Raw genomic sequence first — 72,089 nt, 5'->3', positions numbered from 1 at the left:
GCTGTATTATGGCGATTGATATTATTTTGACATCAGTGTGATGTGTGTGTGTGCACGCTTCAATTTATTGTACAGTGTGCGTATGAGCACTAGTTGATTTATTTTGTAATGTGCATATATGCACAAGTTAGATTATTGTACCTTAGAAGGTTTGAGGACAAAGGTTAATTGAGGACAAAGGCTAATTAAATGGCAAAGTCCAAATATGGATGTGTACTTTATTTTTGGCTAAAAGCCTACTTTGGAATATATCAAAAAATACCCACGTGAGAAGAAGCCACTCACGTTGGGAGGGGGGGAAGATTGCACCCAGTCTTGTGTTGCCTTGTGTTGATGGTGATGTATTTCTTTCTCTTGCTCTATGTTTTGATATGTGCTTTAGTTTTCAATTTAATTCAAGTAGTTGTTTTGATATTTGATATAATTTTTATGAGTCTTTTGATTATTCTCTTCAAGAAAATTAAAGGTCCGGTTGCAGTGGTATAAAAGCTTTGGTGTAATTTAATTTTCTTGAAGGCAGTCAAAAGAGGTGAAAGAGACAAAAACAGAGGTAATTTTGGTAATTTTCTTGAATTTAAATTGGAGAAGAACACGTTTAGGGATTTTTGTTTATGTATGGATGAAATAAAGCTTGTTTTTAACCATGGGATAATCAATCTCCATCAATCTATTGCCCAAAGGGTAAAACTAGGTGGAAAACCATTAGTGGGTTTCTCAAAACCATAAAACCACCTTCCTGTTCACTAATCCTCTTTCTAATCTCTCTGTACGGATTGAAAGAGCAAGCAGAGGAGTATGGAGAGCCATAAGCAAAATTGCTAAACCTTCCCTTTGCTCAGTTTCTATAATAGAGGGATGAGAATTGTTCAAGAGTTGCTTTCAAAAATTACTTTAATTTTTATTTTCCCTCTCCTCCTCAGTTGATGCGCTGGGCGCAAATCTTAGAGTAATATATATATATATATAATATATAATTTCCAATCTCTCTCTCTCTCCCTCCTCCATACCCGGGCGGCAGCGCGAGGAGGCGCTGAATTTTTCTTTCTTTCTCCATCCGGCTGGCGGCGGCGATACCTGCGATTTCAAGGCCGGGAGGATTTTCAGATTTGCCCGAAATAGAGGCACTAATTTTTATTATTATTATTATTATTAGTCTCCCTTTTTAATCTTGCGGCGTTACTTGCTGGCGTTGCCCGAATACTAGTGGGAGAGGTTTGATGGCTTAAATTTATAAAGGCTTTGATAATAAAGCTTTAACAAAGTTCTATAAAACCAGCATAATAAAGCTTTAACAAAGCTTTATAGAGACAAAGCTTCATAATAATAATAATAATAATAAAGAGCTTCATATTATTACTATTATTATTTTTATCTTCTCTATTCATGCCCTGAGCATACCCTAGTAGAAGGAAAATTATTTTACTATATATATATAATTTGTAGGCTTTTGACTAAGCTTTAAAAGCTTTCAAAAAAGCTTTCAAATAAGCTTTTGACTAAGCTTTAAAAGCTTTCAAATAAGCTTTCATATAAGCTTAAAGCTTTACAAATGAGATTAGTAAAATGTTTTACAAAAGAAAAATATTTTTTGACTATTTCCATCATATTTTATCGAAAAGAATCTCATGTGCATATAGTTAGTTTGGATTTCTTCTACAGATTTTTAGAATTTACCTCAAGAGAAATTTTGAGAGTTGTTAAATTCTTGAATAATGTTGTTTTCTAAATCCTCATGAAGTCCAAATAATATAAACAACTTGTTAGTTAGTGAAGATATCATTCAAATGTTACTTTAACCTACGGCTAGTTTTTTAATTTTAAAGAGTATATGGATTATTTCTTGAAAAATTATGCATTTGTGTATTGAGCTAACTTGGCAGAACTCACATCTAGCTCGACGTTCCATATGAGATAAGAAACCCTATCTTTTCTCTTGTTTTAATTTTTTCCTATTCTTTTAATTGTCAAGAAATGGGTGAATATCCGCACCATCGTACTATTTAGGAACAGCTTGACACCGAAGAGGTTAGCGCACTCGACACATTAACCAAAGGTGGAGGTATGTGTAAAAAAAAATTATTTATTGTATATAATTTCTTGTTTGCTTTTGTATCTGTTTTCTTAATATTCTTTTCTTCTAGACCTAGTTAGAAAACTTTAGCTCCTGAAAAGAATTTTAGATACCGTGACCTAACTAGAAAGATCGAGACAAGATTAGCAAAAATTATCTTCAAGATCTAGTTGTCCAAATTCAAGTAAAAATGATTGCTAGACATTTCATACAAGATTAAGACCAATTTGAAGATTCAAGAACCAAGCAAGTTTCTCCAGTCTTTGATTCAAGTTATCAATTGCTTCACCATCGAATTTAGTGATGATGAGAAAAGTAAAGAAATAGCTCTCAAGTGACTAGAAACCAAGCTTAAGTTGTATGCCAATCACAATTACGAAGTTTATACCAATTCAAGTAAAGTTTTGTCTAAATTTTCAAGTGTTCTAGTTTTAAGATCTATCCAAGTACAAGATTCTTTCTAGACCAAGAATCGCTCTAAGTCAAAGATATATTTAACCACAAGATTTAAACCCCTTAAGAACAAGATTTATTCAAGAATTGCAATTATGATTAATTAAAGACTAATCTCTCAATTTTCGTCCATTCAAGTATTTTTAATCTAAGCCAAGATTCATTACTAGTATATCAAGTTCTTGCTATTAACTAGGGCGCAAGATCTCTATTTTTCTTCAAGTTCTTATTTCAAGTTTAAGATTAAGCTTAAGATCAAGATACACTTTAGATTTCATTGTTTACAAGTAAGATTTACAAATTCAAGAATTATATACCTATTCAAAGATTATAATTTTTAAATTTAGTTAGACAATTACAAGATTAAGATTAAGATCAAAAATAAATCCCGAGAATTTAGTTAGACAATTACAAGATTAAGATCAAGAACAAATCCCCAGAATTCATCAAGTTATTGACAGTAATGTAAGTGATTATTTTTCAATCATAAGTTGATAAGAATTTCCATTTCGACCTAATTCATTTTTGGAATAAGACTTGTAGTCTAATTTTGAGGATAGAGAAAAGTTATGTCGGAATGAAAGTTTCAGAGGGAATTAGCTACTCCGTCTCAAACTTCTGTTCTTAAGGTAGTGTCGTGTGGAATTAATCTATGGTATGGGACATTAGATTGGTTTTACATGCCTACCCCAGACGTATCTATGTCTTCTATCTTTCACCAGCGATGTGGAAGGTACCTATGTGGTATGGGACACTTAGATCCTTTTCACGTGCGTTCACTTGTTTGGTTTTATTTTCAGAAATTGTTTGATGTGATGATCTTGTCCTCCACTTGTGCCATGAAGCCATCCACTCATTGATTGCGCAACTCAGGACAGTTGATTCCCAATAGGGGGGACTGTTATGACCCATGTTATTTCACGAATGATAATCATGGTCATTTAAATTTATATATTTTTTTATGATGCCTATTTCTCATGAACACGTTAGGATTGATTGATGTGATGTCAATTGATTGTTACTACTGACGTGGTTTATGTTTATGAGTTTAGGTGATGAGGTGTGCAAGGGTACCGATTTAGGTGTTGCACAGTGCGAGGGTACCGATTTAGATGTCGCACGGATGGTGGATTGAGTCATGGCGTGTGGACCGATCTCACAATATTTTGTGGCTGTATTATGGCGATTGATATTATTTTGACATCAGTGTGATGTGTGTGTGTGCACGCGTCAATTTATTGTACAGTGTGCGTATGAGCACTAGTTGATTTATTTTGTAATGTGCATATATGCACAAGTTAGATTATTGTATTAGAAGAATTGTGCAAACCTTAGAAGGTTTGAGGACAAAGGTTAATTGAGGACAAAGGCTAATTAAATGGCAAAGTCCAAGTATGGATGTGTACTTTATTTTTGGCTAAAAGCCTACTTTGGAATATATCAAAAAATACCCACGTGAGAAGAAGCCACTCACGTTGGGAGGGGGGGAAGATTGCACCCAGTCTTGTGTTGCCTTGTGTTGATGGTGATGTATTTCTTTCTCTTGCTCTATGTTTTGATATGTGCTTTAGTTTTCAATTTAATTCAAGTAGTTGTTTTGATATTTGATATAATTTTTATGAGTCTTTTGATTATTCTCTTCAAGAAAATTAAAGGTTCGGTTGCAGTGGTATAAGAGCTTTGGTGTAATTTAATTTTCTTGAAGGCAGTCAAAAGAGGTGAAAGAGACAAAAACAGAGGTAATTTTGGTAATTTTCTTGAATTTAAATTGGAGAAGAACACGTTTAGGGATTTTTGTTTATGTATGGATGAAATAAAGCTTGTTTTTAACCATGGGATAATCAATCTCCATCAATCTATTGCCCAAAGGGTAAAACTAGGTAGAAAACCATTAGTGGGTTTCTCAAAACCATAAAACCACCTTCCTGTTCACTAATCCTCTTTCTAATCTCTCTGTACGGATTGAAAGAGCAAGCAGAGGAGTATGGAGAGCCATAAGCAAAATTGCTAAACCTTCCCTTTGCTCAGTTTCTATAATAGAGGGATGAGAATTGTTCAAGAGTTGCTTTCAAAAATTACTTTAATTTTTATTTTCCCTCTCCTCCTCAGTTGATGCGCTGGGTGCAAATCTTAGAGTAATATATATATATATAATATATATAATTTCGAATCTCTCTCTCTCTCCCTCCTCCATACCCGGGCGGCAGCGCGAGGAGCCGCTGAATTTTTCTTTGTTTCTCCATCCGGCTGGCGGCGGCGATACCTGCGATTTCAAGGCCGTGAGGATTTTCAGATTTGCCCGAAATAGAGGCACTGATTATTATTATTATTATTATTATTAGTCTCCCTTTTTAATCTTGCGACGTTACTTGCTGGCGTTGCCCGAATACTAGTGGGAGAGGTTTGATGGCTTAAATTTATAAAGGCTTTGATAATAAAGCTTTAACAAAGTTTTATAAAACCAGCATAATATATATATATTTGTTACTATAATAAAGCTTTAACAAAGCTTTATAGAGACAAAGCTTCATAATAATAATAATAATAATAATAATTAATAAATAAAGAGCTTCATATTATTACTATTATTATTTTTATCTTCTCTATTCATGCGCTGAGCATGAATAGAGAATACTATTATTATTACTATTATTATTTTTATCTTCTCTATTCATGCCCTGAGCATACCCTAGTAGAAGGAAAATTATTTTACTATATATATATATAATTTGTAGGCTTTTGACTAAGCTTTAAAAGCTTTCAAAAAAGCTTTCAAATAAGCTTTTGACTAAGCTTTAAAAGCTTTCAAATAAGCTTTCATATAAGCTTAAAGCTTTACAAATGAGATTAGTAAAATGTTTTACAAAAGAAAAATATTTTTTGACTATTTCCATCATATTTTATCGAAAAGAATCTCATGTGCATATAGTTAGTTTGGATTTCTTCTACAGATTTTTAGAATTTACCTCAAGAGAAATTTTGAGAGTTGTTAAATTCTTGAATAATGTTGTTTTCTAAATCCTCATGAAGTCCAAATAATATAAACAACTTGCTAGTTAGTGAAGATATCATTCAAATGTTGCTTTAACCTACGGTTAGTTTTTTAATTTTAAAGAGTATATGGATTATTTCTTGAAAAATTATGCATTTGTGTATTGAGCTAACTTGGCAGGACTCACATCTAGCTCGACGTTCCATATGAGATAAGAAACCCTATCTTTTCTCTTGTTTTAATTTTTTCCTATTCTTTTAATTGTCAAGAAATGGGTGAATATCCGCACCATCGTACTATTCATCGTACTATTTAGGAACAGCTTGACACCGAAGAGGTTAGCGCACTCGACACATTAACCAAAGGTGGAGGTATGTGTAAAAAAAATTTATTTATTGTATATAATTTCTTGTTTGCTTTTGTATCTGTTTTCTTAATATTCTTTTCTTCTAGACCTAGTTAGAAAACTTTAGCTCCTGAAAAGAATTCTAGATACCGTGACCTAACTAGAAAGATCGAGACAAGATTAGCAAAAATTATCTTCAAGATCTAGTTGTCCAAATTCAAGTAAAAATGATTGCTAGACATTTCATACAAGATTAAGACTAATTTGAAGATTCAAGAACCAAGCAAGTTTCTCCAGTCTTTGATTCAAGTTATCAATTGCTTCACCATCGAATTTAGTGATGATGAGAAAAGTAAAGAAATAGCTCTCAAGTGACTAGAAACCAAGCTTAAGTTGTATGCCAATCACAATTACGAAGTTTATACCAATTCAAGTAAAGTTTTGTCTAAATTTTCAAGTGTTCTAGTTTTAAGATCTATCCAAGTACAAGATTCTTTCTAGACCAAGAATCGCTCTAAGTCAAAGATATATTTAACCACAAGATTTAAACCCCTTAAGAACAAGATTTATTCAAGAATTGCAATTATGATTAATTAAAGACTAATCTCTCAATTTTCGTCCATTCAAGTATTTTTAATCTAAGCCAAGATTCATTACTAGTATATCAAGTTCTTGCTATTAACTAGGGTGCAAGATCTCTATTTTTCTTCAAGTTCTGATTTCAAGTTTAAGATTAAGCTTAAGATCAAGATACACTTTAGATTTCATTGTTTACAAGTAAGATTTACAAATTCAAGAATTATATACCTATTCAAAGATTATAATTTTTAAATTTAGTTAGACAATTACAAGATTAAGATTAAGATCAAAAATAAATCCCGAGAATTTAGTTAGACAATTACAAGATTAAGATCAAGAACAAATCCCTAGAATTCATCAAGTTATTGACAGTAATGTAAGTGATTATTTTTCAATCATAAGTTGATAAGAATTTCCATTTCGACCTAATTCATTTTTGGAATAAGACTTGTAGTCTAATTTTGAGGATAGAGAAAAGTTATGTCGGAATGAAAGTTTCAGAGGGAATTAGCTACTCCGTCTCAAACTTCTGTTCTTAAGGTAGTGTCGTGTGGAATTAATCTATGGTATGGGACATTAGATTGGTTTTACATGCCTACCCCAGACGTATCTATGTCTTCTATCTTTCACCAGCGATGTGGAAGGTACCTATGTGGTATGGGACACTTAGATCCTTTTCACGTGCGTTCACTTGTTTGGTTTTATTTTCAGAAATTGTTTGATGTGATGATCTTGTCCTCCACTTGTGCCATGAAGCCATCCACTCATTGATTGCACAACTGAGGACAGTTGATTCCCAATAGGGGGGACTGTTATGACCCATGTTATTTGACGAATGATAATCATGGTCATTTAAATTTATATATTTTTTTATGATGCCTATTTCTCATGAACACGTTAGGATTGATTGATGTGATGTCAATTGATTGTTACTACTGACGTGGTTTATGTTTCTGAGTTTAGGTGATGAGGTGTGCAAGGGTACCGATTTAGGTGTTGCACAGTGCGAGGGTACCGATTTAGATGTCGCACGGATGGTGGATTGAGTCATGGCGTGTGGACCGATCTCACAATATTTTGTGGCTGTATTATGGCGATTGATATTATTTTGACATCAGTGTGATGTGTGTGTGTGCACGCGTCAATTTATTGTACAGTGTGCGTATGAGCACTAGTTGATTTATTTTGTAATGTGCATATATGCACAAGTTAGATTATTGTATTAGAAGAATTGTGCAAACCTTAGAAGGTTTGAGGACAAAGGTTAATTGAGGACAAAGGCTAATTAAATGGCAAAGTCCAAATATGGATGTGTACTTTATTTTTGGCTGAAAGCCTACTTTGGAATATATCAAAAAATACCCACGCGAGAAGAAGCCACTCACGTTGGGGGGGGGAAGATTGCACCCAGTCTTGTGTTGCCTTGTGTTGATGGTGATGTATTTCTTTCTCTTGCTCTATGTTTTGATATGTGCTTTAGTTTTCAATTTAATTCAAGTAGTTGTTTTGATATTTGATATAATTTTTATGAGTCTTTTGATTATTCTCTTCAAGAAAATTAAAGGTCCGGTTGCAGTGGTATAAGAGCTTTGGTGTAATTTAATTTTCTTGAAGGCAGTCAAAAGAGGTGAAAGAGACAAAAACAGAGGTAATTTTGGTAATTTTCTTGAATTTAAATTGGAGAAGAACACGTTTAGGGATTTTTGTTTATGTATGGATGGAATAAAGCTTGTTTTTAACCATGGGATAATCAATCTCCATCAATCTATTGCCCAAAGGGTAAAACTAGGTGGAAAACCATTAGTGGGTTTCTCAAAACCATAAAACCACCTTCCTGTTCACTAATCCTCTTTTGTAATCTCTCTGTACGGATTGAAAGAGCAAGCAGAGGAGTATGGAGAGCCATAAGCAGAATTGCTAAACCTTCCCTTTGCTCAGTTTCTATAATAGAGGGATGAGAATTGTTCAATAGTTGCTTTCAAAAATTACTTTTAATTTTTATTTTCCCTCTCCTCCTCAGTTGATGCGCAGGGCGCAAATCTTAGAGTAATATATATATATATATAATATATATAATTTCCAATCTCTCTCTCTCTCTCCCTTCTCCATACCCGGGCGGCAGCGCGAGGAGGCGCTGAATTTTTCTTTCTTTCTCCATCCGGCTGGCGGCGGCGATACCTGCGATTTCAAGGCCGAGAGGATTTTCAGATTTGCCCGAAATAGAGGCACTGATTTTTATTATTATTATTATTATTAGTCTCCCTTTTTAATCTTGCGGCGTTACTTGCTGGCGTTGCCCGAATACTAGTGGGAGAGGTTTGATGGCTTAAATTTATAAAGGCTTTGATAATAAAGCTTTAACAAAGTTTTATAAAACCAGCATAATATATATATATTTGTTACTATAATAAAGCTTTAACAAAGCTTTATAGAGACAAAGCTTCATAATAATAATAATAATAAATAAATAAATAAATAAAGGGCTTCATATTATTACTATTATTATTTTTATCTTCTCTATTCATGCGCTGAGCATACCCTAGTAGAAGGAAAATTATTTTACTATATATATATATAATTTGTAGGCTTTTGACTAAGCTTTAAAAGCTTTCAAAAAAGCTTTCAAATAAGCTTTTGACTAAGCTTTAAAAGCTTTCAAATAAGCTTTCATATAAGCTTAAAGCTTTACAAATGAGATTAGTGAAATGTTTTACAAAAGAAAAATATTTTTTGACTATTTCCATCATATTTTATCGAAAAGAATCTCATGTGCATATAGTTAGTTTGGATTTCTTCTACAGATTTTTAGAATTTACCTCAAGAGAAATTTTGAGAGTTGTTAAATTCTTGAATAATGTTGTTTTCTAAATCCTCATGAAGTCCAAATAATATAAACAACTTGTTAGTTAGTGAAGATATCATTCAAATGTTGCTTTAACCTACGGCTAGTTTTTTAATTTTAAAGAGTATATGGATTATTTCTTGAAAAATTATGCATTTGTGTATTGAGCTAACTTGGCAGGACTCACATCTAGCTCGACGTTCCATATGAGATAAGAAACCCTATCTTTTCTCTTGTTTTAATTTTTTCCTATTCTTTTAATTGTCAAGAAATGGGTGAATATCCGCACCATCGTACTATTCATCGTACTATTTAGGAACAGCTTGACACCGAAGAGGTTAACGCACTCGACACATTAACCAAAGGTGGAGGTATGTGTAAAAAAATTTTATTTATTGTATATAATTTCTTGTTTGCTTTTGTATCTGTTTTCTTAATATTCTTTTCTTCTAGACCTAGTTAGAAAACTTTAGCTCCTGAAAAGAATTTTAGATACCGTGACCTAACTAGAAAGATCGAGACAAGATTAGCAAAAATTATCTTCAAGATCTAGTTGTCCAAATTCAAGTAAAAATGATTGCTAGACATTTCATACAAGATTAAGACCAATTTGAAGATTCAAGAACCAAGCAAGTTTCTCCAGTCTTTGATTCAAGTTATCAATTGCTTCACCATCGAATTTAGTGATGATGAGAAAAGTAAAGAAATAGCTCTCAAGTGACTAGAAACCAAGCTTAAGTTGTATGCCAATCACAATTACGAAGTTTATACCAATTCAAGTAAAGTTTTGTCTAAATTTTCAAGTGTTCTAGTTTTAAGATCTATCCAAGTACAAGATTCTTTCTAGACCAAGAATCGCTCTAAGTCAAAGATATATTTAACCACAAGATTTAAACCCCTTAAGAACAAGATTTATTCAAGAATTGCAATTATGATTAATTAAAGACTAATCTCTCAATTTTCGTCCATTCAAGTATTTTTAATCTAAGCCAAGATTCATTACTAGTATATCAAGTTCTTGCTATTAACTAGGATGCAAGATCTCTATTTTTCTTCAAGTTCTGATTTCAAGTTTAAGATTAAGCTTAAGATCAAGATACACTTTAGATTTCATTGTTTACAAGTAAGATTTACAAATTCAAGAATTATATACCTATTCAAAGATTATAATTTTTAAATTTAGTTAGACAATTACAAGATTAAGATTAAGATCAAAAATAAATCCCGAGAATTTAGTTAGACAATTACAAGATTAAGATCAAGAACAAATCCCCAGAATTCATCAAGTTATTGACAGTAATGTAAGTGATTATTTTTCAATCATAAGTTGATAAGAATTTCCATTTTGACCTAATTCATTTTTGGAATAAGACTTGTAGTCTAATTTTGAGGATAGAGAAAAGTTATGTCGGAATGAAAGTTTCAGAGGGAATTAGCTACTCCGTCTCAAACTTCTGTTCTTAAGGTAGTGTCGTGTGGAATTAATCTATGGTATGGGACATTAGATTGGTTTTACATGCCTACCCCAGACGTATCTATGTCTTCTATCTTTCACCAGCGATGTGGAAGGTACCTATGTGGTATGGGACACTTAGATCCTTTTCACGTGCGTTCACTTGTTTGGTTTTATTTTCAGAAATTGTTTGATGTGATGATCTTGTCCTCCACTTGTGCCATGAAGCCATCCACTCATTGATTGCGCAACTGAGAACAGTTGATTCCCAATAGGGGGGACTGTTATGACCCATGTTATTTGACGAATGATAATCATGGTCATTTAAATTTATATTTTTTTTTATGATGCCTATTTCTCATGAACACGTTAGGATTGATTGATGTGATGTCAATTGATTGTTACTACTGACGTGGTTTATGTTTATGAGTTTAGGTGATGAGGTGTGCAAGGGTACCGATTTAGGTGTTGCACAGTGCGAGGGTACCGATTTAGATGTCGCACGGATGGTGGATTGAGTCATGGCGTGTGGACCGATCTCACAATATTTTGTGGCTGTATTATGGCGATTGATATTATTTTGACATCAGTGTGATGTGTGTGTGTGCACGCTTCAATTTATTGTACAGTGTGCGTATGAGCACTAGTTGATTTATTTTGTAATGTGCATATATGCACAAGTTAGATTATTGTATTAGAAGAATTGTGCAAACCTTAGAAGGTTTGAGGACAAAGGCTAATTAACTGGCAAAGTCCAAATATGGATGTGTACTTTATTTTTGGCTAAAAGCCTACTTTGGAATATATCAAAAAATACCCACGTGAGAAGAAGCCACTCACGTTGGGAGGGGGGGAAGATTGCACCCAGTCTTGTGTTGCCTTGTGTTGATGGTGATGTATTTCTTTCTCTTGCTCTATGTTTTGATATGTGCTTTAGTTTTCAATTTAATTCAAGTAGTTGTTTTGATATTTGATATAATTTTTATGAGTCTTTTGATTATTCTCTTCAAGAAAATTAAAGGTCCGGTTGCAGTGGTATAAGAGCTTTGGTGTAATTTAATTTTCTTGAAGGCAGTCAAAAGAGGTGAAAGAGACAAAAACAGAGGTAATTTTGGTAATTTTCTTGAATTTAAATTGGAGAAGAACACGTTTAGGGATTTTTGTTTATGTATGGATGAAATAAAGCTTGTTTTTAACCATGGGATAATCAATCTCCATCAATCTATTGCCCAAAGAGTAAAACTAGGTGGAAAACCATTAGTGGGTTTCTCAAAACTATAAAACCACCTTCCTGTTCACTAATCCTCTTTCTAATCTCTCTGTACGGATTGAAAGAGCAAGCAGAGGAGTATGGAGAGCCATAAGCAAAATTGCTAAACCTTCCCTTTGCTCAGTTTCTATAATAGAGGGATGAGAATTGTTCAAGAGTTGCTTTCAAAAATTACATTAATTTTTATTTTCCCTCTCCTCCTCAGTTGATGCGCTGGGCGCAAATCTTAGAGTAATATATATATATATATATATATATATATATATATAATTTCCAATCTCTCTCTCTCTCTCTCCCTCCTCCATACCCGGGCGGCAGCGCGAGGAGGCGCTGAATTTTTCTTTCTTTCTCCATCTGGCTGGCGGCGGCGATACCTGCGATTTCAAGGCCGGGAGGATTTTCAGATTTGCCCGAAATAGAGGCACTGATTTTTATTATTATTATTATTATTAGTCTCCCTTTTTAATCTTGCAGCATTACTTGCTGGCGTTGCCCGAATACTAGTGGGAGAGGTTTGATGGCTTAAATTTATAAAGGCTTTGATAATAAAGCTTTAACAAAGTTTTATAAAACCAGCATAATATATATATATTTGTTACTATAATAAAGCTTTAACAAAGCTTTATAGAGACAAAGCTTCATAATAATAATAATTATTATTATTAATAAATAAATAAAGAGCTTCATATTATTACTATTATTATTTTTATCTTCTCTATTCATGCGCTGAGCATACCCTAGTAGAAGGAAAATTATTTTACTATATATATATATAATTTGTAGGCTTTTGACTAAGCTTTAAAAGCTTTCAAAAAAGCTTTCAAATAAGCTTTTGACTAAGCTTTAAAAGCTTTCAAATAAGCTTTCATATAAGCTTAAAGCTTTACAAATGAGATTAGAAAAATGTTTTATAAAAGAAAAATATTTTTTGACTATTTCCATCATATTTTATCGAAAAGAATCTCATGTGCATATAGTTAGTTTGGATTTCTTCTACAGATTTTTAGAATTTACCTCAAGAGAAATTTTGAGAGTTGTTAAATTCTTGAATAATGTTGTTTTCTAAATCCTCATGAAGTCCAAATAATATAAACAACTTGTTAGTTAGTGAAGATATCATTCAAATGTTGCTTTAACCTACGGCTAGTTTTTTAATTTTAAAGAGTATATGGATTATTTCTTGAAAAATTATGCATTTGTGTATTGAGCTAACTTGGCAGGACTCACATCTAGCTCGACGTTCCATATGAGATAAGAAACCCTATCTTTTCTCTTGTTTTAATTTTTTCCTATTCTTTTAATTGTCAAGAAATGGGTGAATATCCGCACCATCGTACTATTCATCGTACTATTTAGGAACAGCTTGACACCGAAGAGGTTAACGCACTCGACACATTAACCAAAGGTGGAGGTATGTGTAAAAAAATTTTATTTATTGTATATAATTTCTTGTTTGCTTTTGTATCTGTTTTCTTAATATTCTTTTCTTCTAGACCTAGTTAGAAAACTTTAGCTCCTGAAAAGAATTTTAGATACCGTGACCTAACTAGAAAGATCGAGACAAGATTAGCAAAAATTATCTTCAAGATCTAGTTGTCCAAATTCAAGTAAAAATGATTGCTAGACATTTCATACAAGATTAAGACCAATTTGAAGATTCAAGAACCAAGCAAGTTTCTCCAGTCTTTGATTCAAGTTATCAATTGCTTCACCATCGAATTTAGTGATGATGAGAAAAGTAAAGAAATAGCTCTCAAGTGACTAGAAACCAAGCTTAAGTTGTATGCCAATCACAATTACGAAGTTTATACCAATTCAAGTAAAGTTTTGTCTAAATTTTCAAGTGTTCTAGTTTTAAGATCTATCCAAGTACAAGATTCTTTCTAGACCAAGAATCGCTCTAAGTCAAAGATATATTTAACCACAAGATTTAAACCCCTTAAGAACAAGATTTATTAAAGAATTGCATTTATGATTAATTAAAGACTAATCTCTCAATTTTCGTCCATTCAAGTATTTTTAATCTAAGCCAAGATTCATTACTAGTATATCAAGTTCTTGCTATTAACTAGGGTGCAAGATCTCTATTTTTCTTCAAGTTCTGATTTCAAGTTTAAGATTAAGCTTAAGATCAAGATACACTTTAGATTTCATTGTTTACAAGTAAGATTTACAAATTCAAGAATTATATACCTATTCAAAGATTATAATTTTTAAATTTAGTTAGACAATTACAAGATTAAGATTAAGATCAAAAATAAATCTCGAGAATTTAGTTAGACAATTACAAGATTAAGATCAAGAACAAATCCCCAGAATTCATCAAGTTATTGACAGTAATGTAAGTGATTATTTTTCAATCATAAGTTGATAAGAATTTCCATTTCGACCTAATTCATTTTTGGAATAAGACTTGTAGTCTAATTTTGAGGATAGAGAAAAGTTATGTCGGAATGAAAGTTTCAGAGGGAATTAGCTACTCCGTCTCAAACTTCTGTTCTTAAGGTAGTGTCGTGTGGAATTAATCTATGGTATGGGACATTAGATTGGTTTTACATGCCTACCCCAGACGTATCTATGTCTTCTATCTTTCACCAGCGATGTGGAAGGTACCTATGTGGTATGGGACACTTAGATCCTTTTCACGTGCGTTCACTTGTTTGGTTTTATTTTCAGAAATTGTTTGATGTGATGATCTTGTCCTCCACTTGTGCCATGAAGCCATCCACTCATTGATTGCGCAACTCAGGACAGTTGATTCCCAATAGGGGGGACTGTTATGACCCATGTTATTTCACGAATGATAATCATGGTCATTTAAATTTATATATTTTTTTATGATGCCTATTTCTCATGAACACGTTAGGATTGATTGATGTGATGTCAATTGATTGTTACTACTGACGTGGTTTATGTTTATGAGTTTAGGTGATGAGGTGTGCAAGGGTACCGATTTAGGTGTTGCACAGTGCGAGGGTACCGATTTAGATGTCGCACGGATGGTGGATTGAGTCATGGCGTGTGGACCGATCTCACAATATTTTGTGGCTGTATTATGGCGATTGATATTATTTTGACATCAGTGTGATGTGTGTGTGTGCACGCTTCAATTTATTGTACAGTGTGCGTATGAGCACTAGTTGATTTATTTTGTAATGTGCATATATGCACAAGTTAGATTATTGTATTAGAAGAATTGTGCAAACCTTAGAAGGTTTGAGGACAAAGGTTAATTGAGGACAAAGGCTAATTAAATGGCAAAGTCCAAATATGGATGTGTACTTTATTTTTGGCTAAAAGCCTACTTTGGAATATATCAAAAAATACCCACGTGAGAAGAAGCCACTCACGTTGGGAGGGGGGGAAGATTGCACCCAGTCTTGTGTTGCCTTGTGTTGATGGTGATGTATTTCTTTCTCTTGCTCTATGTTTTGATATGTGCTTTAGTTTTCAATTTAATTCAAGTAGTTGTTTTGATATTTGATATAATTTTTATGAGTCTTTTGATTATTCTCTTCAAGAAAATTAAAGGTCCGGTTGCAGTGGTATAAGAGCTTTGGTGTAATTTAATTTTCTTGAAGGCAGTCAAAAGAGGTGAAAGAGACAAAAACAGAGGTAATTTTGGTAATTTTCTTGAATTTAAATTGGAGAAGAACACGTTTAGGGATTTTTGTTTATGTATGGATGAAATAAAGCTTGTTTTTAACCATGGGATAATCAATCTCCATCAATCTATTGCCCAAAGGGTAAAACTAGGTGGAAAACCATTAGTGGGTTTCTCAAAACCATAAAACCACCTTCCTGTTCACTAATCCTCTTTCTAATCTCTCTGTACGGATTGAAAGAGCAAGCAGAGGAGTATGGAGAGCCATAAGCAAAATTGCTAAACCTTCCCTTTGCTCAGTTTCTATAATAGAGGGATGAGAATTGTTCAAGAGTTGCTTTCAAAAATTACTTTAATTTTTATTTTCCCTCTCCTCCTCAGTTGATGCGCTGGGCGCAAATCTTAGAGTAATATATATATATATATATAATATATAATTTCCAATCTCTCTCTCTCTCCCTCCTCCATACCCGGGCGGCAGCGCGAGGAGGCGCTGAATTTTTCTTTCTTTCTCCATCCGGCTGGCGGCGGCGATACCTGCGATTTCAAGGCCGGGAGGATTTTCAGATTTGCCCGAAATAGAGGCACTGATTTTTATTATTATTATTATTATTAGTCTCCCTTTTTAATCTTGCGGCGTTACTTGCTGGCATTGCCCGAATACTAGTGGGAGAGGTTTGATGGCTTAAATTTATAAAGGCTTTGATAATAAAGCTTTAACAAAGTTCTATAAAACCAGCATAATAAAGCTTTAACAAAGCTTTATAGAGACAAAGCTTCATAATAATAATAATAATAATAAAGAGCTTCATATTATTACTATTATTATTTTTATCTTCTCTATTCATGCCCTGAGCATACCCTAGTAGAAGGAAAATTATTTTACTATATATATATAATTTGTAGGCTTTTGACTAAGCTTTAAAAGCTTTCAAAAAAGCTTTCAAATAAGCTTTTGACTAAGCTTTAAAAGCTTTCAAATAAGCTTTCATATAAGCTTAAAGCTTTACAAATGAGATTAGTAAAATGTTTTACAAAAGAAAAATATTTTTTGACTATTTCCATCATATTTTATCGAAAAGAATCTCATGTGCATATAGTTAGTTTGGATTTCTTCTACAGATTTTTAGAATTTACCTCAAGAGAAATTTTGAGAGTTGTTAAATTCTTGAATAATGTTGTTTTCTAAATCCTCATGAAGTCCAAATAATATAAACAACTTGTTAGTTAGTGAAGATATCATTCAAATGTTGCTTTAACCTACGGCTAGTTTTTTAATTTTAAAGAGTATATGGATTATTTCTTGAAAAATTATGCATTTGTGTATTGAGCTAACTTGGCAGGACTCACATCTAGCTCGACGTTCCATATGAGATAAGAAACCCTATCTTTTCTCTTGTTTTAATTTTTTCCTATTCTTTTAATTGTCAAGAAATGGGTGAATATCCGCACCATCGTACTATTTAGGAACAGCTTGACACCGAAGAGGTTAGCGCACTCGACACATTAACCAAAGGTGGAGGTATGTGTAAAAAAAAATTATTTATTGTATATAATTTCTTGTTTGCTTTTGTATCTGTTTTCTTAATATTCTTTTCTTCTAGACCTAGTTAGAAAACTTTAGCTCCTGAAAAGAATTTTAGATACCGTGACCTAACTAGAAAGATCGAGACAAGATTAGCAAAAATTATCTTCAAGATCTAGTTGTCCAAATTCAAGTAAAAATGATTGCTAGACATTTCATACAAGATTAAGACCAATTTGAAGATTCAAGAACCAAGCAAGTTTCTCCAGTCTTTGATTCAAGTTATCAATTGCTTCACCATCGAATTTAGTGATGATGAGAAAAGTAAAGAAATAGCTCTCAAGTGACTAGAAACCAAGCTTAAGTTGTATGCCAATCACAATTACGAAGTTTATACCAATTCAAGTAAAGTTTTGTCTAAATTTTCAAGTGTTCTAGTTTTAAGATCTATCCAAGTACAAAATTCTTTCTAGACCAAGAATCGCTCTAAGTCAAAGATATATTTAACCACAAGATTTAAACCCCTTAAGAACAAGATTTCTTCAAGAATTGCAATTATGATTAATTAAAGACTAATCTCTCAATTTTCGTCCATTCAAGTATTTTTAATCTAAGCCAAGATTCATTACTAGTATATCAAGTTCTTGCTATTAACTAGGGCGCAAGATCTCTATTTTTCTTCAAGTTCTTATTTCAAGTTTAAGATTAAGCTTAAGATCAAGATACACTTTAGATTTCATTGTTTACAAGTAAGATTTACAAATTCAAGAATTATATACCTATTCAAAGATTATAATTTTTAAATTTAGTTAGACAATTACAAGATTAAGATTAAGATCAAAAATAAATCCCGAGAATTTAGTTAGACAATTACAAGATTAAGATCAAGAACAAATCCCCAGAATTCATCAAGTTATTGACAGTAATGTAAGTGATTATTTTTCAATCATAAGTTGATAAGAATTTCCATTTCGACCTAATTCATTTTTGGAATAAGACTTGTAGTCTAATTTTGAGGATAGAGAAAAGTTATGTCGGAATGAAAGTTTCAGAGGGAATTAGCTACTCCGTCTCAAACTTCTGTTCTTAAGGTAGTGTCGTGTGGAATTAATCTATGGTATGGGACATTAGATTGGTTTTACATGCCTACCCCAGACGTATCTATGTCTTCTATCTTTCACCAGCGATGTGGAAGGTACCTATGTGGTATGGGACACTTAGATCCTTTTCACGTGCGTTCACTTGTTTGGTTTTATTTTCAGAAATTGTTTGATGTGATGATCTTGTCCTCCACTTGTGCCATGAAGCCATCCACTCATTGATTGCGCAACTCAGGACAGTTGATTCCCAATAGGGGGGACTGTTATGACCCATGTTATTTCACGAATGATAATCATGGTCATTTAAATTTATATATTTTTTTATGATGCCTATTTCTCATGAACACGTTAGGATTGATTGATGTGATGTCAATTGATTGTTACTACTGACGTGGTTTATGTTTATGAGTTTAGGTGATGAGGTGTGCAAGGGTACCGATTTAGGTGTTGCACAGGGCGAGGGTACCGATTTAGATGTCGCACGGATGGTGGATTGAGTCATGGCGTGTGGACCGATCTCACAATATTTTGTGGCTGTATTATGGCGATTGATATTATTTTGACATTAGTGTGATGTGTGTGTGTGCACGCTTCAATTTATTGTATAGTGTGCGTATGAGCACTAGTTGATTTATTTTGTAATGTGCATATATGCACAAGTTAGATTATTGTATTAGAAGAATTGTGCAAACCTTAGAAGGTTTGAGGACAAAGGTTAATTGAGGACAAAGGCTAATTAAATGGCAAAGTCCAAATATGGATGTGTACTTTATTTTTGGCTAAAAGCCTACTTTGGAATATATCAAAAAATACCCACGTGAGAAGAAGCCACTCACGTTGGGAGGGGGGGAAGATTGCACCCAGTCTTGTGTTGCCTTGTGTTGATGGTGATGTATTTCTTTCTCTTGCTCTATGTTTTGATATGTGCTTTAGTTTTCAATTTAATTCAAGTAGTTGTTTTGATATTTGATATAATTTTTATGAGTCTTTTGATTATTCTCTTCAAGAAAATTAAAGGTCCGGTTGCAGTGGTATAAAAGCTTTGGTGTAATTTAATTTTCTTGAAGGCAGTCAAAAGAGGTGAAAGAGACAAAAACAGAGGTAATTTTGGTAATTTTCTTGAATTTAAATTGGAGAAGAACACGTTTAGGGATTTTTGTTTATGTATGGATGAAATAAAGCTTGTTTTTAACCATGGGATAATCAATCTCCATCAATCTATTGCCCAAAGGGTAAAACTAGGTGGAAAACCATTAGTGGGTTTCTCAAAACCATAAAACCACCTTCCTGTTCACTAATCCTCTTTCTAATCTCTCTGTACGGATTGAAAGAGCAAGCAGAGGAGTATGGAGAGCCATAAGCAAAATTGCTAAACCTTCCCTTTGCTCAGTTTCTATAATAGAGGGATGAGAATTGTTCAAGAGTTGCTTTCAAAAATTACTTTAATTTTTATTTTCCCTCTCCTCCTCAGTTGATGCGCTGGGCGCAAATCTTAGAGTAATATATATATATATATAATATATAATTTCCAATCTCTCTCTCTCTCCCTCCTCCATACCCGGGCGGCAGCGCGAGGAGGCGCTGAATTTTTCTTTCTTTCTCCATCCGGCTGGCGGCGGCGATACCTGCGATTTCAAGGCCGGGAGGATTTTCAGATTTGCCCGAAATAGAGGCACTAATTTTTATTATTATTATTATTATTAGTCTCCCTTTTTAATCTTGCGGCGTTACTTGCTGGCGTTGCCCGAATACTAGTGGGAGAGGTTTGATGGCTTAAATTTATAAAGGCTTTGATAATAAAGCTTTAACAAAGTTCTATAAAACCAGCATAATAAAGCTTTAACAAAGCTTTATAGAGACAAAGCTTCATAATAATAATAATAATAATAAAGAGCTTCATATTATTACTATTATTATTTTTATCTTCTCTATTCATGCCCTGAGCATACCCTAGTAGAAGGAAAATTATTTTACTATATATATATAATTTGTAGGCTTTTGACTAAGCTTTAAAAGCTTTCAAAAAAGCTTTCAAATAAGCTTTTGACTAAGCTTTAAAAGCTTTCAAATAAGCTTTCATATAAGCTTAAAGCTTTACAAATGAGATTAGTAAAATGTTTTACAAAAGAAAAATATTTTTTGACTATTTCCATCATATTTTATCGAAAAGAATCTCATGTGCATATAGTTAGTTTGGATTTCTTCTACAGATTTTTAGAATTTACCTCAAGAGAAATTTTGAGAGTTGTTAAATTCTTGAATAATGTTGTTTTCTAAATCCTCATGAAGTCCAAATAATATAAACAACTTGTTAGTTAGTGAAGATATCATTCAAATGTTGCTTTAACCTACGGCTAGTTTTTTAATTTTAAAGAGTATATGGATTATTTCTTGAAAAATTATGCATTTGTGTATTGAGCTAACTTGGCAGAACTCACATCTAGCTCGACGTTCCATATGAGATAAGAAACCCTATCTTTTCTCTTGTTTTAATTTTTTCCTATTCTTTTAATTGTCAAGAAATGGGTGAATATCCGCACCATCGTACTATTTAGGAACAGCTTGACACCGAAGAGGTTAGCGCACTCGACACATTAACCAAAGGTGGAGGTATGTGTAAAAAAAAATTATTTATTGTATATAATTTCTTGTTTGCTTTTGTATCTGTTTTCTTAATATTCTTTTCTTCTAGACCTAGTTAGAAAACTTTAGCTCCTGAAAAGAATTTTAGATACCGTGACCTAACTAGAAAGATCGAGACAAGATTAGCAAAAATTATCTTCAAGATCTAGTTGTCCAAATTCAAGTAAAAATGATTGCTAGACATTTCATACAAGATTAAGACCAATTTGAAGATTCAAGAACCAAGCAAGTTTCTCCAGTCTTTGATTCAAGTTATCAATTGCTTCACCATCGAATTTAGTGATGATGAGAAAAGTAAAGAAATAGCTCTCAAGTGACTAGAAACCAAGCTTAAGTTGTATGCCAATCACAATTACGAAGTTTATACCAATTCAAGTAAAGTTTTGTCTAAATTTTCAAGTGTTCTAGTTTTAAGATCTATCCAAGTACAAGATTCTTTCTAGACCAAGAATCGCTCTAAGTCAAAGATATATTTAACCACAAGATTTAAACCCCTTAAGAACAAGATTTATTCAAGAATTGCAATTATGATTAATTAAAGACTAATCTCTCAATTTTCGTCCATTCAAGTATTTTTAATCTAAGCCAAGATTCATTACTAGTATATCAAGTTCTTGCTATTAACTAGGACGCAAGATCTCTATTTTTCTTCAAGTTCTTATTTCAAGTTTAAGATTAAGCTTAAGATCAAGATACACTTTAGATTTCATTGTTTACAAGTAAGATTTACAAATTCAAGAATTATATACCTATTCAAAGATTATAATTTTTAAATTTAGTTAGACAATTACAAGATTAAGATTAAGATCAAAAATAAATCCCGAGAATTTAGTTAGACAATTACAAGATTAAGATCAAGAACAAATCCCCAGAATTCATCAAGTTATTGACAGTAATGTAAGTGATTATTTTTCAATCATAAGTTGATAAGAATTTCCATTTCGACCTAATTCATTTTTGGAATAAGACTTGTAGTCTAATTTTGAGGATAGAGAAAAGTTATGTCGGAATGAAAGTTTCAGAGGGAATTAGCTACTCCGTCTCAAACTTCTGTTCTTAAGGTAGTGTCGTGTGGAATTAATCTATGGTATGGGACATTAGATTGGTTTTACATGCCTACCCCAGACGTATCTATGTCTTCTATCTTTCACCAGCGAGTGTTTGTATGTGGAAGGTACCTATGTGGTATGGGACACTTAGATCCTTTTCACATGCGTTCACTTGTTTGGTTTTATTTTCATAAATTGTTTGATGTGATGATCTTGTCCTCCGCTTGTGCCATGAAGTCATCCACTCATTGATTGCGCAACTGAGGACAGTTGATTCCCAATAGGGGGGACTGTTATGACCCATGTTATTTGACGAATGATAATCATGGTCATTTAAATTTATATATTTTTTTATGATGCTTATTTCTCATGAACACGTTAGGATTGATTGATGTGATGTCAATTGATTGTTACTACTGACGTAGTTTATGTTTATGAGTTTAGGTGATGAGGTGTGCAAGGGTACCGATTTAGGTGTTGCACAGTGCGAGGGTACCGATTTAGATGTCGCACGGATGGTGGATTGAGTCATGGCGTGTGGACCGATCTCACAATATTTTGTGGCTGTATTATGGCGATTGATATTATTTTGACATCAGTGTGATGTGTGTGTGTGCACGCGTCAATTTATTGTACAGTGTGCGTATGAGCACTAGTTGATTTATTTTGTAATGTGCATATATGCACAAGTTAGATTATTGTATTAGAAGAATTGTGCAAACCTTAGAAGGTTTGAGGACAAAGGTTAATTAAGGACAAAGGCTAATTAAATGGCAAAGTCCAAGTATGGATGTGTACTTTATTTTTGGCTAAAAGCCTACTTTGGAATATATCAAAAAATACCCACGTGAGAAGAAGCCACTCACGTTGGGAGGGGGGGAAGATTGCACCCAGTCTTGTGTTGCCTTGTGTTGATGGTGATGTATTTCTTTCTCTTGCTCTATGTTTTGATATGTGCTTTAGTTTTCAATTTAATTCAAGTAGTTGTTTTGATATTTGATATAATTTTTATGAGTCTTTTGATTATTCTCTTCAAGAAAATTAAAGGTTCGGTTGCAGTGGTATAAGAGCTTTGGTGTAATTTAATTTTCTTGAAGGCAGTCAAAAGAGGTGAAAGAGACAAAAACAGAGGTAATTTTGGTAATTTTCTTGAATTTAAATTGGAGAAGAACACGTTTAGGGATTTTTGTTTATGTATGGATGAAATAAAGCTTGTTTTTAACCATGGGATAATCAATCTCCATCAATCTATTGCCCAAAGGGTAAAACTAGGTAGAAAACCATTAGTGGGTTTCTCAAAACCATAAAACCACCTTCCTGTTCACTAATCCTCTTTCTAATCTCTCTGTACGGATTGAAAGAGCAAGCAGAGGAGTATGGAGAGCCATAAGCAAAATTGCTAAACCTTCCCTTTGCTCAGTTTCTATAATAGAGGGATGAGAATTGTTCAAGAGTTGCTTTCAAAAATTACTTTAATTTTTATTTTCCCTCTCCTCCTCAGTTGATGCGCTGGGTGCAAATCTTAGAGTAATATATATATATATAATATATATAATTTCGAATCTCTCTCTCTCTCCCTCCTCCATACCCGGGCGGCAGCGCGAGGAGCCGCTGAATTTTTCTTTCTTTCTCCATCGGGCTGGCGGCGGCGATACCTGCGATTTCAAGGCCGGGAGGATTTTCAGATTTGCCCGAAATAGAGGCACTGATTATTATTATTATTATTATTATTAGTCTCCCTTTTTAATCTTGCGACGTTACTTGCTGGCGTTGCCCGAATACTAGTGGGAGAGGTTTGATGGCTTAAATTTATAAAGGCTTTGATAATAAAGCTTTAACAAAGTTTTATAAAACCAGCATAATATATATATATATTTGTTACTATAATAAAGCTTTAACAAAGCTTTATAGAGACAAAGCTTCATAATAATAATAATAATAATAATAATTAATAAATAAAGAGCTTTATATTATTACTATTATTATTTTTATCTTCTCTATTCATGCGCTGAGCATGAATAGAGAATACTATTATTATTACTATTATTATTTTTATCTTCTCTATTCATGCGCTGAGCATACCCTAGTAGAAGGAAAATTATTTTACTATATACATATATAATTTGTAGGCTTTTGACTAAGCTTTAAAAGCTTTCAAAAAAGCTTTCAAATAAGCTTTTGACTAAGCTTTAAAAGCTTTCAAATAAGCTTTCATATAAGCTTAAAGCTTTACAAATGAGATTAGTAAAATGTTTTACAAAAGAAAAATATTTTTTGACTATTTCCATCATATTTTATCGAAAAGAATCTCATGTGCATATAGTTAGTTTGGATTTCTTCTACAGATTTTTAGAATTTACCTCAAGAGAAATTTTGAGAGTTGTTAAATTCTTGAATAATGTTGTTTTCTAAATCCTCATGAAGTCCAAATAATATAAACAACTTGTTAGTTAGTGAAGATATCATTCAGATGTTGCTTTAACCTACGGCTAGTTTTTTAATTTTAAAGAGTATATGGATTATTTCTTGAAAAATTATGCATTTGTGTATTGAGCTAACTTGGCAGGACTCACATCTAGCTCGACGTTCCATATGAGATAAGAAACCCTATCTTTTCTCTTGTTTTAATTTTTTCCTATTCTTTTAATTGTCAAGAAATGGGTGAATATCCGCACCATCGTACTATTCATCGTACTATTTAGGAACAGCTTGACACTGAAGAGGTTAGCGCACTCGACACATTAACCAAAGGTGGAGGTATGTGTAAAAAAAAATTATTTATTGTATATAATTTCTTGTTTGCTTTTGTATCTGTTTTCTTAATATTCTTTTCTTCTAGACCTAGTTAGAAAACTTTAGCTCCTGAAAAGAATTTTAGATACCGTGACCTAACTAGAAAGATCGAGACAAGATTAGCAAAAATTATCTTCAAGATCTAGTTGTCCAAATTCAAGTAAAAATGATTGCTAGACATTTCATACAAGATTAAGACTAATTTGAAGATTCAAGAACCAAGCAAGTTTCTCCAGTCTTTGATTCAAGTTATCAATTGCTTCACCATCGAATTTAGTGATGATAAGAAAAGTAAAGAAATAGCTCTCAAGTGACTAGAAACCAAGCTTAAGTTGTATGCCAATCACAATTACGAAGTTTATACCAATTCAAGTAAAGTTTTGTCTAAATTTTCAAGTGTTCTAGTTTTAAGATCTATCCAAGTACAAGATTCTTTCTAGACCAAGAATCGCTCTAAGTCAAAGATATATTTAACCACAAGATTTAAACCCCTTAAGAACAAGATTTATTCAAGAATTGCAATTATGATTAATTAAAGACTAATCTCTCAATTTTCGTCCATTCAAGTATTTTTAATCTAAGCCAAGATTCATTACTAGTATATCAAGTTCTTGCTATTAACTAGGGTGCAAGATCTCTATTTTTCTTCAAGTTCTGATTTCAAGTTTAAGATTAAGCTTAAGATCAAGATACACTTTAGATTTCATTGTTTACAAATAAGATTTACAAATTCAAGAATTATATACCTATTCAAAGATTATAATTTTTAAATTTAGTTAGACAATTACAAGATTAAGATTAAGATCAAAAATAAATCCCGAGAATTTAGTTAGACAATTACAAGATTAAGATCAAGAACAAATCCCTAGAATTCATCAAGTTATTGACAGTAATGTAAGTGATTATTTTTCAATCATAAGTTGATAAGAATTTCCATTTCGACCTAATTCATTTTTGGAATAAGACTTGTAGTCTAATTTTGAGGATAGAGAAAAGTTATGTCGGAATGAAAGTTTCAGAGGGAATTAGCTACTCCGTCTCAAACTTCTGTTCTTAAGGTAGTGTCGTGTGGAATTAATCTATGGTATGGGACATTAGATTGGTTTACATGCCTACCCCAGACGTATCTATGTCTTCTATCTTTCACCAGCGATGTGGAAGGTACCTATGTGGTATGGGACACTTAGATCCTTTTCACGTGCGTTCACTTGTTTGGTTTTATTTTCAGAAATTGTTTGATGTGATGATCTTGTCCTCCACTTGTGCCATGAAGCCATCCACTCATTGATTGCACAACTGAGGACAGTTGATTCCCAATAGGGGGGACTGTTATGACCCATGTTATTTCACGAATGATAATCATGGTCATTTAAATTTATATATTTTTTTATGATGCCTATTTCTCATGAACACGTTAGGATTGATTGATGTGATGTCAATTGATTGTTACTACTGACGTGGTTTATGTTTCTGAGTTTAGGTGATGAGGTGTGCAAGGGTACCGATTTAGGTGTTGCACAGTGCGAGGGTACCGATTTAGATGTCGCACGGATGGTGGATTGAGTCATGGCGTGTGGACCGATCTCACAATATTTTGTGGCTGTATTATGGCGATTGATATTATTTTGACATCAGTGTGATGTGTGTGTGTGCACGCGTCAATTTATTGTACAGTGTGCGTATGAGCACTAGTTGATTTATTTTGTAATGTGCATATATGCACAAGTTAGATTATTGTATTAGAAGAATTGTGCAAACCTTAGAAGGTTTGAGGACAAAGGTTAATTGAGGACAAAGGCTAATTAAATGGCAAAGTCCAAATATGGATGTGTACTTTATTTTTGGCTAAAAGCCTACTTTGGAATATATCAAAAAATACCCACGTGAGAAGAAGCCACTCACGTTGGGAGGGGGGGAAGATTGCACCCAGTCTTGTGTTGCCTTGTGTTGATGGTGATGTATTTCTTTCTCTTGCTCTATGTTTTGATATGTGCTTTAGTTTTCAATTTAATTCAAGTAGTTGTTTTGATATTTGATATAATTTTTATGAGTCTTTTGATTATTCTCTTCAAGAAAATTAAAGGTCCGGTTGCAGTGGTATAAGAGCTTTGGTGTAATTTAATTTTCTTGAAGGCAGTCAAAAGAGGTGAAAGAGACAAAAACAGAGGTAATTTTGGTAATTTTCTTGAATTTAAATTGGAGAAGAACACGTTTAGGGATTTTTGTTTATGTATGGATGAAATAAAGCTTGTTTTTAACCATGGGATAATCAATCTCCATCAATCTATTGCCCAAAGGGTAAAACTAGGTAGAAAACCATTAGTGGGTTTCTCAAAACCATAAAACCACCTTCCTGTTCACTAATCCTCTTTCTAATCTCTCTGTACGGATTGAAAGAGCAAGCAGAGGAGTATGGAGAGCCATAAGCAAAATTGCTAAACCTTCCCTTTGCTCAGTTTCTATAATAGAGGGATGAGAATTGTTCAAGAGTTGCTTTCAAAAATTACTTTAATTTTTATTTTCCCTCTCCTCCTCAGTTGATGCGCTGGGCGCAAATCTTAGAGTAATATATATATATATATATAATATATATAATTTCCAATCTCTCTCTCTCTCCCTCCATACCCGGGCGGCAACGCGAGGAGGCGCTGAATTTTTCTTTCTTTCTCCATCGGGCTGGCGGCGGCGATACCTGCGATTTCAAGGCCGGGAGGATTTTCAGATTTGCCCGAAATAGAGGCACTGATTTTTATTATTATTATTATTATTAGTCTCCCTTTTTAATCTTGCGGCGTTACTTGCTGGCGTTGCCCGAATACTAGTGGGAGAGGTTTGATGGCTTAAATTTATAAAAGCTTTGATAATAAAGCTTTAACAAAGTTTTATAAAACCAGCATAATATATATATATTTGTTACTATAATAAAGCTTTAACAAAGCTTCATAATAATAATAATAATAATAATAATAATAAATAAAGAGCTTCATATTATTACTATTATTATTTTTATCTTCTCTATTCATGCGCTGAGCATGAATAGAGAATACTATTATTATTACTATTATTATTTTTATCTTCTCTATTCATGCGCTGAGCATACCCTAGTAGAAGAAAAATTATTTTACTATATATATATATAATTTGTAGGCTTTTGACTAAGCTTTAAAAGCTTTCAAATAAGCTTTCATATAAGCTTAAAGCTTTACAAATGAGATTAGTAAAATGTTTTACAAAAGAAAAATATTTTTTGACTATTTCCATCATATTTTATCGAAAAGAATCTCATGTGCATATAGTTAGTTTGGATTTCTTCTACAGATTTTTAGAATTTACCTCAAGAGAAATTTTGAGAGTTGTTAAATTCTTGAATAATGTTGTTTTCTAAATCCTCATGAAGTCCAAATAATATAAACAACTTGTTAGTTAGTGAAGATATCATTCAAATGTTGCTTTAACCTACGGCTAGTTTTTTAATTTTAAAGAGTATATGGATTATTTCTTGAAAAATTATGCATTTGTGTATTGAGCTAACTTGGCAGGACTCACATCTAGCTCGACGTTCCATATGAGATAAGAAACCCTATCTTTTCTCTTGTTTTAATTTTTTCCTATTCTTTTAATTGTCAAGAAATGGGTGAATATCCGCACCATCGTACTATTCATCGTACTATTTAGGAACAGCTTGACACTGAAGAGGTTAGCGCACTCGACACATTAACCAAAGGTGGAGGTATGTGTAAAAAAAATTTATTTATTGTATATAATTTCTTGTTTGCTTTTGTATCTGTTTTCTTAATATTCTTTTCTTCTAGACCTAGTTAGAAAACTTTAGCTCCTGAAAAGAATTTTAGATACCGTGACCTAACTAGAAAGATCGAGACAAGATTAGCAAAAATTATCTTCAAGATCTAGTTGTCCAAATTCAAGTAAAAATGACATTTCATACAAGATTAAGACCAATTTGAAGATTCAAGAACCAAACAAGTTTCTCCAGTCTTTGATTCAAGTTATCAATTGCTTCACCATCGAATTTAGTGATGATGAGAAAAGTAAAGAAATAGCTCTCAAGTGACTAGAAACCAAGCTTAAGTTGTATGCCAATCACAATTACGAAGTTTATACCAATTCAAGTAAAGTTTTGTCTAAATTTTCAAGTGTTCTAGTTTTAAGATCTATCCAAGTACAAGATTCTTTCTAGACCAAGAATCGCTCTAAGTCAAAGATATATTTAACCACAAGATTTAAACCCCTTAAGAACAAGATTTATTCAAGAATTGCAATTATGATTAATTAAAGACTAATCTCTCAATTTTTGTCCATTCAAGTATTTTTAATCTAAGCCAAGATTCATTACTAGTATATCAAGTTCTTGCTATTAACTAGGACGCAAGATCTCTATTTTTCTTCAAGTTCTTATTTCAAGTTTAAGATTAAGCTTAAGATCAAGATACACTTTAGATTTCATTGTTTACAAGTAAGATTTACAAATTCAAGAATTATATACCTATTCAAAGATTATAATTTTTAAATTTAGTTAGACAATTACAAGATTAAGATTAAGATCAAAAATAAATCTCGAGAATTTAGTTAGACAATTACAAGATTAAGATCAAGAACAAATCCCCAGAATTCATCAAGTTATTGACAGTAATGTAAGTGATTATTTTTCAATCATAAGTTGATAAGAATTTCCATTTCGACCTAATTCATTTTTGGAATAAGACTTGTAGTCTAATTTTGAGGATAGAGAAAAGTTATGTCGGAATGAAAGTTTCAGAGGGAATTAGCTACTCCGTCTCAAACTTCTGTTCTTAAGGTAGTGTCGTGTGGAATTAATCTATGGTATGGGACATTAGATTGGTTTTACATGCCTACCCCAGACGTATCTATGTCTTCTATCTTTCACCAGCGATGTGGAAGGTACCTATGTGGTATGGGACACTTAGATCCTTTTCACGTGCGTTCACTTGTTTGGTTTTATTTTCAGAAATTGTTTGATGTGATGATCTTGTCCTCCACTTGTGCCATGAAGCCATCCACTCATTGATTGCGCAACTGAGGACAGTTGATTCCCAATAGGAGGGACTGTTATGACCCATGTTATTTCACGAATGATAATCATGGTCATTTAAATTTATATATTTTTTTATGATGCCTATTTCTCATGAACACGTTAGGATTGATTGATGTGATGTCAATTGATTGTTACTACTGACGTGGTTTATGTTTATGAGTTTAGGTGATGAGGTGTGCAAGGGTACCGATTTAGGTGTTGCACAGTGCGAGGGTACCGATTTAGATGTCGCACGGATGGTGGATTGAGTCATGGCGTGTGGACCGATCTCACAATATTTTGTGGCTGTATTATGGCGATTGATATTATTTTGACATCAATGTGATGTGTGTGTGTGCACGCGTCAATTTATTGTACAGTGTGCGTATGAGCACTAGTTGATTTATTTTGTAATGTGCATATATGCACAAGTTAGATTATTGTATTAGAAGAATTGTGCAAACCTTAGAAGGTTTGAGGACAAAGGTTAATTGAGGACAAAGGCTAATTAAATGGCAAAGTCCAAATATGGATGTGTACTTTATTTTTGGCTAAAAGCCTACTTTGGAATATATCAAAAAATACCCATGTGAGAAGAAGCCACTCACGTTGGGAGGGGGGGAAGATTGCACCCAGTCTTGTGTTGCCTTGTGTTGATGGTGATGTATTTCTTTCTCTTGCTCTATGTTTTGATATGTGCTTTAGTTTTCAATTTAATTCAAGTAGTTGTTTTGATATTTGATATAATTTTTATGAGTCTTTTGATTATTCTCTTCAAGAAAATTAAAGGTCCGGTTGCAGTGGTATAAGAGCTTTGGTGTAATTTAATTTTCTTGAAGGCAGTCAAAAGAGGTGAAAGAGACAAAAACAGAGGTAATTTTGGTAATTTTCTTGAATTTAAATTGGAGAAGAACACGTTTAGGGATTTTTGTTTATGTATGGATGAAATAAAGCTTGTTTTTAACCATGGGATAATCAATCTCCATCAATCTATTGCCCAAAGGGTAAAACTAGGTAGAAAACCATTAGTGGGTTTCTCAAAACCATAAAACCACCTTCCTGTTCACTAATCCTCTTTCTAATCTCTCTGTACGGATTGAAAGAGCAAGCAGAGGAGTATGGAGAGCCATAAGCAAAATTGCTAAACCTTCCCTTTGCTCAGTTTCTATAATAGAGGGATGAGAATTGTTCAAGAGTTGCTTTCAAAAATTACTTTAATTTTTATTTTCCCTCTCCTCCTCAGTTGATGCGCTGGGTGCAAATCTTAGAGTAATATATATATATATAATATATATAATTTCCAATCTCTCTCTCTCTCCCTCCTCCATACCCGGGCGACAGCGCGAGGAGGCGCTGAATTTTTCTTTCTTTCTCCATCGGGCTGGCGGCGGCGATACCTGCGATTTCAAGGCCGGGAGGATTTTCAGATTTGCCCGAAATAGAGGCACTGATTTTTATTATTATTATTATTATTAGTCTCCCTTTTTAATCTTGCGGCGTTACTTGCTGGCGTTGCCCGAATACTAGTGGGAGAGGTTTGATGGCTTAAATGTATAAAGGCTTTGATAATAAAGCTTTAACAAAGTTTTATAAAACCAGCATAATATATATATATTTGTTACTATAATAAAGCTTTAACAAAGCTTTATAGAGACAAAGCTTCATAATAATAATAATAATAATAATAAATAAATAAATAAAGAGCTTCATATTATTACTATTATTATTTTTATCTTCTCTATTCATGCGCTGAGCATGAATAGAGAATACTATTATTATTACTATTATTATTTTTATCTTCTCTATTCATGCGCTGAGCATACCCTAGTAGAAGGAAAATTATTTTACTATATATATATATAATTTGTAGGCTTTTGACTAAGCTTTAAAAGCTTTCAAAAAAGCTTTCAAATAAGCTTTTGACTAAGCTTTAAAAGCTTTCAAATAAGCTTTCATATAAGCTTAAAGCTTTACAAATGAGATTAGTAAAATGTTTTACAAAAGAAAAATATTTTTTGACTATTTCCATCATATTTTATCGAAAAGAATCTCATGTGCATATAGTTAGTTTGGATTTCTTCTACAGATTTTTAGAATTTACCTCGAGAAATTTTGAGAGTTGTTAAATTCTTGAATAATGTTGTTTTCTAAATCCTCATGAAGTCCAAATAATATAAACAACTTGTTAGTTAGTGAAGATATCATTCAAATGTTGCTTTAACCTACGGCTAGTTTTTTAATTTTAAAGAGTATATGGATTATTTCTTGAAAAATTATGCATTTGTGTATTGAGCTAACTTGGCAGGACTCACATCTAGCTCGACGTTCCATATGAGATAAGAAACCCTATCTTTTCTCTTGTTTTAATTTTTTCCTATTCTTTTAATTGTCAAGAAATGGGTGAATATCCGCACCATCGTACTATTCATCGTACTATTTAGGAACAGCTTGACACCGAAGAGGTTAGCGCACTCGACACATTAACCAAAGGTGGAGGTATGTGTAAAAAAAATTTATTTATTGTATATAATTTCTTGTTTGCTTTTGTATCTGTTTTCTTAATATTCTTTTCTTCTAGACCTAGTTAGAAAACTTTAGCTCCTGAAAAGAATTTTAGATACCGTGACCTAACTAGAAAGATCGAGACAAGATTAGCAAAAATTATCTTCAAGATCTAGTTGTCCAAATTCAAGTAAAAATGATTGCTAGACATTTCATACAAGATTAAGACTAATTTGAAGATTCAAGAACCAAGCAAGTTTCTCCAGTCTTTGATTCAAGTTATCAATTGCTTCACCATCGAATTTAGTGATGATGAGAAAAGTAAAGAAATAGCTCTCAAGTGACTAGAAACCAAGCTTAAGTTGTATGCCAATCACAATTACGAAGTTTATACCAATTCAAGTAAAGTTTTGTCTAAATTTTCAAGTGTTCTAGTTTTAAGATCTATCCAAGTACAAGATTCTTTCTAGACCAAGAATCGCTCTAAGTCAAAGATATATTTAACCACAAGATTTAAACCCCTAAAGAACAAGATTTATTCAAGAATTGCAATTATGATTAATTAAAGACTAATCTCTCAATTTTCGTCCATTCAAGTATTTTTAATCTAAGCCAAGATTCATTACTAATATATCAAGTTCTTGCTATTAACTAGGATGCAAGATCTCTATTTTTCTTCAAGTTCTGATTTCAAGTTTAAGATTAAGCTTAAGATCAAGATACACTTTAGATTTCATTGTTTACAAGTAAGATTTACAAATTCAAGAATTATATACCTATTCAAAGATTATAATTTTTAAATTTAGTTAGACAATTACAAGATTAAGATTAAGATCAAAAATAAATCCCGAGAATTTAGTCAGACAATTACAAGATTAAGATCAAGAACAAATCCCCAGAATTCATCAAGTTATTGACAGTAATGTAAGTGATTATTTTTCAATCATAAGTTGATAAGAATTTCCATTTCGACCTAATTCATTTTTGGAATAAGACTTGTAGTCTAATTTTGAGGATAGAGAAAAGTTATGTCGGAATGAAAGTTTCAGAGGGAATTAGCTACTCCGTCTCAAACTTCTGTTCTTAAGGTAGTGTCGTGTGGAATTAATCTATGGTATGGGACATTAGATTGGTTTTACATGCCTACCCCAGACGTATCTATGTCTTCTATCTTTCACCAGCGATGTGGAAGGTACCTATGTGGTATGGGACACTTAGATCCTTTTCACGTGCGTTCACTTGTTTGGTTTTATTTTCAGAAATTGTTTGATGTGATGATCTTGTCCTCCACTTGTGCCATGAAGCCATCCACTCATTGATTGCGCAACTGAGGACAGTTGATTCCCAATAGGGGGGACTGTTATGACCCATGTTATTTCACGAATGATAATCATGGTCATTTAAATTTATATATTTTTTTATGATGCCTATTTCTCATGAACACGTTAGGATTGATTGATGTGATGTCAATTGATTGTTACTACTGACGTGGTTTATGTTTCTGAGTTTAGGTGATGAGGTGTGCAAGGGTACCGATTTAGGTGTTGCACAGTGCGAGGGTACCGATTTAGATGTCGCACGGATGGTGGATTGAGTCATGGCGTGTGGACCGATCTCACAATATTTTGTGGCTGTATTATGGCGATTGATATTATTTTGACATCAATGTGATGTGTGTGTGTGCACGCGTCAATTTATTGTACAGTGTGCGTAACATCATCTTGCAAGCTATTGTCTTTGTGCTACCTGCATCACATTTTTTATGATCATAAAGACTCTTTACTCGATTTCTTCTCTTTTTTTGGATTCAATAGAGCCAATAGATTTAGAGGTAGAAAGTTGTTCCCTCTACTGATGTCTATTTCATGCTATGCCTTTGAACTTATTGAATAATTTTATTTTGTTCAGATATTAACAGTTTCTAACATATCTTTCCAACTATCCAGACACCACAACAAGATGATTCAAGTAGCTGCGGGCTGGAGAGTGCTGATTAGTGCCAAATATATACTTTCAAGCTATTTTGAGATAGGACAGCCAGAGCTTGTAAGAAAAAATAATTTTCATTTAGCTTTAAAAAATTTGATATTGGTACAAAGTGTTCTAAATCATTGTTGCATGACGAATGAAGATCAATGCAAGGATGCAACAAAAAAGACACTTAGGGATCTTGTAAAGAGTTCCAAGTTGTAGATGAATGTGGGAGTAGGCTTGACAATAATCCCACACACAAGTTAGATTATTGTATTAGAAGAATTGTGCAAACCTTAGAAGGTTTGAGGACAAAGGTTAATTGAGGACAAAGGCTAATTAAATGGCAAAGTCCAAATATGGATGTGTACTTTATTTTTGGCTAAAAGCCTACTTTGGAATATATCAAAAAATACCCACGTGAGAAGAAGCCACTCACGTTGGGAGGGGGGGAAGATTGCACCCAGTCTTGTGTTGCCTTGTGTTGATGGTGATGTATTTCTTTCTCTTGCTCTATGTTTTGATATGTGCTTTAGTTTTCAATTTAATTCAAGTAGTTGTTTTGATATTTGATATAATTTTTATGAGTCTTTTGATTATTCTCTTCAAGAAATATAAATGTCCGGTTGCAGTGGTATAAGAGCTTTGGTGTAATTTAATTTTCTTGAAGGCAGTCAAAAGAGGTGAAAGAGACAAAAACAGAGGTAATTTTGGTAATTTTCTTGAATTTAAATTGGAGAAGAACACGTTTAGGGATTTTTGTTTATGTATGGATGAAATAAAGCTTGTTTTTAACCATGGGATAATCAATCTCCATCAATCTATTGCCCAAAGGGTAAAACTAGGTAGAAAACCATTAGTGGAAACCATAAAACCACCTTCCTGTTCACTAATCCTCTTTCTAATCTCTCTGTACGGATTGAAAGAGCAAGCAGAGGAGTATGGAGAGCCATAAGCAAAATTGCTAAACCTTCCCTTTGCTCAGTTTCTATAATAGAGGGATGAGAATTGTTCAAGAGTTGCTTTCAAAAATTACTTTAATTTTTATTTTCCCTCTCCTCCTCAGTTGATGCGCTGGGTGCAAATCTTAGAGTAATATATATATATATAATATATATAATTTCCAATCTCTCTCTCTCTCCCTCCTCCATACCCGGGCGGCAGCGCGAGAAGGCGCTGAATTTTTCTTTCTTTCTCCATCCGGCTGGCGGCGGCGATACCTGCGATTTCAAGGCCGGGAGGATTTTCAGATTTGCCCGAAATAGAGGCACTGATTTTTATTATTATTATTATTATTAGTCTCCCTTTTTAATCTTGCGGCGTTACTTGCTGGCGTTGCCCGAATACTAGTGGGAGAGGTTTGATGGCTTAAATTTATAAAGGCTTTGATAATAAAGCTTTAACAAAGTTTTATAAAACCAGCATAATATATATATATTTGTTACTATAATAAAGCTTTATAGAGACAAAGCTTCATAATAATAATAATAATAATAATAAATAAATAAATAAAGAGCTTCATATTATTACTATTATTATTATTATCTTCTCTATTCATGCGCGCTGAGCATGAATAGAGAATACTATTATTATTACTATTATTATTTTTATCTTCTCTATTCATGCGCTGAGCATACCCTAGTAGAAGGAAAATTATTTTACTATATATATATATAATTTGTAGGCTTTTGACTAAGCTTTAAAAGCTTTCAAAAAAGCTTTCAAATAAGCTTTCATATAAGCTTAAAGCTTTACAAATGAGATTAGTAAAATGTTTTACAAAAGAAAAATATTTTTTGACTATTTCCATCATATTTTATCGAAAAGAATCTCATGTGCATATAGTTAGTTTGGATTTCTTCTACAGATTTTTAGAATTTACCTCAAGAGAAATTTTGAGAGTTGTTAAATTCTTGAATAATGTTGTTTTCTAAATCCTCATGAAGTCCAAATAATATAAACAACTTGTTAGTTAGTGAAGATATCATTCAAATGTTGCTTTAACCTACGGCTAGTTTTTTAATTTTAAAGAGTATATGGATTATTTCTTGAAAAATTATGCATTTGTGTATTGAGCTAACTTGGCAGGACTCACATCTAGCTCGACGTTCCATATGAGATAAGAAACCCTATCTTTTCTCTTGTTTTAATTTTTTCCTATTCTTTTAATTGTCAAGAAATGGGTGAATATCCGCACCATCGTACTATTCATCGTACTATTTAGGAACAGCTTGACACCGAAGAGGTTAGCGCACTCGACACATTAACCAAAGGTGGAGGTATGTGTAAAAAAAATTTATTTATTGTATATAATTTCTTGTTTGCTTTTGTATCTGTTTTCTTAATATTCTTTTCTTCTAGACCTAGTTAGAAAACTTTAGCTCCTGAAAAGAATTTTAGATACCGTGACCTAACTAGAAAGATCGAGACAAGATTAGCAAAAATTATCTTCAAGATCTAGTTGTCCAAATTCAAGTAAAAATGATTGCTAGACATTTCATACAAGATTAAGACTAATTTGAAGATTCAAGAACCAAGCAAGTTTCTCCAGTCTTTGATTCAAGTTATCAATTGCTTCACCATCGAATTTAGTGATGATGAGAAAAGTAAAGAAATAGCTCTCAAGTGACTAGAAACCAAGCTTAAGTTGTATGCCAATCACAATTACGAAGTTTATACCAATTCAAGTAAAGTTTTGTCTAAATTTTCAAGTGTTCTAGTTTTAAGATCTATCCAAGTACAAGATTCTTTCTAGACCAAGAATCGCTCTAAGTCAAAGATATATTTAACCACAAGATTTAAACCCCTTAAGAACAAGATTTATTCAAGAATTGTAATTATGATTAATTAAAGACTAATCTCTCAATTTTCGTCCATTCAAGTATTTTTAATCTAAGCCAAGATTCATTACTAGTATATCAAGTTCTTGCTATTAACTAGGACGCAAGATCTCTATTTTTCTTCAAGTTCTGATTTCAAGTTTAAGATTAAGCTTAAGATCAAGATACACTTTAGATTTCATTGTTTACAAGTAAGATTTACAAATTCAAGAATTATATACCTATTCAAAGATTATAATTTTTAAATTTAGTTAGACAATTACAAGATTAAGATTAAGATCAAAAATAAATCCCGAGAATTTAGTTAGACAATTACAAGATTAAGATCAAGAACAAATCCCCAGAATTCATCAAGTTATTGACAGTAATGTAAGTGATTATTTTTCAATCATAAGTTGATAAGAATTTCCATTTCGACCTAATTCATTTTTGGAATAAGACTTGTAGTCTAATTTTGAGGATAGAGAAAAGTTATGTCGGAATGAAAGTTTCAGAGGGAATTAGCTACTCCGTCTCAAACTTCTGTTCTTAAGGTAGTGTCGTGTGGAATTAATCTATGGTATGGGACATTAGATTGGTTTTACATGCCTACCCCAGACGTATCTATGTCTTCTATCTTTCACCAGCGAGTGTTTGTATGTGGAAGGTACCTATGTGGTATGGGACACTTAGATCCTTTTCACATGCGTTCACTTGTTTGGTTTTATTTTCATAAATTGTTTGATGTGATGATCTTGTCCTCCGCTTGTGCCATGAAGTCATCCACTCATTGATTGCGCAACTGAGGACAGTTGATTCCCAATAGGGGGGACTGTTATGACCCATGTTATTTGACGAATGATAATCATGGTCATTTAAATTTATATATTTTTTTATGATGCTTATTTCTCATGAACACGTTAGGATTGATTGATGTGATGTCAATTGATTGTTACTACTGACGTAGTTTATGTTTATGAGTTTAGGTGATGAGGTGTGCAAGGGTACCGATTTAGGTGTTGCACAGTGCGAGGGTACCGATTTAGGTGTCACACGGATGGTGGATTGAGTCATGGCGTGTGGACCGATCTCACAATATTTTGTGGCTGTATTATGGCGATTGATATTATTTTGACATCAGTGTGATGTGTGTGTGTGCATGCGTCAATTTATTGTACAGTGTGCGTATGAGCACTAGTTGATTTATTTTGTAATGTGCATATGTGCACAAGTTAGATTATTGTATTAGAAGAATTGTGCAAACCTTAGAAGGTTTGAGGACAAAGGTTAATTGAGGACAAAGGCTAATTAAATGGCAAAGTCCAAATATGGATGTGTACTTTATTTTTGGCTGAAAGCCTACTTTAGAATATATCAAAAAATACCCACACGAGAAGAAGCCACTCACGGTGGGGGGGGAAGATTGCACCCAGTATTGTGTTGCCTTGTGTTGATGGTGATGTATTTCTTTCTCTTGCTCTATGTTTTGATATGTGCTTTAATTTTCAATTTAATTCAAGTAGTTGTTTTGATATTTGATATAATTTTTATGAGTCTTTTGATTATTCTCTTCAAGAAAATTAAAGGTCCGGTTGCAGTGTGTGCGGAACAATGTCGCAAACAAGATAATAGGTTCACTAGACAAGAAGACATAAATGAACATGTCTCATGGCTCCTTAATCAACTCTCAAAAGCATTCCTTATGTGTAGTTGGTTGGAGACTATTGTACCTACATAAATCAAAATACTATAGAAGATTTGGTGCCTTAGGTTGTGATGAAATAGGACCATTCTTTTGTGGTTGGGTTACTAAATATGAAAGACCTTGACCATTTAGTGAGATTATGGCTTTGTTTAATTTTGGGGATGATGTAGAAAGGCTATCTAAGCTTGCCGAAATGATCATCAAGTGTACTACGTTTTGTTTTTTTCATTTTTTTTCCCAAGTTATTGGTTCTAATCATCTTTTGAACTTGTTGACCTTTGTGTCAAAGCTTTGAGCTTTGCTCCTCTTAGAGTTAAAATCCTTTACATGTAAAATTAAACACACTCCAACCCCCCCTCCTGCCCCTTCCCCCTCTTTATAAATCAGATGGGGACTAGGTTTTATTGCACCTATGCATTTCTCTTGTTGCAAACAAACTCGTGACACAAGATTTTGTTGGATATGCCACCAAATTCTACCTTTGTAAGTAAGATTTATTCAAATTTTATTAAAGTGGTCAATCTTGCTCTAATGTAGACTTGGAGTCCCATGCTACACACATACATGTCATCCTCAAGAGTTTTTCTACTTTAAAACTTTTTCTAAATGTAAATTACCTCTTGCCCTTTGTTATCGAAAGATATTGATAGGTTCCTTGGAGCACTCACCCTCATCATGCTCACACCAATGATGTCTTTTGGCTCCGTAATCAACTCTCATAATAAGTGTTCCTTACATGTAGATCGATGGAGACAATTGTGCCCTACAAGAATTGAAACAATACGAATGTTGTGGTGCCTTGGGGTAAGTAAACGTGAAGGGGTCAATGCCATTTTATGAGTGGGTAACCTCAACCATCTATGATAAAGAACCCCGTTGAGAAGGTGTATACTCAAGTGTTATCTATCGACTTTACTCATAGTATGGTGTTTACAGGGCAAGATGATGGATAGACTTCAACTTGAGCACTCATATTATTACTTGTAAGGGCCTTGATTGAGGGATGTGCTTACAGGGTCCTTGCCAGGCCTCCTTAGAAAAGTTGATGACAATTCAATGAACTGTAGCTTGTCGGAGGGCAGGGTAGCCTTGATGTGGCAGAAAGGGCCACCCTTTGAAGAACCATAATCTTTCAATATATGCTTAAGTTTTTGAACTCATGGAAGTATCAAACTAATTTCCTTTGACACAAACAAGGCCAAGGCCACCCTTTGAAGAACCATAATCTTTCAATGAAATAAGCACCCACAACGTTTTTTTTGATTAAATAATTAGTTTGGGCTTGTGAACCATAGGAGGGAAGATATTTTTTCTAAGGTATCCTTCAAAATTCATTTCTTAGAGCACTTTCTAGAAAACCACCATGGCGGATCACTAAATCTTTCCTAATGTAGCAACTTGCAGTTGAACGTGGGTGCCTTCGTCTGCATGCGAGTTGAACGTGGAGTTTCCAAACTCGTTAATGCAGCAGCATGGAGCTAAAGGTACAACCACAGTTTGCTTATGTTTATCATGAAGCGCAATGTTGTGCTGTGCTCGTGGTGTTGCTGTCTTTCATCGGGTCATGGGCTCCACATCGTATGAGTCGAGGGAGAGGGAGGGTAGCAAAGAGAGGGAGAGGGAGAGGGAAGGTCATGGGCTCCATATCGTGATGAGTGGAGGGAGAGGGAGGGTAGCAAGGAGAGTACAAACTGCAGGCGCATATGGGGTGGGAGCGTAGTTGGTCACAGGGGGTAAGAGGAGCGCCGACGAGAAGGCCTCCTGTGCACATGCTGAGCCGACTAATGTTTAAAACCTTAATGAAGCTAAGGTTTCCGTCCAAAAATCGAAGAGAAGCACCCACAATAAAAATTAATTAATACATTTGAGTGAATAAGCACCACAAATAAAAATGAACTACTTTCTATTGACACAAGCAAGGGCAAGGCCACAAACTACACAAGCAAGGCCAAGGGCATAGAACATATTTAGGTTTGTGGGGCAGCATATGCTTCCTCTGCCCAACTAAACTCTGCGCTCGTCGCGATGACAGAGCTTTTGCTGAGCTCAGAGGAGCTTCTCCCAATACAAGCAACAGGAGAAAAAGACGACAAGGAGCGTGCCCCAACTCAGAATGACGCTGGGTCCAGTACTGCCACAGAAGAAAGGAAAGACAGACGCCTTGCTAGTGCTACAGAGCTTCAAGAGCAAGAATCCCTAACTGAAACAGCAGCTCCTAATGCATTCTTCGACCGCCTGTCAACCCAGTCAGAGGTCCTCAGCCCCCCCAGGTACATCGAGAAGCTTGCACTTGATCAGGAAATTGAAAGGATTGCATCTGCCCACCTGCCAAACCCCAGCTGTGAAATGGCCATCGAAACTGGCAGGAGAGAAGAGCTATCTGCCTGTGCAGAGCTTTTCAGACCAGAAGCCTTCTCTGGAAACAGCGAGAAGCTTTTGTTTGTTGAGGAAAAGCCTCAGTCTCCTGAATTTGAGAAAAGACTGTGCAGGGATCAGGGTTTGAATTGTGATGATAGGGCTTTGACACTGAGAACCCCAGCAGACGGTAATACACAGGAGGTTTGCCAAATTAAAATGGAGGAGAACCTCAGCCATGGAGCCCCGGAGCTGCTACCGTTGCCAATGGTTGATTCTGTCACGACAGACTTGTGTAGAGTTTCTATCCATCATGCTTTGAATGGCAGCGGGAAGCCATGGCATCAGGAAGGCCTCAGCAGCCTTGAGAACGGTGAAGGTGAGAAAAGTAAAGTGGAAGAGTCAAAAGATAATTCAATTCTCTTGGAGTTGAATAGGGCACCCATACATCATGACTCTTGCTGCAGTGACCTGCCATGCTATCAAGAAGGCAATTCTAACATGGCAAATCGTGGAGGTAAGATGGCTATTGGGAAGACTAATGAAATTGACAAGCCTCTGTGCAGCCATGGACATGCAGCTAGCCCTAAAGCCAATGGTATCAACTTGAAGGAAATGAAAGGTGGTATGATGGAAGTGGAGAGCAACGAAGATGGTGAGTCATCAAGTTTGAATGAGGATGACAGTGAACTTGATGATGATGATGATGAGGAGGAGGAGGAGGAGGAGACAGATGATGATGATGAGAGTTCCTTGTCATCCTCATCTTCGTCGTCTGATGACAATGATGATGACTTATCCTTGAACCATCTTGACAATAAGAAAGATCATGAGATGGAGGTGGAATCAGAATGTGAGGAAGGGGAACTCAAAGAGTCTCCTCATCGAGAGAAGAAAGCAAAGTTGAAGATAGAGGAGATCAGTTTCGCAGACAATGGGAGCAGTGAGGACGAGGGGGGAGTGAAAGAGCCAATTCGGTCCAAGAAAAAAATGAAAGTATGGTTTTTCTTTTTGTATATGCTTATTGTGACCTTTTGCAATATCGACAACTATGATAGATTATGTTTGTGATGAAAACTTGTGAAACATGGCCAAGTTTGGAACTTTCTTACCAATGCTTGTGGTTGGAAGGCACTCCACCCAATTGACTAGTCACGGCTGATTGGTTTGATCTCTGAACACTCCTCATGGTTGGCCAGTCTTAATAGGTTAAATCACATCCATGACCTATAAGGCTATGTGCATTTACAGATCGATGATGTCGGCCTATTAGGAGCTCATTTGTAGACTTCTAAAAGAACCATGTACGTATGTGAAGGCCCTTTTTTGCACCTTTTCCCATAATGTGACGAGTGTGTAACAAGGAATCAATTAACCATAAACAATATTAATCTCTAATTACGACAACCACCATAAATATCCAAAATAAAATTGTGCACCACATTAGGAGCCGGGATGATGCCCCCACCCCCCCCCCCCCCCCCCGCGCGGTGGCCCTTTCAAGGTATTTTATTAATAAAAGGAGTTTGCTCCCAAGTACAAGATCACGGGTGCTTGGGAATCCTCACTGGTCTTGCACTAATTCTCTAAGTACAATGAATACAAATCAAAGAAAAGGTTGATTGCACGGGTCAACACCTTGAGTCTTGGGTCTTTGCTGACACCACGGGCGGTTGCCTTGTGTCTTGGTGTCGTTAGCACCAAGAAAGATGATACCACAGGCCTTTGCCCTTTGTCTTAAAGGCCCTGTGTCTTGTGCCGTTGCACCAAGAATACTATGTGTACAAAGTACCCTACAAATCTCTTTGCCTTGCAAATTCCAATGTGATGCCAATGAAGACCAACAATCAGCCTTGCAATTGTACAATATCCCGGGTTGAAGCTGCAGATTGTACGGCCAATCCCTAAACTGTTCCACCAGGTCTTGTCAATCCTAGTTTCTTTCCAATGACTTGTATTGCTTGGTGTTCACTCGAAACACTTTCTGAATATCAAACCATACTGTTGTCCAGCCAATCCTTGTACGGCCAGCCCCAACAATAACCAATCCTATAAATTTGTACGGCCAATCCAACCAGCTGTGACTGCTTGTAAGTCAATTAGCCCTGTTTTGGGCAGATTTACGTTGTTCTAGGCTGTTTTTTGTATGGACGTTGTTCTAGGCAGATTATACGGCCAAACCCTAAAGTGTACCACTGAGTCTTGTCAATTGTGGTTTCTTTTCAATGATGTGTAATGCTCAGTGTTCACCCGAAACACTTTCTGAATATCAAACCATACTGTTGTCCAGCCAATCCTTGTACGGCCAGCCCTAACAATAACCAATCCTGTAAATTTGTACGGCCAATCCAATCAGCCGTGATAGCTTGTAAGTTGCTTAGCCCTGTTTTGGGCAGATTTACGTTGATCTAGGCTATTTTTTGTAAGAGAATACATCGTGTGGTGTATACAAGAGAACACTCACAAGAAGTAGGATCTTTCATAGCACAAAACTTTAGAACTCAAATTGCACAATAATAGAGATAGAGAACAATTCTGAATTACTGAAGTGATACAATAGATGGCAAATTGCCACACCTGTGTGCTCGTGTGAAGGGAGCTTCGATGGCTGATGTAGAACTGCCAAGATGGAGGCATTATGCTAGTAGAAGCTAAACTCACATTGATGATTGATGAATTGTGTGGAGAAGGGGCTGGCCATGTATCTATATAGGCCTCTATACATGGGGTGGCCCTGACATGACCGCATAGGTCCGCGGTCATAGTCGGTGCCACCATTCGTGGTGTAGACTCTATCCATAAAGATGTATTAGAAACTACGTAGCAGTATCCCCACCTCCCACGGCCATCCGGGCTCATCTTGGGCCCCGTTCGGACCCTGCAATGTGAGGATAGTGTGTCCAAGAGTAAAGTCTACCTACTCCATGCGTGGACCGTTATGAGATAACAGTCCAGTGTAGCATGTAGCCTATTTGGTAGTGTGCCAAATCTAATCCAAGCCGTCTCTAAGCCGTTTGGCCTCGTAGGCCACCTCCTCGTGTGAATATGGGGATGCCGGCACCCGAGCTGCTCAACCATGGAGGCTACTCATAATGGGGGCCATACAAACATGAGCTAGCCAGTGCTTGGACAATACAATATGAGGGTGCAGCACTGATATCCAATATTTTTAACTTATTTTCAGTTCGTTTTCACTTTTGTAACCACAAAATAGTGTTTTTGTATTTGTATGTACAACATTCGCACATGTTTGTATGACGATTTTTACAGTACTCGTACAACTATGATGTACCTGTAAATCAACTTCTTGAGCCTTGAAAGTCCTAAAATAGCTTGTTTCAGCTTTTCCTTGAGTGAAAGTGTGCCGGAATATCTTGTACCGCTCCGATATGTTCATGACCAGCTGTTGGAGTTGTCAATCAGCTGAGGAAAGCATATGTAGCCAACCTTGTTGCAAGTGCCAAGCTCTTGATGTGTATAAATCAGCCCTCAACCTCCTTGCTATAGTAAATTGATCTTGCTTTTGCGGTTGGTTTCCTTAATTTAAAACAAATGATAGTTTTTAGTAATTCTTCCAATAGGCGCCTAGCGAAAGGGGTATTGACATTTCCCCGAAAAAAGGGGGTATTGACATGAATAATCCTTGCCCCTTGTCCAAAAGCACTTTAATAACTTGGCTTGGTTACTTAACAATAGGTATGAGCGCCCGCAAACACAATTTTAGTAGTAAACATGTACATTTAATGCTTTGAGCAACAAATATACTCACCACCATGAGGAACACTGCAGGAGTCTCAAATATGCTTGTGCGACCAGCCATCCACAGGAGTGCCTAGCACCCCTGGATTTATAAATCTAGGCATGGTCCAGGCAAACCAAACAATGTCGCACAAATAAAATAAATGTCATGGCACACACTAGAGGTGGTTCACACACACACATACTTCCTCACTCATAAGAGTGGGTTCACACACAAGTAAGACCTTGATTTCCAACAAAAATGAAGAGACCTCCAAATAGATCTTTCAACATTTGTTCACATGTGACTCATTATCTTTCTGCTCTATCTTGTCCCGCTTGCTCATGATCCTCTCCACATCATTGGGGGGCAAGAATTGTGCATAAAACCTCTTTTTGAAGTCCTCCCATGTCTAAACTGGGTTGCTAGAAAGCTTTTTAGTGATCCACCAATGGGCGGCCGAGCCCTTTAGAAACATTCTCACATGGCGAATCTTTGACTTCTCGAAGAACTCATCATTGAAGGCAATATCAAATTGGACTATGAAAGCCATTGCCTTACATACATCATAATCACCATGATTAGTTTCAAACTTTACAGATTTATTAGCGGCCTTGAATTTTTTAAGCCTCTTGGCATGGTGACCCACCTTATCTATCTTCTGCTTCCCCTTATCCAATGGGGGAGCAGTAGGTGCACCACGGCAAGAAACATGTGGCACAGAGGCATGTGCCCTATGCAACAGTGCCTTGTGCAAAGGTGGCCTCCTGGCTTTTGCATACACAAAAGGATCCTTGGCATGGAACTTATTCTCCATGGGCATACTTGGTGGCATGAGTAGCAAGTGATACACAATCAGCTTTGGTTGACCCCACGTTATGCATAATTTTCAGCCCATGATAAATTCCATAGGCAAAGTATGGTGGGTAACATGCCCAACACTTTCCCCACGGGAATCATGCATCACATATACATTTACATCTTGTTTGCCACTCTCTTTGCCATGTATATCTCTTTCCTTTCCCGACCCATGCGGGGTGGAGGCTTGCTTGGAAGTCATTGAAGCCTCGTCCTTGTGCACATAAGACTTAATCCTACGAGACAGCATTACCTGTCTCCACACGCGATGGTTCTTTGACACAAAGTTCACCTATATGGCCTTCACGAAATCCCCAGTGCACGTAAGGTAGTTGAGACCTAGCTCTTGAGGGTTCACACCCAATTCCATGGCCATAGAGTCCATAGTATGTACAATCATAGACTCGGCCTTTGTGGCCTCCGTAAGCTTTTGAACGTGCGGGTTCTCATGAAACATCTTCAACTCTTCCTCCTTGGGATTCAACTCCCTTTAGATGTTCCATCTCGGCCCTAAAAATATTTGGGTCATCTTCATGCATCCCCAGTTGGCTGAGAGTGCTGTCCCACATGTGTTTGCTCCTTCACATAACTTGTGTGCATATGCCTATTACCCAAGGCATTAGAAGCATGTGTACCACTTGGTTGGCAAGGTGACCTAGAGCCTCTTGCCCACTCTGAGCATGGCTGTCCATAGTGTATGACGATTGTTCACATTGAGTCCAATGCCCATTGTGAGCATGGCTGTCCATAGTGTATCATGGCTGTTCACATGGAGTCCAATGCCCAAACAATTGTTTCCCATTGAGAAGAAGGAAACAACCGGGCTCTGATACACTATTGTTGAAAGCAGGTGACCCCATGGACCCCAACAACTACAGGACTATCATGATTGGTCACACGATTTATGGTTCGATTTTGGAGCATGAGCTTAGTAGATGGTCCGAGGAGCAGAGACTCAGAGCACCAAGGCAGGCAGGCTTCCAGAGAGGACACTCCACACTAGATCATATCTTTACAATACGGGGGATCATTGAGGAGGGGAGAGCTCATGGGCATTGGATATATTGCTGCTTTGTGGATTTTTGCAAGGATTTTGATACCGTCCCACGGGCCAAACTGATGAGGAGACTGCAGGATATGGGAGTGCCAGTAGAGATGCTTTGGGGTCAGTCATAGGCAGAGTACGGGCTCCAAGAGGTGACTCAGAGATCATACATAGCACTATCGGGGTGAAGTAGGGCTGTCTCTTGTCTCCTACTCTATTTGGTCTATACATTGATGAGATCTCGGATTACATAGACAAACAGGGAGGACCAGGAGCACATTTAGCAAGAGTCCTGATACCGATCCTCTTGTATGCAGATGATATTGTTCTTATTTCTGATTCACGAGAGGGGCTGCAGAGGCATTGGATGCATCACGGGCCTTTTGCGAGGACCGAGACCTCACTGTGAACCTTGGAAAGACCAATGTCATGATCTTTAACACCTCCCCACGATGGATAAGTAGATCTGCAGTACAGTTTACATACAGTGGAGAGCCTGTGGAGTATGTTACCTCATATGTATACCTTGGGATCACTTTTGTTGGACCTCAGTTCTCGATGCGGAAGGCGATTGAAGCTAGATTGATGAGGGGATAAGAAGCCCTTGGCTCGCTAGAGAGGCAATGCTCATAGATACAGTTTCAGGAGCCAAGGACGAAGCTTTGGCTATTTGATACTCTAGTTACACCTGCACTACTGTACGGTGCCCCCATCTGGGGTCCTAGCTTATACCACAGGAGGAGACACATGTAAACGGAAGGGGCAACTGAACACGGAAAATCTAATCAATCATGAAATCTGAAAATACACATGCATACCAAATAAAACAAGATGACAAAGCTGCACAATACACCACACTAGGGGCGAGAAGATGGGCTTACCCCCGCCCCCCCCCCCCCTCCCCCCGTTTATGGTTAGATTACCAAAAAGGAGTCTGCTCCCAATACAACTTTGCGGGTGCCCAGGGTTCACCACTGGCTGCACCTATTTCTTCCAATACCATATGAAAACAAGAAAAACATCACAATATCTGAATTTGCTGACAATTTCAGCACAAGTGAGCATTCCCGGCATCAAGCACATGCAGGACAACTATGGACAGCCCATAGCACTCCCACATCAGCCTGGGACAACTCAACATCATCATCTTCCTCCTGTCTGGATCATAAAGCAAGTCAACCAGCCCTCAAAGGCTGTTTTCAGCAGTCCACATAAGAAAGCGACCAGCAGTTGTGCACAAGCTTGCAAACCTCCGGTCGGAAGGAAAACTATCTAGAAGCCCACGACCAGCTCTTCCTCCCTGTTTTTAACCTCTGCCCAGCCTCTATTCAAGCTGTAAATCCACCGGCCATTAGTGGAGAACATGCAGAAGGAGTCGGCCAGCTTCTCATGCATCCGGTGAACTTCAGTCGCGATGGATGGTTGTAGAAACTTGCCAACAGGCTGAAAACCAGCCGACCAGCCCTCATACACTCCTGAAAAGCATGCGCCCCCCCCTCCAATTTGGAGTTTTTTTTCAATAATAGAGGCTTCCCCGCTGAAAATAGCCCATACGTGTGCTTTTTTGGACCAGAAAGGGGCGCCTACATGAAGGGAGTCCAAATAATGTCCAGTGTCCAGTCTTTGGCCTCCACGTGTATTAAATAAGTCCTGCTCAATGTGTACTCACTTATAAGTGGTCCGGTCACTTATAACCTCCATCCATAATTATTAACATGTGAACTCATAAAGCTGTAAATTGAGTTTTTGGGAATACTTACCACCTGCAAAACACATGTAGACCACTTGTCAGTCCCAAACAGGTGTGCACATACACGTCCACAGGGTACCCAGGCGTCCTCGGCCCCATGGACAACACAGGCAGAAATCTCAGGCATTGTCGAGGCAAACAAGACACGTCATCCAAAGATAAAATCAAAGTCATGCACACACATGAGTGCTGGAAGAAACACCTATCTGCTCAGTTGTATCCGATAAAATGTCCAGGGCTCATGATCCTTCCGCAACCTTCCCAGAACATAAATACACAAGATCTCCAAGACAGCTAGTCCCAGAGACTTTCATCATGTCAGGCTCCATGGCCATACATGTACACCATGTCAGGCCCCACAAGCCACACATGTACTATCATGTTAGGCTACACTAGCCATACATGTACTGTCATGTCAGGCTCCATATGCCACACAGACACACCATGTCTGGCTACACCAGCCATACATGTATGTCATGTCAGGCTCCACATGCCACACATGTACAGTAGAAAAATAGAAGCTGTAAGGAATTTTGTGACAACAGAGGAGAGAGCCAGCTGAGACATATACAGAGGAGTTATATGATGGGTGGAAGCCGATGGAGAGGCCCCTAGTGGCAATGATCTCGTGCATGATTAGGAGTAAGCCATCAGTGCCACATGAGATTGTGCGGGTAGAGATGGGGGCTGCACCGATAGTGACAGAGGCTCTATTCCAGACAATGACATACTGGCACAGGCTATGGGAGCTTCCACTAGATAGATACCCCCGGCTAGCCCTAGAGTCCTCGAGACAGCTGACACTCGAGGGAGATACAGAGTGTTGGTATGCACAGGTAGGCACTTGGTTTGGCATGCAGATGGAGGCACTGTTCTTGTTCCAATACAACATAGAGGCTCTATCTTCTGCTCTCAGCCGCATAGAGTGGAACAGGGTTATCAGGAAGGACATTGTCAGACCGGATACTCTGAGGACATGGAGTTCACATAGTCGTCCATTGAGGACGAAGATGGCCTTCTACAGAGATCACCTCCTATGCCTGACAGAGGATGGCTTCATCATCCGCCCACGCTACATGGACACACACCTATTTTTTGGGGTGAGATGTGCAATCGACCAGATCCGCACCTCATCCCACCAACTGAGGGTGGAGACTACAAGATATGGGCCTAGGGCGGCCGCACCAGAGGATAGGATATGCCAGCTCTGTCACACAGAGCCTGAGATAGAGGATCATTACATATGCCGATGCCTTGTATACTATGAGATTCGGGGGAGGTTCCACTGTCTCTTCCGAGCTGGGTTTGGACCACTTTCCAAGATCGCGGACTTCTCGAATTGGAGATGCCTGGGACTTTTTCTTCTACAGCTCCGTAGACACAGGGAGTCCTTAGTGAGATCTAGATTGGCTATACTTGCTCGAGGACCAGCAGAGAGAGCTCTCACCGACTTCTTCCAGACTAGCGCTCCGAGGTCCAATCCACCCACCATACTTGGACCACAGGCCAGTGCAAGAGCTCGGTCGAGAAGTGTGACACTCGACAGAGTCACTGAGTTATGCAGAACTTGACGCACCAGACCCCATGGCCCTTGCCCATGGTCACGCCACCACAGGAGGATCCGGGCCATCATGGCAGGACCTTGCACTGGCTCAGTTTTATCACCTTGAGCACCATGTCACAACGGCCCATGAGGGATGTATTAGGGTGATATGAGAGCTCTCTACTTATGTGCCTAGATCAGATTTTATAGTTCTAGATTTTTGTTATCTTTCTTTATTACTATTTTATACCTAGGATGATGTACCTGTTAGCAGTCATCTCCTGTCTGTATATTTACACCAGGGCCTCTATTGTGGTGTGCCTGCCCGATTTAGGTGTTGGCTCATTTTTCCCCACTATCCATATTTTTTCCCTATTTTTCCTTGTTTTTCCTTGGTGTGGGAGGCTATCCTGTGCCTGTCGGCTGTTCTAGATGTTGGCCGATTGGACCCTGCTGCCCCCAGGTTGTCCCCTGTATGCTAGCTGACTGACTACTGCTGGCCGACAGGTGTTTTTGCTGGCCGACTGGAGGAGAGCAAGTCGTGAGCATTTCTGGTGGTTGTTGGTTGCTTTTCAGCAGGCCGACTGGTCGTCTGGGGCCATATAAAATGGCCCCTTGCCCCCCACACCATTCATCTTGTATCTGGGATTTTTTCTTGTGTATATAGCAGAGTTATACGCTTCTCTCTCTCTCTCTCTCTCTCTCTCTCTCTCATTTCTGCTTTGCACTTGCTCTAGTGTTTTCAGATCTTGTCTTTATCTCCGCTGCATATTCTGACATGGTATCAAAGCTCTAGGCTCTTGGAAGATCTTGGGAACTGTGTGAGCAAGAGACGGGCTGTTTGTGTTGCTGATTGGAGGACTGTTTTGGGCTGTACGGGAAGAGGAGAAGCAAGCGGAAGGCGGGCTTATTTGCTAGACAGCCACTTGCAGGTTTAGTTCTTCATTTTTTTCGCACCCACCCTCCCTTTTCAGTTACACCCCTGCAATGGCAGATTTACTTGAGATGGTTGAGAAGCACGTGAAGATGCCGACACTCCCCACGTTCCCAGTGGACTGTCAGTTGGGCGGGAACAACTACGGCATATGGAAGGTAATGATGGAATCTATTTTGGAGTCTTATGACCTTGCTGATTTCATTGTTGTTGGGATTCCACGGCCGGAGTTAGAGGAAGGGGAGTTACTCTCTATTCGGAAGGAACGTGAGGCACATGCACAGTTATGGGATTGTGTCAATGCGAGAGTCCGTTCTTTTATCTTCCTCAATTGCACACCACAGGTGATCAACCACATAAAGCATATGACGCTGGCTAGAGATATTTGGCAGCATTTGGCTTCTCTCTACAACAGGGTATCGCCCATGAAGAGGATCTCCTTGGAAGTTCAGATGTAGGTGATGAATCCTGCAAAGTTGTTGACGATGCGGGAGCACATCAACAAGCTGCAAGCTCTTCAGCAGGAAGTTCTCCAGGTTGGGAAAGAGATATCATCGGAGGATATGGCCATAACGTTGCTGTCACATTTACCCTCTCAATACTGAGCCTTTTACTCTTCGTTGATTACCAGTGGGAGGTTCAACACCATCACATGGGAGGAGCTTGTGCCCATGGTCTTGGACCAGGAGGAAAGATTCACGAACCCTCCACAGGGCGGAGGTTATGAGGCCTTAACTGGCCAACGCTCGAAAGGCCAGAATAACAACAAGGGCAACGGGAAGGAGTCATCGGAGAAGTCTTATGAGAAGAAGCTTGACTCAGACCGAGAGAAACTGAAGGCCGAGAGAACCTGTCACGATTGTGGCGAGAAAGGCCACTATTGGAGGCAGTGTTCTAAAGCGGAGCACCGAGAAGGGTGCAGAATCTGTAACGGGAGGCGGACGCGTGTATTGGAATCGTATAAATGTGAACAAGATTCTGAGCACTTAACACTTGAGCATTACAACCACAAAGCTGAAAATGACAGTACACCACATAAAGGGGCCGATGATAGGCTGACCCCCCCCCCTTTAGGTTATATTACCAAAAGAGTCTGCAAGTACAAGTTTACGGGTGCCTGGGGATTCACCACCAGCCTACACCTGATTCTTCCAAATACATCATGAATGAATACATTTCAAACAAGAGAATCCGTAGGTACATCCGCCCTACACACAGGTACATCCGCCCTGCACAAGCCTCTTCACAGGTACATCCGCCCTGCACAAGAGTATCACAATCCTCACAGGTACTCCGCCCTGCACAAGATGTAAATGGATCTTTAGGCCCTGTTTCCACGCGAGAAACTGATCCAGAAACCTGTGTTCTCCGCGAGCAAGTGTTCCCAATGCTTGCCCTAAACACCTGTTACACCAGGAATCCTTGAGACACATCCATGCTCACATATTCCATTGCTGTCCGGCCTGTTTTATGCAATAACCAGTCCAAAACAGCAACTTTCCATCGCGAGAAATCCACCTGTAAAGGGTCCTACAGCCCTGTGGAGGTCCCTAGAGCTGTCCTGTACTGTCCAAGTTGACTTTGGACACCTGTAACCAGAAATTACAGGTCTGAAATTTACCAACCAGCCCTTTAGAAGAGTGTGGGGATCGATATCCAAGCTTGTGTGAGTCCGGGAAGCAAGCAACCAGCCCTGTAGCAACTCCCAAAGCTTCAACCAGCTCTCCAATGTGTTGAGTTATGAATAAAACAGCCCAAATGGCCTCTTGAAGGAGGCGCCTTTCTCCAGTGCCACCTATGGGGCTTGGTGGGTTCACATACAGGCTAACAAGTGTCCCCATAAGGTGTCCAGGTAGGTGTCCAGCCCATAGTGCTCCATTTGTCCTGTTTGTATAAGTTTAGGTCCAACCAAATGGGAAATGGCCATAAGCTGTCCGGACTTCATTAATTTTGGTCCAACCAAATGCGAACGCATTATAAGTTGTCCGGCCACTTATTAATGAGTGTGGACCTGCAAACCAATAAACTTTAGTAGTAAATGAAATAAGCTGTAAATTGAGTGTGGACGCACTTACCACCTGCAAAACCCATAAGCCCACAGTTTTAGGCCCAAGCAGGAGTGCACACACGTGTCCACAAGGTGCCCGGGCGTCCCCGGTCCCTCGGACTTCACAAGCCAAAATAACAAGCATCGTCCAGGCAGCAAGACAATGTCACACAAAGTAAAATAAAGTTATGGCATGCATCATTTATGCATTGTGCACATGTAAACTTGGAGAACCACCTATCATCATTCTTGTACTTGAAAATATTCCGCCTGCCATCATAACACATCATGTATGCATGGCCGGAATCCACACGGGCACCGCCCGAAAGTCCACAAATGTCCTGCCATGTCCTTGGACTCATATGCATCCACTCATATGATCCATACACATGCCCAGGTATAATACATACATGCATCCGCATGTTTCTAGGCCTGACACGCATCCGCATGTCCCTAGAATATAGGGATTTGTGACAGAATCCTCCACATCAACCGTGAAGACTCTCGCTTTTGTGCACCTGGAGCTTATGGACACCGGTGTTTCATCTTCTTCGTGCAGGGAGGAGGTTGGAGGACTCTCCGCTATGGATACTCGGGAGTGGATTCTAGACAGTGGTGCTTCCAGGCACATGACTCCTTCCCACACGGCTTTACAGGATCTTTGCAGGTATTCTGGACACATCCTTATTGGTGATAAATCCACTATCCCAGTTCATAGTGAGGGCAGGTTGGAGATAGTTCCTGATGGCAGAGGGGGGAAGCATTTCTTCCAAGTGTTGTATATTCCATCACTTGGTTTTCATCTATTGTCAGTGCATCAGGTTTGCAAGACTGGCATACGGGTGGAGTTTGATGAGCATTTTGTTGCTCTGCGGGACAAAGCAACATGCTAGGTAGTTTGGGAAGGCGGAGTGGAGAATGGAGTTTACAAACTTTCAGCACTCTCTCTCCCAGGTCCTAAGTTTTGTGAAGAGTGGCAGTCTTGTAATAGCCACTTAAGTGTGGATACGTTGTAGGTGCAGGCTTTCCTGGACCAAATGGTGGATGGCTTGCTAGATGATGGCAACAGTTGGCAGGAACTTTCCTGTACAGATGTTGGTAGTTCTTGTGTCCGAAAGTCAGAGGAAACTTTACAGGTAACCTATGCTCTGATGTTAGCATTCGGGACAAAGAAACTCTTGTAGTTAATGAAGCTCTTTCCACGGGGACCTAGGCTTCCAGGATTTCGCATTCCACCATAACAGTTGTTGATCCTTGTGAGCAGTATTATGCCTCCTTGACTCGGAAGCAGAATGGTTCATTGTCTTGGTTGATGCATACCAGATTGGACGGGAGCTTCTTGAGGAGGTTGTTGAGCTCATGTTTGCAGAGGACTCTTTAGGAGGCAGGATTGCGGATCTTGTGTTTTCTGCAGCATGCGAAGGATCTTGGACTCTTTTACACAGGAGGGGGGTTGATGGATGGAGTTAGACTCCAAGGTTGGAGTGACTCAGATTGGGGAGGAGATCCAGACACGAGGAGATCCACATCAGGCTACAGTTTTTCCCTCGGCTCAGGTGCAGTTTCATGGAGCAGTAAGAGGCAGCCACCTATTGCCTTGTCGTCGACAAAGGCAGAGTACCGGGTTGCTTGTGGTGCTGCTTGCGAGGTTGTGTGGCTGCAGAGGTTGCTTGGCGAGATTGGGTTTCCATAGAAGGAGCCCACGGTCATCCAGTGCGATAACCAGAGCTGTATCACTATTGCTCCGAACCCGGTCTTCCATGCCCGGACCAAGCACATAGAGATACAATATCACTTTATTGTGAGAAGATCTTGGCTGGTGACATCTTGCTTCTTTATTGTTTGACGGAGGACAATGCGGTGGACCTCTTCACGAAGTCTCTACCTCAGGCTATGCTCCAACGGCACTCCAGCTCACTGGGGTTGGTTCCATATCCAGGGGCTGAGAGGGGGTGTTAGCAGTCATCTCCTGTCTGTATATTTACACCAGGGCCTCTGTTGTGGGTGTGCCGGCCCAATTTAGGTTTTTTCTCATTTTTCCCCACTCTCCATATTTTTTTCCTATTTTTCCCTGGTGTGGGAGGCTGTCCTGTGCCTGTTGGCTGTTCCAAATGCTGGCCAACTGGACTTTGCTGCCCCCAGGCTGTCCCTTGGATGCTGGCCGACTGACTACTGCTGGCTGACAAGTGTTTTTGTTGGCTGACTGGAGGAGAGCAAGTCGTGAGCATTTTTGGTGGCTGTCGGCGCCTTTTTAGCAGGCAACTAGTCATTTGGGGCCATATAAAATGGCCCCTTGCCCCCCACACCATTCATCTTGTATCCGGGATTTTCTCGTGTATATAGTAGAGTTATACGCTTCTCTCTCTCTCTCTCTCTCTCTCTCTCTCTCATTTCTACGTTTTCTTGTTGTGCACTTGCTCTAGTATTTTCAGATCTTGTCTTCATCGCCGCTGCATATTCTGACAGTACCTCATGGATATGATGTAACCTTTTGGTCTCATAGGTCATTTTGGCCTTTTGAAGACGTTAATACAACTTTCTTTTCTTTCTCTCTCATGTCTTAAAGTGTGAAGTGATAAAGTGGATTGCTAAAGACTCACGAAACTCAGGATACAAAAGGCGGTGTGAGACTTTGTGTGATAGGATTCTACATCTACGCATAATTCTGTTGCATGTTACATGAGCAGCAGGGGGAGATGCGCCTGCCTCCAAATAGTGCAAGGGGGAGAGAGATGCAATCGTGTGCATGGTTGGTGGGTAGGAGGGGGAGGGGTCCAACCCGTGTGTGCCACATGGCACAACCTCACCTCAAACCGAGGTGGGCACCTCCTTTTGGTGTACACACACACTTATGTTTGTTTACATGGTCAGAAGGGTGCCCATAGGTTGGGTTGCCCTAACCTGCATCCCTTGGACTGTGGATGGTCGGTGCTCCACTTTAATGAATGTGAACAACAAAGGCTATAAAACCTTTAGAATAAGAAACAAGGGTTTAAATGAATACTTACTACCTGTTCACATGCCACAAACCATGTTAAAATGCAGGGCACTTGCACGGTTCACGGGTGAGCATCTCCTACCTGAACACGTCATAGCAGGCAGTCACACGAAAACAAATCACGCGAAATTAGTTTTAAGCAAGCAGAGATGCGTGCACATGCATTATGTAATGGATACATCTCTCGTTCGTGGAACCTGTAGATAGCAAGTCTTCCCAAGCATGGAACTAGTGGGAAGCCTAAACTGGAATTCTTGAGGGTGGGTTCGATGCCTTGGCCACACTACAAGTGACATGAGGCTTGGCCTCCAGTAAGGGTGACATGAAGCTCCCTGGCCTCCCGCACCTTGGTACGAAATAAGGAAAGACCACTTGGGTGGTGTAAGCCCAGTGGGGCGTGCCGTGAGACAGACTCAACCACGTATCTAAGAGATGACGATATAGAGAGAGAGGGAGAGAGAGAAGGGTTTAGGGATCTTTACACAGTACACCACACTAAGCGGGGAACAGGCCCCGCCCCCTTTCATGAATTTATTCAAGAACAATCCACAGGCACACTGGCCAGGATCAATACAACAATGAATACAAAAGCAAACAAATATGCCGTAGTAGAATATCCAAGTTGATGTCGATGTCGAGGCACAAGATCTTTGATGCCGAGCACACCACAAGGATGACCCACAAGAGTCCCTCACCAGGCTAGTACCAATGTCGAGAGTATGAATCAAATCCCAAATCTATATGCTGTCCAAGAAAACTCAATATCCAATCTGTAGAAAATTCTCAAGAAAGCAAACACCAAGATGGCAGTAAATCTCTTGTCCCGGTTGGCGGATTTCTGAACTTGTTAAGAGGTCTTCTGTCGGAAAGTTGGGAAAACTTGGGCAGTGCTGGCGGCTGAGAGCAGCACTGCTACTAGCGGCCGATGGTGTTGGGCGGCGTTGGCGCTGCTGTTGGCGTGCTGCTAGTAAGCCTGGCTGGCAACTGAGGGCAGCGTAGGTGGTGGTAGGGAGCAGCACAGAGGCGGCAGCATAGGGTGGTGCAGGTGGTGAAACAGGGCGGCACTAGCAGCGCAGAGGTGGCGCAGTCAGCGGAGCTCGGAGCAGGTGGATATTGGCGGCACAACTGGCGGCAGGGGCTGGCGCAGGTGGCTGTCCAGTGGCACGATGGCGGCGAGGAGATGATGAAGACGATGGTGATGATATCCTTGCACTTCACAATCTTGATGGCAAAAGAGAGGCTCAAGGTTCTTTTTAATACTTGGGGAGAGCCTCGCTTTTTGCCAGAAAAGCTCTAGCCAAGCTTTTTGCTTTGCTTTTGTCTTTTTGCTTTTATATTTTAATAATAATTAAATATTACTCATCTTTTGGCAAAGTTCCTGAATTATTGCTTTTCTAGCTTTGGGGCCGTGCTTTTTGGCCCTGGAGCTACTTTTTGGAAAAGTGACCTTTAGCTTTTCGATCCGGCTCAGTCTCCTCTTTCCAATGGTGCCGTTGGCTCGCGGTCAACTTAGTATAACTTTTTGCTTTTTCTTGCTTTTTGACCAAAATTGGTGCTTTTTGTTGTTCCAACTTCATGATCATGCTTTCATCAACCTGTCCATGTGTCTCTGGGCATGTGTTCCATCATGTGAAAAGAGCTAGGAGGGCCAAATAGTTACAAGTGGCCAAATAGTGACACTAGGTGCATGGTGTGCCATCTCTAGCCTATTGAGATGATTAGACATGGCGCATATTTGTGCTCAGGCATTGAAGCAACTCTACAAGCTATGTGGAATCCATGAGGAAGACTAGGATCCAATGATAATAGAGGAATGGTGAGGGCTGCAGCCTTTCACAACCGAAGAAGAGCGGGTGGGACACATGACATGAGAGAACCCAAATAGTGACTTTTCCCATCCCCAACTTGTGCAATCCTGGAAACTAGGGCTCTACCCTAACCAAGCAGCCGACGCACACGGGTGATGAAAAGGAAACATTTGGCAATTTGCAAGGCTCTGATACCAATTGTAGAACACTTGTGCCTATGTGCTAGGGTTTTGGGAGAAGAGATAGAGAAGGGAGCAGTGGAATTATCACCTCTTGGAGCCCGTACTCTGTCTTAAACCTGCTGCTCTGTATTATGTACAAGAAAGAAGTAATTACAACTGAAATTCAAGTACAAGAGATGGCTGAGAAGGAAAACGTCAATTCACAGTCTCTGCTCTTCTGAAGATCTGCTTGGCCAGCCCACACCCGGAGAGAAATGCTCTGTAGACGCCTAGCACTGAGAAGTACGAAGATGAATTTGAGGAATTTCTTTTGGGAGGGCTGCTCCTGAAGATGTTTGAAAAGGCATGCCCGGGGGACTATCAACTGCCTTGTGGGAGTCCACAAAGCAACAGCTGCGTGACCTAGCCTCCTTGATGAGGGTTCTCAATGCGAAGATACGATCCAGTGTAGATTCTAGAATGATGGTGTTGTAGTATGAGTTATAACATTTTTATGTATTGAGCTTTATGTCTTTTGGTACAGGTCTATTTGCACTCATGATTGGCTAGGTTCTGTGAACAGGATTTGCCGCGTGTGCCAAAAGTATCTGTCACCTTAGAACCATACCATAAGACTGTGCCAGTTGGAGTTGTCTCTTCAGTAAGTGGGTTTTGATTTTTGAAAGTTTTTACAATACATGTGTCTGCTGATGGGATAAGGATATTCTTGATCTCACCTTCTACTTATTCCTTGAGATCTTTCAATACAGCTTGTGGGCGTACATTTAATCGTTGAAGGGATAGAAGGCCAACCACCACTTAATGAGGGCTCTATCTTATGGTTGACTGACCAGAGATCACCTCTGGGCATCATTGATGAGCTATTTGGACCTGTAAAGAAGCCCTTCTATGTTGTACGGTACAATGCTGCAGAAGAAGTGCCAGAGGGAGCCGAGGAAGGAGTGCATGTGTCCTATGTTCAGGATTTTGCTGATTTTGTCCTCAATAATCCAGATTTATATTTGAAGGGTTATGATAACACTGATAACCATGATGAAGAGCTTTCAGATTCCGAAGTAGACTTTTCTGATGATGAGAAGGAAGCGGAATACAGACGCTCAAAAGCCAGGATGAAGCGAGGAAATTCAGAAAGGAGCACCCCTGACAACGGCAACCGGTGGCATCTGGACAAAAGAACGCAGGGCCAGCTTTTCAAAAAAAGAAACAAAAACCCGAGAATGGGAGGAGAGAACACAAGTGTTTTTCAGTCCAACCATGTAATGCTTCCAACCCCGCTGACAGTCTGATTTATTCTAGGGGTATTTGTGGTGCTAACTTGGTAATGTTTTGATGCTTTGTAAAGGACTTCTCTGGAAGGCCGCCCAGAAATCAGAACCTGCGTTTCCAGCATCATCAAGGTGAGAGAGAGAGACAGTTTCTTGCAAGGGTGGAACCTATGCAAGCTTCTAAAGAACATTCGGAGCAGCCATCTGGACACCAGTCCCCAGCTTATCAACAGGCGCCATCTCAGCAGTTTCCTGGCTTGGATCAATCCCAGCTACCAGGACCAGTTAGACAAGTAAGTTTGGGTTCGGAAGGGGCCATGGCCAATCAGCAGCAAGTAAAGGTTTCACAGATGAGCCAACCACATACTTTTTCAGTGACGCATTTGCGGCAATTTCCTGCTGCAAGTCACTCTCAAATGCCAAGTCATCCCCAAGTACCGGGACAGGCTCCTCATGTGGCCACTGGGTATGGAATACCTGTGGCCAATCAATCACCTCAGTCTGGAATGGTGACTGTGCAAGGCTGGCCTGCTTCCATGCAACATTCAGATTATCCATGTATATACCAGTCTCCCATCTATCAGCAGGTTTCCCCTCTGCATCAATTCCCTTCCTCGAGCCCACACCAGATATCTGGACAAGCATCTCAAGTACCTCCAAGCATGGGAATGCCCCCCAGAAATCAAATCCAAGCTGTCAATGCAGATGGTTATCCTATAGGATTACAGGCAGCGGCTCTTGCTACCCCCGTCTTAGGAATACCAACTGGGCCAGAAAATACCCCTTTCAACTACCCTTCACAAGCAGCTTACAACCAAAGTTTCTTGCCATCAGCTTCGAATCGTTACCCTGCTATTGTCTATCAGGGTCTACCATCTACATGGGGGATGCCTGAGCACTTGAGGCCCACACAGCCTCTGCCAAGGACCTCAGCAGGTCCCTGGCAGCAACAGCACTCACTGCAGGATAGCTCAGGTCCCTGGCAGCAGCAGCAGCAGCATGACTCACCACAGGATAGTTCTCCACATCTTCTCAATCAGAGAAAGGGCCCTCATTGGGGCCGGCAGAGGTTTTGATGACCTGTGTAACTGAATGTGCTTCATGTGTGGCAAAAAACACCCTTTTCTTCATGTTTGGCAAAAAGCTATCCTCAAAGAATTAAAATTGAGACATAATGAGAAGTGGAAAGGGACAATGGGACCTATAAAGCACGCAGCTCAGCATGCAACAACGAATTTCACAGGATCGAAATGGTTGTGTGTGATCAAAATGGTTTTGTGTGATCATCACATGAATTTGTAATCAAAAATATTTTATGGGTCATGTTTTAGATTTCTCATGAGTCTATTACAGGCTCATGGCAAGAACACACAATAAAGCATGTTCTACCTCGTGGACAAATGAGACCAAGGGAAGGTCTAGGCTCTACATATGTAAATTCTCGAGTCGTGACGGAAGTCCCCAAGCACACTTGCCTACAAATCCTCAAGTGTCACTGTGGCAAGGTGCACAAGTTCCAGCTTTCTCAGGGTTGTCTCATCACACACATGATGGCAAAAGTCTACCCACCAAAGGGTTGGGTGGACTCCCTAGCAAAGGCACAACTGAGGGCAACATTGAAGACACAAAGGCTGATAAGGAACAAATGGAGAGTGACACTAAAGATCTTGATGATGATGAAGCCCACCCTCTACCCTCCACGAGGAAGGAAGCGAAGCATTATAGAGGTGCACCAGATTGTCTCAAAGGATCTCGTTGTCTTTAACGGGTTCCTCAATGGTGTGCACCAAGATGTAAAAGCTATGGAGTGAAAGCATTGCATACCTAGTGCCCCATCTTTGAGGATACCAACTTGGTAGACATACATGCAAAGCTGGTAACTATCATGGATAATGACAAGCAGTTGGTGTGTAGGATTTGTGGAGATGGATGGGTTGTGTGCTATTTTAAAAGTTTGTATAATGTAATATCTAGAATGCCACCAAAACTGGTGTAATTTTTGACCCATCTTTTTCTTGTTTTTTTTAGTATTCTCAATATGCATAAGTTTCGATGGGATTAGTCGTAGATTTCAAGCTTTCCTTTTTTTTGTTCTCTTGCATGTATGGGCCCATGTTTCATGTTGTATATGCCATAGTTAAAATCAAATTTTAAGCATGATTTGCTTTGGTGTTTTTTTGCACTACCCAGATGTTTTTCTCCATGTCTAAGCAAATTATGCATGCAAGCATAGGGAATTTGGGTTTTTGGCCATCCATTATCTGAACCACAAAATTGGGCATCCCTAGGAGCTAGAAATGATAAATGCAACACAAATGGTCCATCTTTCTCCATGGCACATGAAATGACCAAACAAGAGGCATGTTTGGCCATCCACATACTATGGAGAAAGATCGGCTAGATGTGTTGCATTTTCAATTTGTATCTTCTAGGTTTGCATTATCCGCTCCATGTTTCAGAAGATGATTTATGCAATCAAAGGGATTTTGCTCTTAACGAAGATGATGCATGTAATCAAAGGGGTTTTTCTCTTAAGAAGATGAAGCATGCAGTTGGAGTTTGTGCACTTTGGTAGTAGAAGGGATTTTGTCTCATAGGTGATCCATGCAATCACACCTGTACCATGTGTAAACACTGTAGCCTTCACTTAAGGTATGCATACATCCAATGTAAACATTTTGCCAACTTCGTTTCCCTTTGCAACCAAGCAGCACTAGTTATTGAAATCTTTCACATATCATACATGAGGGTATAATTTCACTCGTAGATCTTGCTCAATCATTTTTCTAATAGAAACTAGGTTCTTTGTTATGTTCGGTACATGAAGCATATCGAGAAGATACTTCATTTTTGTATCTTGCGTAGACAAAGAGACATTGCCAATATGCGCAATAGGGTGCATTGTATTATAACATGTTTCTAGATAAAACTTGATTTTGTCAATTCTCTCAATTCTCTACGAGGGAAAATAAGGTGGTGGTTGAAGAGATGGAAGGCGGGAAATTCGTGCTCGAGAGGATTTTGGTATGGAGGGTGGGAGGTTCCAAGGAGTGGTGGTGGGCACTAGTTGGGGAGGGCGGGTGAAAAGAAAGAAAGAAAGATATATTAAGCGTCTACTAAAGACCCAATGGACCTATGAGACCAAAGTGATACAATAATGTCCATGGCATATCTCATCATGGAATGGAAAATACAACAGAAAGAAAACATAAACATAGCTATCTCATTGGGGTGATACAAAACTGTCCATGGAAACTCATCATGGAATACTAAGAACATAGAAACATGAGTGATTGTGATTGGGAATGTGGTGGGGGTGGAGGATGAGAAGGACTTGAGTGGGAGGTGGAGGGATCGGGTTCTCTGGGGAGCATTGGTGTCGTCCCTGCCATTGTTGTTCTCGTCCTTGTCGGGGTGTCGGTCTGGCCGTTTGGAGAAGAAGTGGTGGGTCTCGTATGCCTCCTCGATAGTGATGTCGTATGGGAAGGTAATGTGCGAATCATTAAACTACATGATGCCATTGGCGGCAATAACATGCAGTAGCAGCGATGATAAAGGACCAAGAGACCATCAGGGCTATAAGGGGAGAGGTCTCAGTGGGGCGAAGGGCTTTGTAAGTGTAGTAGATCGTCGACCATCCAAGCCTTTCTAGGAAGCCGAGGGTGGCGATGGATTTAGACGAGCCACATGGGTATGGGCAAAGGCCATGTGGAACTGAAAGATCAATTGTGGCAACCTCATTGGTTGTGTGCCCATACTCCACAGAAGTGTTGCCTAGTTGATGAGGTTTGCTGAGGGGAGCGTGAAGAGGGTAGTGGGGTCGGGAAAAGAAAGCTAGTTTTGGAAGAAAAGTGTGCTGATAGAGAGGCAGTGGAGTTTGTCTAGGAGGTAGGGGAGCGTGGAAGAGGAGATTGGTTCGTCAATGAAGATATTGTTTTGTAGAAGGTTGAGGCGGAAGGTGCGGTATTGAAGGTCAAGGAGTTCTGGGGTTTTTGTGGGGGAGTGGAGAGGGTCGGTAGTTCCGTTGCCGTGTCCATGAGCACGTCCACCTTTCGCTCCATGGCACTTGGTATTGGCCCTGAGGGTGTTGGTGGGGGTATGTGGACCCCATCCTCAGTCTCGCAAAGTTTGGTCACCATCGGAGAACATTTGGTTGCAATGTGCAGCTTTGGCAGTTTCGGCTTTGTGGGCTGAGCGCCTGGGCTTCGTTGTGGGTGACTGAGAGGGCATGGGTGGCATTGCGGGCTTCTTCTTGGGCTGCTTGGAGTTGCTGTTGGAGCTGGATTATGGTTGCAAGGGTGGTGGTGAGGGTTGCCTTGCGATATTCCAAGGTTGTTTGCAGGCGTTCATTGGCGAGGGTGGCTTCTTGGAGATGTTCGCTGATAAGCTTTGGCCAGGAGCATGGCTTGTTGAGCGGCTATCACCTGTTCAAATGCTGGCGCTGCATATAATCTGTCATGGAAGTGACAATCTCTCTGGCAAGGTTTGAAAAACCTTCAGCAAAATTGGGGATGGCGTCGTGGGTGGACTGAATGCCCTCGGAGTAAGCTTGCTCACGTGGCGCATAACATTGATGTACCTGATGTAAGGTTGCTTGATTCATGTGGGAGATGGAGTGCATCCCGAACAAGATCGGGGTTGAGATGTACTGTCAGGAGATTGCCCTCATTGTCCAACACTTGCCCGGTGGCTTGGTTGGCATCGTAAGTTTCGAGGAAATATAAGCAATGCAGGAGGTCGAGCCTCCAAGGCTATAGTGTGGGCAAGTCGGCGAGTCCTATGTGCTCCAAGCAGGGGACTATGGCAAGGTCTGTTATGGCTTGCTAACAAGGTTCTATACAGTACAACAAATTGTGCTCAACCTTGTCGGTATTCTTCATGATGCTCAACCTTGTCGGTATTCTTCATGAAGCTATGTATGGTGTGGCCCTCAACCTGCTTCATGAGGGCTTTGCCCAAGTGGGAAAGCTGAGTGGGATACTTTCCATATTCCTCATAGCAGTGGCTGGCATGCCTACCCTTCTTCTGTGTGGGTATGAGTGAGGACCTCATAAGATGAGTCCGAATGTGCAGGGCAGCCATGAGAGCTACGGATGAGAAAGCAAGCAAGAATCTGAGAGAAATTGGGGGGAAAAACGGCAAGAGTTCGGCTAGAAGGCAAGAAGAAAAGCAAGCAAAAAGAATGTGGGTGGGTCCTTTTATAGATTTTCAAGGAAGTTACGCCCATGGCTTCATAGGGGTACGGGCATGGCTTCATAAGGGTACGGCCATGGCTTCATAGGGGTACGAGCGTGGCTTCATAAAGGCATGCGCATGGCTTCATAAAGGTATGACCGTGACTACAGAAAGAGACAGCCATGGGTTTAGAACTAACAAGTGTGAATGGACAAGTGAGCGGCCGTGGCTTCACCATGGAACAATCGTGGCTGCACGGAGGCGGAGTGAACAACCATGGCTTTATGAGGAAACGACTGTGGCTTTGATGGGTGAACGGTCGTGACTCTTTGATGAATGAACGGGCGTTCCCTTGTGGAGGAATGGCCATGGCTTTGTTGGATGAACGACTATGACACTTTGAAGTGAACGGCCGTGGCTCTTTGAAGTGAACGGCTATACGTTTGGACTTAGTTTTTTTTTTTGGGCACCCGGTGAACAATTTTTGTACCCTAAGAATACATGGTCAGCACCCTATTATGGGTTTTGTATTAACTCCTTGCCCAATTAGCGAGACAGCGAAGAAGACGACTCCAATGAGGTTTGGGCAAGGCGGCAGCTCATCGTGAAGCTTCGTGCTTCACAGAAGAAAGCCGCTAGAGGATAAGGGGTGGGAGAGGTAAGAGGTTGAGTAGGGGTGCGAGGGAGTCGGATGATAAGGGCATGTGGGATAGGCGAGGTTGATGGGATATCACTGGCGGTGATGGTGGGTGGGGGTTGCATAGCCTTGGCTTCTTGCTGGATTTTTGCTTTCCCTTTATCTTACAGAGTGGTAGTGGTGGCAACAGCTGGGGCTCACTTTGGCCTCCATTAAAATTGTTATTGTGTAGGGAGCTCCAAACGAGTCGGTGTGTCCATCGGCAGTCACGGTAGCCAGATTTGCCGATTGTCCTCGTAGAACTTTTGAGCAATGAGAAGAGGTTTAGGTATCCACCTGGTAGTTACAAGTTGAGGTGGTTGGGGAAGGCCTCTTTGCGGTGGCAAGGGTCTTTGCCCGATGTTTTCCCTGTTTTTGTGGGCTTGTGCCTGCCATATTGGAGGCTACCGTGAGAGTTGGCCCATATGATGAGGAATAGAAGCATTTAGGTTTGCCGAAACTTTGGGTTTTGCCAAGGTTTGAGGTGGGAATCCATAGAGTTGTCACACCCTCATAATAACCTTGGGAAATGAGGATCTTACACCCAACAGTGAGGATCAGTGGGTTGGGTGCAACAGGAGTGAGTGGGTACCACTAGCAGTTAGTGGTGTTAGTAGAGTTAGTAGTGTTAGTTGGCTCGGTTGGCAAGGCTTGAGTTGCTACAGAGCGTGGTACGGATGAGGCTCTTAGAGTAGATGGGGTATATTGGAGAAGGAGAAAAATCTTTTTGGGTGGCATAGTTTTTTGGTTGAGAAGTAGGGTGATTGTGGCTAGTGATAGGACGTGGTCACCTTGTGGAGGGGAATTGGGTTTCTCGAGCTCTTCGTTTGTTATGAGGACTGTAACTTGCCTTGAGGCCAGTTATAGTGTTGCTGTCCTTGCGTCCCAATCGATTTAACACTGTTTGTGTCCCATCCATCCACGTCCTAGAAGGATCTCTTTGTGCATTGTTCCTGCAGGCATAACATAGGACTTGCCTTCCAAGGGGTTATTCCCGATATGAAACAGAATTGTAATAGCACCTAAACATTAGACCGAATGTGAAGCAATAGTAGTGACAGTGGCTAGGGTGTTCAATAAGGATAGCCTCCCGAGAGAGTGCCATGTGTTATAGAACATTAAATTGTGGTTAGCACTTGTATCAACAAGTGCTAGTTTTGGTGTGAAACCCATCAGAGTGGGGTCATTCCTAGCCAAAAACGCACGGGTTTTACTTTCCAGCCCTCTTCTTCAAGGTCAACTACTTGGGCCATGTTTACTATGATTTGTTTCCCCCCCCCTAAGCTTCACTTGCCATTCCTTAGCTTCGCGTGTTATGCCGTTTCTTTCATCTCTTCGTGTTGATGTTTTTTCTGTTTCTAGAGGTGAATGGTCATTAAGGTGTTTTGCATGAGTGGGCCGTAGTAGCTCTTTAGCTTGCTACCATTGAACTAATCGGCCATCTCGACATCGTCGAGGGTTTCGAAGTGCACTATGCCCTGTGGGTTATTTCAGTCACTAGGAAAGGTCCTAGTAAAAGGTATTTGAGTTTCTTTTTGTGATTTTTAGTACTATAGAGGAGGACCATATCCCCCTTGTTCATTTCCTTGTCTTTGAGTTAGTCATCAAACCACTACTTGCGCCTAAGTTTTTCTACCAACATTTCATACATAGCTATGAGACGTGTTTCATCAAGCTTTTCAAGTTTCTAAAGCCGGGTACTCAGGACATTCCCAACGAGTTTTTCTTGTACAGGCACTCTCAAACTTGGCACCAAGAACTCCATTGGCATAACCACTTTAATGCCATAGCTTTAGCTAAAGGGTGTTGTGCTAATGGCCACTTTATATGCTGTGTGATAAGCCCAGTGCTGCCGATAACTTTTGTTCCTAGTCGTTGTTGCGGCTTGCCTCTATTGTTTGGGTCAGGATAGCATATATGGTCTTATTTGTGCTCTTGGCTTGGCCATTGGCTTGGGGATAATAGGGTGAGGATTTTAGGTGTGTGACCAAGAATTTTTATAACAAGAATTATATAACTTCATTAATGAAGTGTGTACCATTGTCACTCACCAGCTCTGGAGGGCACCCGAATCAAGTGATCACACACTCGTAAAGGAATCTTTCCGTGGATCTTGTATCGGCTTTTCTGGTGGCCCCAGCTTCGATCCATTTTGTGCAATAGTCTGTGGCCACTATGATGTACCGTGCCTGGGTATGTCAAGCAGCTGCCCCATTAAATCGATGCCCATTTCTCAAACGATTGAAGGACACGACATGATTGAGGGAAATTTTGTCCTTATAGTGTGAAATTGCTACCCATTGGCATTCATCGCATCCTTTGACGTATTCCGCGATCGTCTCCAAACAAGGTGGGCCACCATAGTCCTGCTAGTAGCATTTTCGAGTAGTGACATTTGCCATGAAGTGTCCTCCTACAATTCCAAAGTGGGCTTGCTCCAAAATAGAGATGTATTCATCCTCTTGGACACATTGCCTCATGATTCCTTCTTTTCTTGCCTGTGGAGTTACCCTGCGATCAATTGATCCCTAGGGGGAAGATTTTTTGATAAGGCGTCTTACTATTAATCCTATTTTGGATTAACAAGTATGCTCCTCCAATTGAGGAAATTAATAAGTGTCATGGTGAAAAGGCACTATAAAAGTTGTACATTATGAGATATTGGTCTTTGTGCACACACTCACACCATGGATATCTTTAATCCTCCATTTCTTAGGATTATACTCGTGAAAACCCTAACCCTAACCTATAATTAGTATTAGAGAAAGGTTTAGGATTCCCTTGATCCTCCATAGCTTGAGATTGTATTTGTGCAAACCCAAACCCTAACCTACAATTGGTATTAGAGAAAGGTTTAGGGTTCCTTTGATTTTTTTCCTTGGATTTTTAGGAATTTTTTTTTATAATGATTCCCTTCTACTCCTACAAGCATCTACAATGTTGATATTTTCCTTGGATTTTTTGAATTTTTGATCTTTCCCTTGTGCTTCGGCCAGCATTGTCTCCATGGCTACCTCGTCTTCTCAGCCCTTCTCTTATAGCTTATAGTAGTCCTCACTGGCCCATGTTCGCTCTCTACTGACTGTAGCTACCAAATGTAATAAAGCATGCAGAGCAGCTGACCTTTTCATCATCATCTTCAGCCCATCACTTTGCCAGAGCTAACATTTTCATCAACATCTTCAGCCTGCCGCCGTTGGCCTGTAGCATCCCCAACCCGCCATCAACTTACTACTTGCCCAGCATTGTTGTGTCACCTCTGCCAGTGCCAGTTTGTCAATTTTTTTCTTATGTGTTCTCTTTGTAATGCCTTGTTGTTATTATAAATGGCTTTGCCATTCTTGTCTAATTGCCATTGGGGATTGTCTTTAGATAGATTGATGCAAGCACAGCCATGTGTGGTCAAGCTCTTCTCTATCAAGCCTAACAAGAGGGTTTTAGATGTTAGCACACTATGTTTTTCCATATAACCCGTTGTAGTTTAGAGCCCAAATCACCATGGGTTTTCTCAAGCATCTCTTCCTTTGCTCTGGAAGGAGGTTTGTTGGGATTTGAAATCTCATGTGTGTGTCCCCTCATGTGTGTGTGTGTGTGTGAACCTCTATTTATGTATGTGTGTGTGTGTGTGTGTGTGTGTGTGTGTGAGAGAGAGAGAGAGAGAGAGAGAGAGAGAGAGAGAGAGAGAGAGAACAACCCCTAAAAGGGTTATTGTTCTAGTAATGTGTGAACACGCTCTTATAAGTGGATAAGGTAATGAGGGTTTATTTATAGGTGAGGGAAGCCACTAACCAAGTCCAGCTGGGTTCTAGAGCTTTTGAGTTTCAACTTGACTCAATTTGGAGAGACAAGATTTGGACCAGTTTGGCTCCCTTTTTGATCCAAGAGAGAGGAGAGAGAAAAATATCACATTTTTGAATTTAAAAACCCAAGAAATGATGAAGAAAAAGACACCTACTTGATGCGGCTTCCCCTCCTTAATTGAGGTGTCAAAAATGACTAATATCTCTTAATTTTTAACTAATAAACCTTGTACTCAGTCAACTCTTCATCTTATGTGAGCATTTACTCATTTTTGGATATTTTATTTTATTCTTTAGATTTATCTCATCCCAACACTTGGATTAAGCCTATTGGCCCATAGGAACCTTAATTGGACCACAATCCAAAAATTTCTGAAATATGGACCCTTAGGCTAAGGCCTTTAATACACATATTTAATTGATTCCTAATGCACATTGGAGAATTTATTTTGAACTTTTGTTTCAGGAAAATATATCTTAGATATTAGGTGAATTTTTATATCCAAAAATATCTCAATTCTGAACTACCTCTCTCTAGGCCAAAACAAGGGAAAATAATATTTTCTTGCATTCTGAAATAGGGGATGATTACAGGGGATTGAGGTAAAAGCTTAGTCATTATTCAGGCTGAGGAGGAATCTTACATCTATAAGGTCGTCTTCTTACACTTCGATGGGTTTGTTGTTGTTGAATTTCTCTTTTAGCATTTCTTCTTCCAACCATTTTTCAAATCCTCTAATGATGACTTATTGTTTTGAGGGTTTTCTTGATTGATTTTTACAGACTTCTTGTGCCATGGTGTGGGTGTAGTGTATTCTTATTAATTGTTCTGAGGGTCTTCCTAATTGATTTCTATAGAATTATTATGTCATGGTGTGGTGTAGTGTATTGAGATGTTATTTTATCCACATCCACCATGAATAATGGGACTAGGTTTTCCCTTAGGATTATTTCTTCCTCATCATCATCTATTACATCCATCAGATTCTTCATCCTTCTACATACAATGGTGGAAGTGGTCGCATGGTTTGCTTGACTAGTGTGTGTCCCTTCAATCTATTGAGCTATTATTTTATCCACATCTACCATGAATAATGGGACTAGGTCTTCTGTTAGGATTCTTTCTTCCTCATCATCATCTATTACGTCTCAGATTTTCTATCCTTCTACATGCAATGGTTGCACCGTTTGATTGATTGTATGCGTCCCTTTAGACTAAAATTTTTGTCTTCTTTTTTCCCCTTCTGAGATGGTGTCCCTCTCCCAATTTTGTTTGATCTTGCCATGACATAGCCTAAGAAGAAAGACAAATACAGCTACTGTCAAAAGCCAAGACATTATATCAATGAATGTAAAAAATGGCTAGAGAGGGAGAAGAAGAAAGAGTCAAGCATGGTTGTGGTGGTTGATGCATCAGTACCATGTGCTGAAGAGAAGAAGTCAATGAGCTATACACAAGATGATTGGGCATTCATTGTGCACAACATTTATGATCCTTCTATCCATGATGTATGCATTTCAATGATAGATCAGCATGTTTGGTACTTTGATAGTGATACTAGCATTTTAATGATAGATCAATATGTTTGGTACTTTGATAGTTGTGTTAGTAATGTGCAAGCAACAAGCACATTACTTCTCAGCAAGATATATTTTCCTCCCTTGAGTATGCTCCTCAAGGAGGACCAATTACTTGTGTAAACAACTCCTCATATCCAATGAAAGGAGTTGGTAAGGTTGTGCTCACTTTTGCAAATGGTGGGACAATCACTCTCTATGAAGTCTTATTTGTTCAAAGCATAAAAAATAACTTGTTGTCAATATCTACCATTGCTAGGGTAGGCCTACTGATCAGATTTATTGATGACTAGTGTACAGTTCATGATGGGAGTGATGGGTGGAGACATCACCGTAGTATTAGATACGCTAAGCCATGGGCTTTATAAGTTAGACAAGTATGAGAGATTAACACATAATGTGTGTTTAGTTCTACTAGATGTGCAATGAGTGATGTGGAGCTATGGCATGCCCGCTTTGGTCATTTAAATTTTGGCAATCTATTGCCTTAAAAGGCAAGAGATGGTGTCAAAGTTTCCAAAGCTTGAGGTCCCTATCAAATGTGTATGTGAAGGGTGCATTTTGGGCAAGATGCACCCCAACGGGCATCATTCCTAAAAGATGGATCAGTAAAGGCTGTCTAAAAATTACAACTTGTACATAATGATGTATGTGGTCCTATGATGAGAACACTATCAATCAGGGGATATCTCTATTTTGTGACATTATTGATGACTACTCCAAGCACACCTGGATGATATCCATTGATTAGAGGTTTTTACATGCTTTAGACACTATGTTTCTATGGTAAAAATGTGTCTACAAATAAAGTTGGCACCCTTCGTAGGTGCTATCTTTGGAACTAATGCACATTGATAGGTATCACCCATGCCTAGCCACCCTTTCTACTCCTTTTAAGTTGTTATGGGCCCAGAGTCAATATAAACTCACGTCTATTGGTGCCACAAAAAATACGATAGATGGTAAGAGTTGAAGAAAGTACAAAAATAAGAGTCAAAGAAAGCAAAATGTTGGAGTTTTCATTGGAAGGAGCTTCCACATGGGCACACCTTTATACACCTCACAAATTTTGACATCGCTATCTCAAGCACCTGCACTAAGCCTTATCATCTCGGCAATCATCCATGCATATTTTGGATAGAGGGACCATGGTGGGCGCAAGCCTACGAATCACTTGGACTCTCCTCCTCGAATCAGCGTAGGAACCCCCCATGGCCCTTTTCTTTAGTAGCAACACTAGTCATTGATCTAAATATCCTATATCCCCAATGTGCTCAATATAACGTTGAATCTCTTGAGAAAGAGAGGTTGCCTAGCTTCTTAGCCTACCATGCATTAACATCTCATGACCTTGACTCCCCATGAAAAGGGATATCGAGTTAATGTCTAGGAAAGGAGTAAAAAGAGTTAAAGAAAGTAGCTGAGTTGGATAAATCTTTGGTTTTTTTGGAGAAGTACACCACCTTTTGCCCATTACCCATGCATGGCACTTTCTTATTTCACTATGGGCATCACATTTTTTTTCACATCTTACACATCATAGCATGCATGAACACATGCACCTAC

At 38.6% G+C, this 72,089-nt stretch overlaps 1 protein-coding gene across 1 annotated transcript; it reads left to right on the top strand.

The window, feature by feature from the left end:
• The first annotated feature begins 40,684 nt into the window (after nt 1-40,684).
• Nucleotides 40,685-61,358, top strand: LOC147618614 (uncharacterized). The gene is made up of 4 exons (XM_086773643.1): nt 40,685-42,121; nt 58,592-58,669; nt 58,779-59,285; nt 59,372-61,358. Exons 1-4 carry the CDS (start codon nt 40,796-40,798, stop codon nt 60,368-60,370), a joined length of 2,910 nt encoding a protein of 969 aa, XP_086629769.1. The 5' UTR covers nt 40,685-40,795; the 3' UTR covers nt 60,371-61,358.
• Nucleotides 61,359-72,089: the final 10,731 nt, after the last annotated feature.

Source organism: Cibotium barometz, chromosome 34, assembly GCF_041138505.1.
Source record: "Cibotium barometz isolate CiBa-2024 chromosome 34, ASM4113850v1, whole genome shotgun sequence".
Classification (NCBI taxonomy): domain Eukaryota; kingdom Viridiplantae; phylum Streptophyta; class Polypodiopsida; order Cyatheales; family Cibotiaceae; genus Cibotium; species Cibotium barometz.
Note: the sequence above shows the minus strand (reverse complement) of the source record. Positions and strands in the feature narration are given on the sequence as shown.

Coding starts and splice junctions, on each gene's coding strand:
- LOC147618614 (XM_086773643.1), top strand. CDS start 40,796: ATGACAGAGCTTTTGCTGAGCTCAGAGGAGCTTCTCCCAATACAAGCA. Junction 58,670..58,778: donor CAGTTGGAGTTGTCTCTTCA/GTAAGTGGGTTT, acceptor CTTTCAATACAG/CTTGTGGGCGTACATTTAAT. Junction 59,286..59,371: donor GTGTTTTTCAGTCCAACCAT/GTAATGCTTCCA, acceptor TGCTTTGTAAAG/GACTTCTCTGGAAGGCCGCC.